A 68,399-nucleotide genomic window follows, 5' to 3' on the forward strand; every position below is an offset into this window, starting at 1 on the left:
GAAGTCTGAATTTGATCTGACCCCATTTATCCATTTTGCTTCAATCCATGGTCATAAAATGTCACTTCTCCTATACCAAGAAAGAAAATGTTGTATCAGAAAATTCAACTCTAATATTTAGCCACAAACATTTAACCACTAATTATACACATCCTGACTGAGGATGAAATCCTGGCTCCATTGAGGTCACTGGGAGTTTTGTCACCAAATTCAGTGGGGACAGGATTTCACTCTGAGAATTCTGAAAGTCACAAAAAATTACAGTATACTTTATTCAAAAAAGGTCAAAGTCTGAAGAACTTACTCAGTTTTGACTCAGATTGAACTCCAGCTGATTTCAATGAGAGTTTTGCCCATGAAACTGTTTGAAATTTCCCATCAGAAAATGTTCATTTCATCAAAATCAAAACTTTTGAAGGGAATGTGTCACCTTCAGTGAAATTTCATTTTGAAAAAACTTGAAAAAATAATTTTGATAAGGTTGAAATGGAACATTGTGATTTTTCACTTCAAAATTAATTTTTATTTTGAAATTTATTATAATATAAAAAGGTTTAAAAGTCAAATTGGAATGAAATGCTTCAGTTTTATCAAAATGTAACATCTGAACTGTCCTGAAACAACAAACTGTCATGGGAAACTTTGAATGTTTTTAGTTTTGTTCCAATTTGAAATTTAAATATCAGAATTTCCCAGCGAACAGAGATTCCAAATTTCGACCAGCTCTTTTTGCAGAATAAGAACTTCTAGGCTTGACATAAAATCGTAATGACATAATGCTAAATTCTCACTGTTTTTAAACTTAAGCTCCAACCCTGCAAACACATGTGAATAATTTTATACACTCTGGGCACCGTGCTGTCCCTCCTTTGGGGCCTTCAGCGGCTGGAGAAGGACCAGGACATTTTAGATATTTGCCATTATGTCCTGATGATGCTGACCAATGACTGCCCTCACTGCAACTAACTCAACAAATTTCTGCTCCCTCATCCCCCCTCACATGCTGACAATATTTCAGGCAAATAATTTTACAAACAACAAAGTTGACAATATAGTTATTTTGTTGTTTGTGAGATGAGTGGAGACCAAGAACAATGGAAAATAAAACTAACCTAGGCTTCCTTCATTAACAATCTGTCATGACACAATAGCAGTGCAGATAGGGATTGAGATTTCTGGAGACAGGATGTCTGCTCTGCCTTTTCTTGGGTCTGAGTAGAGGTAGCCTGAGAAAAAATGCTCAGTCTGTGTTCTGCCCTTTGGGTCCTAATAGAGGAGAGGCTATAAAAAGAGGCTGTACAAGGCTGAAAGGTTGGTTGAATATAAACTTGGTGAGGGCGAGAAGTGGGTTGGGGGAAGGCTTATTTGTCTATTTCTATACAGACAGGCACTGGCAAAAAGAGATTATTCCTATAATCAAGACCACACATCTGTGGTGGTAACTCGAGTCCTGAGGATTTAGGATTACCCACAAATAACCAGTGTAAATAGTTCAGCTTTGATTATCTGAATCTTTACTAACCAAATTGTCTCATGTCCTGAGATGGCTATTAATTATACTCAAAATTCCCTTGATTATCTAAAACCACAATTATGTGAAATTATTCTACATTTCCCAAGAAGTTTCAGTAACTAAGACTGCACAGTATATTATACCAGTGTGAGTTTAAGTGTTGTTCATGTGTCTTTTACCTCTACACTTCTTTCAGATTTTTCACGCAAAAGTCACCATGATCTGAGCTCTGTCTGTTACAGCTTCAGTTCATATCCTCTGCTCCTTGATTCCCTCTTCCTCACCACTACACAGTCTACCTGCAACTAAAGGAATGAAATTCCACACTTCAGATCATAAAATGGAGCTCATGTATTACTGTAAGAAGAGGAATATGTAGATGGCAAGAAATTATGGCCAAGAGGAATTGTGGGAAGGCATTGGAGGGCTAGTAGCATTCGAGACACATAGGTTGGCCTTCAGCCTTCAGAGTACCTGTGGTAGAAGCTGGAGTGTTAGTAGCAGATGGTCATTGCCTCTACCCACTGACAGGCCAGCCACTAAAACCCCATCACCACTATTGCAGCAAGAGGTTTTTGTGTATGGAGGGGACTTGGATTGGTGTGACATTTGAGTGATTAACTCTGCAGTGAAGAGAATCCCACAGAGACTGTGGGGCAGATTCATCCCTGCACTAGCTCAAGTGCTTGCACAGCCACTGGAGTGGAGATAGTTTAGACCTCCCTTATTCAGGTCACAGCTAGGGGCCAGTGCAACCCTTGGTACATGCTGGAGCAGCTCTGAGAGCTGCCCTACACTGTTCTCCTGTTTCAATGACCTCTGTGGGGCTGATTTCTGAGGCAAGTCCTCCCTTGGCCATGCCTCTTCCTAACTACCCTTGATCCACCCTCTCCTTCCTCTTGCCTGCCCATCCCCTTCCTCCACTCTGCCCCCAATCTGGCCTTTAACACCCCCTGAACCTGGAGCTGCTGTAAGGGGTGGTTCCTCATTGCAGTCTCCTGCACAATGGATATTTCCTGAATGAGGTGACCCAAAATGACTCCAGAGCAAAGATGAATTGGGCCCAACATTTGTGGTGCATTGCCAAGTTGTACATTATAAGGACACATCTTCTGAAAAGGGTGGAAAGGCTTGCACCCATGCAAGACTGATTGGAGGCGAGGTAATGTGCAACATTAGATAATACAGTACTTAAAGGGGAAACTCTACTGAACGGAGGAAAAAAATACCTACAGACATCAGCTTATGCCAGCACCAGCCTTGTCATTTGCTTGACAATCCTCATTATGTTACAGCTTTGGTATCTATGGCATGTCATCTTTTGCAAGTTGATTGAAAAAGGAAACAGGGCCCACCTCAAAACTGCAGTTAAGTTAACTGAATTTCAAATGTTGTTTTTCAACAAACCATAGAAATCTTGAACAGGGGAAATATACACAATATTCGCTAATATACAACAGTACATTCAGACACATGTTTTGAATTAAACTTAGTCAATTTCTGGTAACAGTATTAAATTTGTGATGACCATGACTAGGAGGCATATGGGGAACAGAAGATGGTGGCTTTTATCAAATTAGAGCTAACGGGGAAGAAAGGATTTTTAGGGTTTTGTTCCTGCTGTTTTTGCAGCAAATAACCTAGAAAGGAGAGTAGAGACTGGGAGGGATTGGGGCAGGGGTGATGGAAAGATCACATCACTTGGGGGCAGGAGGGGGCTGTTTTTTCTTTCCTTTTTGTTAAAGGAACATCTTTTCAAGATGTATCCATTTCTCTACACCTCACCTTACAGCTCACTGTAGTTCTGATCTGAAAAGTGAGCCTGAAAAATGGCACCTGCTCTCTCAGCAGATCTGCTTCCTGAGCTAGATGTTCTGGTCTGGCTGTGCTTCAGCACCCATGGATATAGGCTGAAGGTTTTTGATACTGCGGTTACACCTTCCCTATTCTGTGACTGCTTACGGCTCAGGGCTGCTGTAACTTGAACCCAGATACCATGGCATCAACGAGAACTCCAGAAAACCTGGATCACCGAAGTGAAGCAGAACTCTGGCCATAATGCCCAACCCCTTGTGCTCCCTTATACTGGGAGATTCCTTAGCCAGGATAACTAGCCCGATGTGAATCAAAGAGTGAGAGTCAAAGCCTCTTCCTCTGGTGACAAAAATAGATTTGGCACGTCAGATCCTAGGTAGTGTCTTCAGGGCTGGTAGATAGAAAAATCATTTTTTACGTGTAAAGTGAGCACATGTGAACTTAAAATAATGGAGAGACAATAAGCATGGAAGCCCCCATGATGCCCTATTTACAGAGTAGCTTTCAGCATAGAACCTCACTTGGCTCACTGGTTTCGGGATAGAATCTACATGGGCCAGCAGATGCTGCATTAGCAAATATGGAAATAATGGGTCTGATTCTCCACTGCCTTGCACCTCATACAGTTAATTATATCTGTGAAAAGTGGGTGTAAAATGCTACCAGATCGGAATGTCCTCACTTTACATCCATTTTGCATGGGTGTAAATGATGGCATAAGGTTCAAGGCAGAGGAAAATCAAGCTCTGTTTGTCTCTTCTCCGTTACTTTCTGCCTACCCACAAGTGTGGGGCCCTATAACCATGATGGGCAAGTTCTCCCTCTCTTCTCATTCTCCCCTCAAAGGAAAGAATTACCCTTACACTGGAGAAAGGGGTGTAGCATGAACATCGTGCCAGTGATGGACTAGTCGCACAAAGAGCAGACCCTTCTCCATCCTCACCTTGCATCCCTCTCTTCTCTAGTAGCACAGCTAGGGCTGCCATGCCATTGCCTATTATTCATAGATTCATAGATTCATAGATATTTAGGTCAGAAGGGACCATTATGATCATCTAGTCTGACCTCCTGCACAATGCAGGCCACAGAATTTCACCCACCACTCCTAAAAAAGACCTCACACCTATATCTGTGCTATTGAAGTCCTCAAATTGTAGTTTGAAGACCTCAAGGAGCAGAGAATCCTCCAGCAAGTGACCCGTGCCCCATGCTACAGAGGAAGGCGAAAAACCTCCAGGGCCTTCCAATCTGCCCTGGAGGAAAATTCCTTCCCGACCCCAAATATGGCGATCAGCTAAACCCTGAGCATATGGGCAAGATTCATCAGCCAGATACTACAGAAAATTCTTTCCCGGGTAACTTGGATCTTACCCCATCTAAAAACCCATCACAGGCCATTGGGCCTATTTACCATGAATATTTAATTACCAAAACCATGTTATCCCATCATACCATCTCCTCCATAAACTTATCGAGTTTAATCTTAAAGCAAGATAGATCTTTTGCCCCCACTACTTCCCTCGGAAGGCTATTCCAAAACTTCACTCCTCTGATGGTTAGAAACCTTCGTCTAATTTCTAATCTAAATTTCCTAGTGGCCAGTTTATATCCATTTGTTCTTGTGTCCACATTGGTATTGAGTTTAAATAATTCCTCTCCCTCTCTGGTATTTATCCCTCTGATATATTTATAGAGAGCAATCATATCTCCCCTCAACCTTCTTTTAGTTAGGCTAAACAAGCCAAGCTCCCTGAGTCTCCTTTCATAAGACAAGTTTTCCATTCCTCGGATCATCCTAGTAGCCCTTCTCTGTACCTGTTCCAGTTTGAATTCATCCTTCTTAAACATGGGAGACCAGAACTGCACACAGTATTCCAGGTGAGGTCTCACCAGTGCCTTATATAACGGTACTAAAACCTCCTTATCCCTACTGGAAATACCTCTCCTGATGCATCCCAAGACGACATTAGCTTTTTTCACAGCCATATCACATTGGCAGCTCATAGTCAACCTATGATCAACCAATACTCCAAGGTCCTTTTCCTCCTCCGTTACTTCTAGTTGATGCGTCCCTAGCTTATAACTAAAATTCTTGTTATTAATCCCTAAATGCATGACCTTACACTTCTCACTATTAAATTTCATCCTATTCCTATTACTCCAGTTTACAAGGTCATCCAGATCCTCCTGTAGGGTATCCCTGTCCTTCTCTAAATTAGCAATACCTCCCAGCTTTGTATCATCTGCAAACTTTATTAGCACACTCCCACTTTTTGTGCCCAGGTCAGTAATAAAAAGATTAAATAAGATTGGTCCCAAAACTGATCCTTGAGGAACTCCACTGGTAACCTCCCTCCAACTTGACAGTTCACCTTTCAGTAGGACCCGTTGTAGTCTCCCCTTTAACCAATTCCCTATCCACCTTTCAATTTTCCTATTGATGCCCATCTTATCCAATTTAACTAATAATTCCCCATGTGGCACAGTATCAAACGCCTTACTAAAATCTAAATAAATTAGATCCACTGCGTTTCCTTTATCTAAAAAATCTGTTACTCTCTCAAAGAAGGAAATCAGGTTGGTTTGGCACGATCTACCTTTTGTAAAACCATGTTGTATTTTGTCCCATTTACCATTGACTTCAATGTCCTTAACTACCTTCTCCTTCAAAATTTTTTCCAAGACCTTGCATACTACAGATGTCAAACTAACAGGCCTATAATTACTTGGATCACTTTTTTTCCCTTTCTTAAAAATAGGAACTATGTTAGCAATTCTCCAATCATATGGTACAACCCCTGAATTTACAGATTCATTAAAAATTCTTGCTAATGGGCTTGCAATTTCTTGTGCCAATTCTTTTAATATTCTTGGATGAAGATTATCTGGGCCCCCCGATTTAGCCCCATTAAGCTGTTTGAGTTTCGCTTCTACCTCAGATATGGTGATGTCTACCTCCATATCCTCATTCCCATTTATCATGCTACCATTATCCCTAAGATCCTCTTTAGTCTTATTAAAGACTGAGGCAAAGTATTTGTTTAGATATTGGGCCATGCCTAGATTATCCTTGACCTCCACTCCATCCTCAGTTTTTAGCGGTCCCACTTCTTCTTTCTTTGTTTTTTTCCTATTTATATGACTATAGAACCTTTTACTATTGGTTTTAATTCCCTTTGCAAGGTCCAACTCTACTTGACTTTTAGCCTGTCTCACTTTATCCCTACATATTCTGACCTCAATAAGGTAGCTTTCCTTACTGATCCCTCCCTTCTTCCACTCCCTATATGCTTTCTGCTTTTTCTTAATTACCTCTCTAAGATGCTTGCTCATCCAGCTTGGTCTACAACTCCTGCCTATGAATTTTTTCCCCTTTCTTGGGATGCAGGCTTCCGATAGCTTCTGCAGCTTTAATTTAAAATAATCCCAGGCCTCCTCTACCTTTAAACCCATAAATTCTTCAGTCCAATCCACTTCCCTAACTAATTTCCTTAATTTTTGAAAGTCAGCCCTTTTGAAATCAAAAACCCTAGTTGCAGATTTATTTTTGTTAATCCTTCCATTCAATTTGAACTGAATTAGCTCATGATCACTTGAGCCAAGATTATCCCCTACAACCATTTCCTCTATGAGATCCTCATTACTCGCCAAGACCAGATCTAAAATGGCATCCCCTCTAGTCGGTTCAGCAACTACTTGTTGAAGGAATCCATCAGCTATCGCATCTAGGAAAATCTGAGCCCTATTATTATTACTAGCACTCATCCTCCAGTCTATATCTGGGAAGTTAAAGTCTCCCATGATCACACAGTTTCCATTAGTATTTACTTTATTAAAAACATTAAAAAGGGCTCTATCCATATCCAAATTAGATCCCGGTGGTCTATAGCACACCCCAAGCACTATCCTAGGGGAGGCTCTAATAGTTTTCTTCCCCAATTTAATTATTGCCCAGACAGACTCAGTCATATCCATTTCATCGCTTCTTATTTCTTTACATTCTATCTCATCATTGATATACAGTGCTACTCCACCACCTTTACCTTTATTTCGGTCTTTCCTAAACAGCACATACCCTTCAATACCTGTAGCCCAATCATGACTACTATTCCACCAGGTCTCTGTTATACCTATAATATCTGGTTTCACTTCCTGCACCAGTAACTCTAGTTCCTCCATTTTGTTACCTAGGCTCCTTGCATTAGTGTACAAACATCTTAATTTTTGCTGTTTGGCCTCACTCACATTCTGTACCCTATTAGGCACGGTTATTTTACTACCAGTATAACCTATTAGACTTGTATCTACACTGCCCTTCCTCCTACCTACAGCTGTATCCACTCTTACTTCATTTTCTTTCCACTCTATGCTAAATTCTGGCGTGGAGATTACCTGGACATCTCCCAACCATCTCCCCCAAATTCCTAGTTTAAAGCTCTCTTAATCAGTTGTGCCAGCCTCCATCCTAGAAGTCTATTTCCTTCCCTACTCAGATGAAGTCCATCCCGAGAGAACTGTCCTCTATCCATGAATGCCTCCCAATGGCCATACATCCCAAAGCCCTCCTTATAGCACCACTGCCTAAGCCATCTATTGATAGTCATAATCTTGTCACACCTTTGTTGCCCTTCTCTAGGAACAGGCAAAATCCCACTAAAGATCACCTGAGCCTCAATTTCCTTAAGCGTCCTCCCCAGCCTAACATAGTCTCCCTTAATACTTTCCAGTGAGAATCTAGCCGTATCATTTGTTCCCACATGAAGGATAATTAGGGGATTCTTTCCCGCTCCCTTTAGAATCCTTTTTAACCTCAGGTCTACATCCCGTATCTTAGCACCTGGAAGACAGCACACCCTCTTGCACCCTACCACTGCTCCTAGATGGGGTATAAGAAGCAGTAGGGAAGTTAATTCTGCATGCACTCAGTTTGGTGGTGTCAGTCCATCCAGAAGCCAAGTGCCCAGCAGCAACTGACAAATGGTGCTAGTTGCTTCTGATGGAGTTAATTTAGTAGGGTGCCACAGAATACACAGTTCAGTGTCACCTGACACAGTGCATTTATAGAAAGAAAAATGACAGAACGAGATGTATTTTTCTCTATTCCCCTATTTCTTGGCCCTTAATCTCTTCCATCAAGTGGGTACGGTGCAGATAAGAACATGAACTTATACTCAGATGTATTATCTAGGCTTACTGCTTAAATAGATTATTTCAACCTCACCGCACTATTCTGAAAGGACCTTTTAGGCAAATATTTTTACCTACTTTGCCCTGAATCATGAAAGTCTGTGGAATAAGACACCATTACTGTGCCCATATATGTCATCGGCGATCCCTTGTGGTCAAGGATGATCTCTTTAACCGGTTTTATTTTTCATGGGTCCTTTGGTAACTGAGGAGTCCGATCCTTGAGCCACAGGCTTGTTGGCAGACATTGCAGGTGGTGTTAGAAGACAGGGTTGGGCCACGATTGCTGCGTGGCAGTTGAATTTCCTTTCTTTTCTGACATTTTTCTGTGACCAGGGCAAGGAGATTTTCCCCAAATGTGGACGTTTCCTCTCTGACAAGTCTTCACCAGTTATCCCTATCCTGGGCTGCTGTCTCCCAGTGTGTGGTGTCGATGCCACATCTCTTGATGTTTATCTTGAGGGTGTCTTTAAAGCGTTTCTTTTGGTCTCCCCCTTTCCTTTCTCCTTTGGTGAGTTGGGCGTACAGCAGTTGTTTTGGTAAGCGCACATCAGGCATGCGCGCACAGTGCCTGCTCCACTTCAGCTGGTGCTGGACAATCAGGACCACAACACTGAAGATGTTGGCCTGTGTGAGGACACCGGCATTAGTGCGATGATCCTCCCACTTTATGTTGAGGATCTTCCGAAGAAAGTGCTGGGGCTGGTGTTCCAGGTTTTTCAGGTGTTTTCTTTAGGTCACCCAAGTCTCACAGCCGTAGAGGAGAGCTGGTATTACCACCGCTTTATAAACTAAAAGTCTCGTAAAAAGAAAAGGAGGACTTGTGGCACCTTAGAGACCAACAAATTTATTTGAGTATCAGCTTTCGTGAGCTACAGCTCACTTCATCGGATGCAGTGAGCTGTAGCTCACGAAAGCTTATGCTCAAATAAATTTATTGGTCTCTAAGGTGCCACAAGTCCTCCTTTTCTTTTTGCAAATACAGTTGCTACTCTGATAAAAGTCTAGTGTGTGTTCTGATGTTGTGATTATTGAACACCTGGTGAGACAGTTTGCCAAAGGCAAGACTGGCGTAGCGGATTCTATGCTGAATCTTGACATCTATGTCTGCCCTCTGAGAGAGATGGCTGCCAGGATAGACAAAGTATTCTACCTTTTCCAGTTCTTCTTTGTCGATGTAGATCTTCCTTGCGGGGTCTGATGATTGCAGGGACTGGCTAGTGAAGAATTTTTGTTTTGCCAATGTTCAGAGTTAGCCCTAGGCTTTTGTAAGCTTCAGAGAAGCAATTAAGGGCTGCTCATAGACTCTTCTTTGAGTGTGCAACTACAGCACAATCATCTGCACACTGGAGTTCAGTTATTGTTGCCGATATTACTTTAGTTCTGGCACGGAGACAAGAAAGGTTGAAGAGGTTGCCGTCAGTCTGATATTGAATGCCAATGCCCTGTGTTAGACGGTCTTGGGTTAATGCTTTCATAGCTGCTAAGAAAATGGGAAAAAAGGCTGAGTGCCAGTACACATCCAGTTCAGATGACAAAGGGCTCAGACGTGGAGCCACTGCACAGGATGGAGGCAGTCATCTGGTCATGGAGGAGTCTTACAATGGTGATAAATTTGCCAGAAAATGTATATCTGGTTTGGTTCACAGTCTAAGGGACTCTACATAGATTTGTTGTAAACAGACACTAGATCTCCTTCATGGACAGTGGAATGAATAGTCATGAGCTAGTTGTATTCATTTCACAGCCTTCACTTTCACTGCTTTTATCAAACATGCAAGAGCAGGCGCTGATATTCTAAGAGTTAGCTCATACTTCTCCACAAATGGGGTAAAGAAGGAAGAAAATGCCAGTGTTCAACTTGCAGAATTGTTTTATATTCCTCCAATTAGATTCCTAACACCCATCTCCTCACATGCAGAGAAAGCAGGGAGTCTAACCCCAAGCCCCACAGATACCAGCCTTCCTCTAAATTATTTAGTCAACAGTATTCTAAGTGACTGAGAAGCTAGATGGACCATTCGCCTGTTCTGTCATGATGATTCCTAATAGAATCCAGCTAATTATTTGAGCTATTTACACCAGGCACCATCTATCTCTGGTGAAAAATAAATCTTTATTTTTTAAATATTGTTTCTGAGTGATGTTTACAAGACAAAATCAACATTTAAAAAAAAGCTTCAGCTATAGTATAGTGTTAAAGCCAGATCCTCCTCACATGGAAGTTAATAGGTGCTCATAAGAGCTTGTAGCCTGCCTGTGCTTTACAGTCATACAGTCTGGATCCTGAGGTGGCCCGGTAAAGGTAATGTGGTTGCCAAACTACTCCTCCCACCCATGGCTGAAACCTGTCTCTGCCCAGCTATGTATAGTAACCAGACTTTGGGTAATGTTGCCAGGAGATAATTAATTTCCCATGTCCCAGTGAGGGGAAAGATTCAGGGTAGTGAGTCAGAGCTTTGCTATTGACTTCAATGGGAGCAAGACTGCATGGGCCCTTACATTGCAATGTTAACACTGTATTTTGTATTGAATGTATTAGGACAAGTTCAATATCATTTTTCAATGACGGGGAGAACTGCACACATCCTTTAGCATCTGGGTAACCACAAGAATGATCTGCATGCTAACAGAATGCTTTTGAAATCATGTGCAATAATCACATATTGGTTACAAACTGTTTGTGTTTTTCTCACTTGGGTTTCTTCTTAGATAAGTCATTTCACATCTTTACTTTCCCTGTAAAATAGTCTCTCATTTATATAGCCCTTAATACCACATGAAGAAAAGTATAATTTCCTTTTTCATGGGGGTTTAAGAGCTGGTTTGTAAGTCACTGAGGTCTTTTAGTCATCATGTTAGTGACTCAGATATCAGCATGACTTTCCACATGGCTTCTAAGTAGGAACCCTACTAATCAGTTCAGTCACTGAAATGTTCTCCTTCTAAAGTTTGTGTGAATATCTTAAGGAAAGAAAGATTTCCACTGATTATGTTAAACTGGCCTATCCCAGCAGTGCACATATTTATATAGTCAGAGCAAGACTGAGAAATCGCAGCTCGAATTCAACCCACATACTGCATCTTCTGGAGATTTGTTTTTCTTTGGTGGTGAGATGCCAATTCAGCTTTAAATCCTCAGTTTCATACAACAGGTCCTCCAAGCTCATTTTGAAGGATAAATCTTTTGCCTTTACTTGTATCTGCCAGATGATTCCGAGAATTGAATCATAGAAATGTAGGGTTGGAAGGGCCTTCAAGGTTATTTAGTCCATCTCCCTGCGCTAAGGCCATCCCTGAGAGGTATTTGTCTAACCTGTTTTGAAAAACCTCCAAACAGGGATTCTACAACCTCCCTTGGAAACCTGTTCTAGTACTTAACTGTCCTTAGAGTTAGAAAGTTTTTCTTAATATCTAACCTCAAACTCTCATGCTGCAGATTAAGCCCATCTACTCTTGGCTTCTGCCTCCTTAGTCATCTTCTCTTGGGCAGAGACCTGTATCTCTCTCCCTCTTGACCACAGTATTTCCAGGCTGCAGTTTCCTTCAAGACCCACCAAGGGGTTTTCCTGTGGTTACATGTTCATAACCGTCTTAGCTCAAAACAAACACCCCATGAATCACTGAGTTACTTGTCAGGATGTCTGCAGTGGCTCACAACTGTGAATGACTACCTCAGGGCAGGCTGTCAGAAACAGGGCAGACATCTCAAACTGCTCGTATGTTGTCATAAATATAAAGGGAAGGGTAAACCCCTTTGAAATCCCTCCTGGCCAGGGGAAAGCTCCTCTCACCTGTAAAGGGTTAAGAAGCTAAAGGTAACCTCGCTGGCACCTGACCAAAATGACCAATGAGGAGTCAAGATACTTTCAAAAGCTGGGAGGAGGGAGAGAAACAAAGGGTCTCGGTCTGTCTATATGCTGGTTTCTGCCAGGGATAGACCAGGAATGGAGTCTTAGAACTTTTAGTAAGTAATCTAGCTAGGTATGTGTTAGATTATGATTTCTTTAAATGGCTGAGAAAAGAATTGTGCTGAATAGAATAACTATTTCTGTCTGTGTATCTTTTTTGTAACTTAAGGTTTTGCCTAGAGGGGTTCTCTATGTTTTTGAATCTAATTACCCTGTAAGGTATCTACCATCCTGATTTTACAGGGGGGATTTCTTTATTTCTATTTACTTCTATTTCTATTAAAAGTCTTCTTGTAAGAAAACTGAATGCTTTTTCATTGTTCTCAGATCCAAGGGTTTGGGTCTGTGGTCACCTATGCAAATTGGTGAGGCTTTTTATCCAACATTTCCCTGGAAACGGGGGGTGCAAGTGTTGGGAGGATTGTTCATTGTTCTTAAGATCCAAGGGTCTGGGTCTGTAGTCACCTAGGCAAATTGGTGAGGCTTTTTACCAAACCTTGTCCAGAAAGTGGGGTGCAAGGTTTTGGGAAGTATTTTGGGGGGAAAGACGTGTCCAAACAGCTCTTCCCCAGTAACCAGTATTTGTTTGGTGGTGGTAGCGGCCAATCCAAGGACAAAGGGTGGAATATTTTGTACCTTGGGGAAGTTTTGACCTAAGCTGGTAAAGGGAAGCTTAGGAGGTTTTTCATGCAGGTCCCCACATCTGTACCCTAGTGTTCAGAGTGGGGAAGGAACCTTGACATATGTCCTATAATTAGATTTCACCAACTCAGTAACAAATGGATCACTATACCAGTCTTAGCATGGAGTCACAGACAGTCCCCTTAGATTCTCCAGTCTACTTTGCCATACTGACAACTGGACTTCGTGATAAAAGGTCACTCAAACCAAAAATCACTTACCCCAGATCAATTGGTACTCTGCATCTTACATCAAAGACAGCATTGGTAGCTAATTCTATAGTAAACTAATTAAAGGTTTATTAGCTAAGAAAAGGCAGTGAGAGTTATTGAGAGATTAAAGCAGGTAAAATATATGTACAGGTGAGCCACAGTCTATAATTCCAAATGATAGCAGAGATGTAGTAATCTGCCAGTTTCCAAAAAGTATCTCTCAGGGCTATCCAGAATAACTCTGGGGATCGCCGTCTTCTCGTTCAGTTGTTCTGCTCTGTTAGAATCCAAACAGTCCAGAGATGAAGGATCTTTCCTGAATCCATTTTTATAGCTTTGTCTCACAGAAAACAAGCTGACAGTATCACTACCTAAGAGGGCTTTTCCTTTGATGACAGGGAGTGAGGAATGCATTTAGAGTCTTTGAGCTCCGATCATCATGCACAATGACTACTTGCTTTGAAATTAGCACTTTTCTGGTAAAGATCTTCATTTGCATGCCACACAGCTTCTTTCTTCTTGATGGGTTATTTAGTTACAGGGGTATTCACAAGTAAATGTTTGCTATTACATTATAACCGGATACATGTTAGGATATAGATATTCTGGCCTGTCTGCAAAGGCCTGTACTTTAAGAATTTAGGTGTATTCTTATCACTTGGCTAGTTATAGAGGTACAAAAGAAAGAATCAAAATCACTGTTTGCTGGTGTAAGGGCCTTTTCTTACTGTGACAGTCTGAGGCCCTGTTCTTAGGCTAAGGTCTTTGGTTAAGCAGCAGAGGCAGCCATAAGCTAGGAAGCGAACAGTCACATTCTCACATTTCAAACTAATCACATTGAAATAAGGTGCTATTGGGCTGTTAGGCACTATCAGGACAGGATTGTATTCCTATCACCTCCAGAGAAAGGGAAGTGCCTAGAAAATGTAAACGGAAACTTAGTTTGATAACATCCTGTCTGGCAAGAACTCACTTATCAATAACTGGGATGTGAAATTCTCACTTCTGTATTGTTTTGTCATTATAGTTGCCACTTTGCTATTGTTTGTCTGTATAATATCTGTCTGGTTCTGTGATTGTTCCTGTCTGCTGTATAATTAATTTTGCTGAGTGTAAACTAATTAAGGTGGTGGGATATAATTGGTTACATAATCATGTTACAATATGTTAGGATTGGTTAGTTAAATTTCAGGAAAATGATTGGTTAAGGTATAGCTAAGCAGAACTCAAGTTTTACTATATAGTCTGCAGTCAATGAGGAAGTGAGTGGGCGTGGGTGGGAGGGGATGGGTGTGTGGGTGGGGGAATAGGAACAGGGAATGGGGGTGCGGAAATTGGAATCATGTTTTGCTAAAGAGGGGAAATGGGAACAGGGAATAGGGGTAAGGAAATTGCAATCATGTTTTGCTAAAGGGGAAAATGGGAACAGGGAATGGGGCTGGGGAAATTGGAATCATGTTTGGCTAAGGGCAGGAATGGGAACAGGAACACAGGTGTAAGGCTCTGTGGTGTCAGAGCTGGAAAGGAGGATACTAAGGAAGGAAACTGGAATCATGCTTGCTGGAAGTTCACCCCAATAAACATCGAATTGTTTGCACCTTTGAACTTCGGGTATTGTTGTTCTTTGTTCATGCAAGAAGGACCAGGGAAGTGAGTGGGTAAAGGAATAAGCCCCCTAACAATACAGATAAGTGAAAATGAAGTTTAAACACCAAATACACTCTTATACATTTAACAATCACTTTGACCTATACTAATATGCAAGTGAATTTATCTGGGGCTTTGGCATGAGCTGGCACTTGGTCTGCCAGCATCACTTTACTCCTTTATGCCACTTGGGCCTGTTGATACTAGGAACAGATCATTCGTAGACGAAGGTCCCTGCTCCATGGCAAAGCTTTAAAAGATCAGGTCAAGAGGAGTGCCTTTGCATTCCCCTCCTCCTAAATATTTCCTAGGAAACTTACTCAACAAACAGTCCATTCTTGTTTTAGTCCATTGTTTAAAAGAGTACTTTGAAGCTCATAATATTACTCAAGCTTCACATTAGTCATGTCTCATAGAAAAGTTACATACAATCACACAATAGCACATAAACATTTGCATTTTCAAAACAGCGAGCTCCTAAGATACTTAATTCAATAAGGGTTACCTTAATTCAGTAAGGCTTGTCAAGGAGATTGCCACACCTGTCACACTGTACAGAGAATGTTGTTTCAGGATAGGTTTAAATTGAAGATGCTTTCATTTGTAAAAAGCAGATTTTCAGCTATTGTGAATTCTTTTGATGCAAAATGCCTTCTTTTCTGTATTCAGCTTAGCTGAAGTCATAAATGGCAATTGTTTTATGCCAGTAATGGACAGTTTTCAATAGCAGCCAGCAGCATCTTGCTAATGTTTGTTCAAGGCCGCTTTCAAGCAAATGAGTGTGAGATATACATGTAAAATAGAAAGATACTACAGAAGGCTGAGAGGCAGTAGAGTCCAGTCAGAGTGGCCTGGACTGTGACTCAAGAGACATGAGTTCTATTTATTGCTCTGTGACATTGAGCAAGTAACTTCACCTCTCTGTGTGTCTGTTTTACTTCATGCCCTTTGTTTGTCTTTTCTGTTAGATTGTAAGATCTTTGGAGTAGGAGGTGTCTCTCACCATGTGTTTGTACAGTCCCTAGCACAAAGGAGCCTTGATTTTGTGTTAGGGCCTGTAGATACTGCCACAATACAAACAATCATAAGGCAGAGTTTTGATTAATCTAAAGGGGTTTCAGTGCAAACACAGTGGGACATAACCAGAGGAGTAAGAATTTTGAATAATAGGGTGGAGGAAAGGAAGGATAGCTTTAGAGAGACGTGTGCAGGGACAGGAAACTGATTCAATACTATTTCCTCCCAACAGAAGGGTAAAAGTATTAAAATTCAGCAATGAGAGGAAGCAAAATAATACAAAAATAATGCTCATGCAGCAATACATTTGAGAGTGTAATTTCACAAATGTCAGGGGGCCAAACCATAGCCCAACTAGAAGACTCATTCCCATAGCTCTATACTTTGTGTACTCATTTACACCTAGACAAAGTGCATGGAGGTTAGTGGGTGAAAAGTGCACTCATTCTGATTTTTTAGCATTTAACACCCACTTTGCATTAGTATAAGAGACTCCACAAGTTTCAGGGCACTGGAAAATCCAATCCTAGATTGCTTTGTGCAACTCTGATGCCACAGAACAGACTTAGGGTATGTCTACACTGCAATTAGACCCCCATGGCTGACCTGTACCAGCTGATTTGGGCTGGCAAGGCCATTTAATTGCAGTGTAAACTTCTGGGATAGACTGGGATGTAACCCAAAATCTAGGACCCTGCGAGGTGGAAGGGTCTCAGAACTCAGACTACAGGCCAAGCCCAGAAGTCTACACTGCAATAAAACAGTCCCACAGCACCAGCCCTGCCAGCCCAAGTCAACTAACACAAGCCAGCCACGGATGCCTAATGCAGTGTAGACACACCTCTAGGGCCAGATTATACAAACAGCTGAGGATTTCCCTATTGCAGGAAAATCCTCAAGTAATATAGGGCTGATATAGCCAGGCCTATGCTACCTCCACTGTCAGCCGCTCGTGCAAAAGCCATTTGGGCAGTGTCAGCTGGAAAGGTGTGGCTGCAGCACTCTGTATTTTGGAAATCCCCAATTACTGCAATGACATCTCAGGCTGCTCTAATTTACACCAGGAGCCAGACCATCTCATGGTACCCCTGGGAATCAGGGAATCACCAGGTGATCAGCACAGCTTGTCCAGACCTAAAGACTGGGCCCAGAAAATGTAGTGTGATTGTTCCTACGGGTGGGTATGCATTGTCATAGGGTGTTTCACTGCATAAATCACAGAACATGGATAGTGATACGAAATACACATGTGAGAAAAGAGTGCATAGTTTAATTATAAATTGTGTTCACACATTTGAGTCACCTAAAGTAATATTGGATATAATGGTCACATCACGTTAGAAGCATATGCAGTGAAACTGAAATGTATATGTATGCTTCTAGGAAAACATGGAGTCCAAACATATGCCAGGAGTATATATCTGAGATTCTTGAAGGTTTATTGAGATTTCTGAATCAAAATGTAGCTGAAGAGAATGAGCAAAAATGTACATATAAGGTCCTGGGAAAAGGTTTGGTTTAAACATTATGTGTAGTCATTTACATCTGTGCACAATGGGTGTAAAACTTCACCAAACCAGGATTCTTCACTCACGTACATCTGACTAGCATTACTGAGATTGTCCCACTCTAGTCACCCTCATAGGGAAGTATATGTAGAAGGAGTTCCAATAGCCCTCCTAACATTTCTAGAGAGGGATGGATGTGTTTGGGGTAGGTTCCTATCCTTTTGAGGCTGCTGTACATACATAACATTCACACGTTATGGAGCTAATTGCAGGGGTAAGACGGTATCCCACCATCTCTGTTCCAGGCATGAATTGTCCATAAGGGATGCCTTTAGAATGTACCATCCCTTAAAGTGTCTTGTCTGGGTGACTGAGAGTCATCCAGGGAAGAATTTATTCCCTTTCTGGGGCACTGGGGGGTGTACTGCTCATAGCCAATGCACCCTGATGTCATTACCCTGAGCCTGGCTGCTGTATCTGGCTAATCGAGTCAGACTCGGTCCCTGAAAAGGAGTTGGGAAGCCAAATAGCCTATACAAGGTTCCCATAGGAAAAGAGTCCCCCATGTCCCTTCCTTCAGAACCTAGCATGTCCCCTATGACTGCAGAACTCCGGAAGCCTGCAATCTCCCACGGGGTCTGCACTGCGGAAGCTGCTGGGCCCAGGTTTGGGATAAGTGCATTTACTAATGACATAACTTAGCTCAACTAGTTGGCATGAATTTGTATGTTGTTGACTATGTCTCCGGTGCCTCATAAAACAGGGTTAACTAATACGGAGAAATAGTCTGAGCCGTGAGAATCAGTGGTACTTGTGAGGGGGCTGACTGACACCTAGTGTTTGAAATCCATTCACCTGGATAAAAATGCTTTCTAAAAACAGTCAGAAAGGTCTTCTTGAACTGTGGAGTAGATGAAGAAAGTCCTCATTGCCCCAGTAAAGCCTATCGCGGCCCTAAGGGAAGTGTGGAGATGCCGCAGGGAAACCTCAAAAACGAGTGTGCCTCAGGAGTGCACCAGGCTTCCCTCTGGGGCTGGTTAACCCTGCTGGACAGAGTTGAGGTGGACAGTGGCATACAGAGGATTTGTCCTGCCACCGTCCCATTCCTCCCTGCCCCTTTTAGACCGGTCAGCAACCCCAGAAGCACTAGGACCAAGTACCTCCTAAGTCATGGTGCAGTGGGCGTGCTCCCCGTGCACTGGGGAGCTCCTAAAAGCATTGTATGTGTCCCAATGGTCTGTGCACAAGGAATGTGGTACAGCAGAAACTGCCCAATACACACTCACTGAAGGAGTAACTAGACAGAGGAGCATCTCTACACTCCAAGGAACCACAGGCTAATAAATTGTAATTGAAAAAAACAAATGAATGAAAGAACAACAGCAAGAAACCCTCCTACTTTATTGAAACAATTACAGTTGCTTTGCTATTTGTAGTGTGGTAGCCATGTTGGTCCCAGGATATGAGACAAGGGGAATGTAAGATTTAACACTATTTCGCTTGTGCGCACAATAGTTTTAATCATATGCTATTTCTTGAATAATACAATATAATCGCATATATTTTTCTTCAGCCTCAGACACATGTTTAGCATCTTGTAATATTTTTTTCATTCTTGTATGCTAACACTAATTCCATTGCCAGGATGGTCCAGTCTTACCTGGATTCTCCATCGCTTGCAGTCTTTAAATCAATGCTGAATGATTCGCTGAAAGATACGCATTAGCTCAGATGGGTGTTATGGGCTTGATGCAGAAATTATTGGAAAATGGGTTGGGTGAAATTTTGGGTGAAGTTGTTTGCTTTGGACTAGATGACCAGAATAGTCCCTGCCGGATTTAAAATCTATGAATCTTTATAGATTCTAGTTTTTCATAGCAAACGTTCTCTTTTCTCTAAGGTAGTTATTTTACAAATGATTTTTGTTAAGATTGTGTATTTTGGATGTGCTGTGCCCTAGGTAAAAATGGTAGACAGAGTGGGACATGGAAGCTATTTTAAGTTTATATGGTGGATATAATTGTAGAGCTTTGTAAACATAGATAGCTTTGATTCACTGGTATTTACCATTTTTCTGGTTTTATTTAATTTTGCTCTAAGTGAACCCCCTAGTTAAAAGTAAAACTTAACTGAAATCACAGGCTCTCATACTTGTGACACAAGAGCATAATTCGGTTTGCACAACACTGGGACCTAGTGACCAGCAAACTGTCGGGTGTTGTAAGAACTAAAACTAAGGCTGCAGGCTTTAGGAAAGCTTTGCCTTGAAAGTCCTGGCCTTGGCCTTTCTGCTAAGGTTGCCAAAAAGCGTGTCTAGCATAGTTCAGCTGGTGCTGTACAAGTTTTCCTCGCAAAGCTTTTTTGTGACTTCATATTTTCTTGCAATATTATGCATTTTTATGACAGGCAGCCTGTTCCTTTTTATCTTTCACTAGCAAGCAGATCTAGTTTTACTAAACACAAGATTCAGCTTAGCACTGGGTAATTAAAGGTATGAGTGGAATCACACATGATAGTAATGGAGAGAAAAAGGACTCTGTGCTAAGGGTATAGCATTTAAACCTGGTCTTATGGGGTTTTACCTTTGACTTCAATAGTGTTTTCCCCACCACCATTCCATGCACACACATCTCTTTTTTATTTAGCTATCACTGAATATGTATTTTCATGCATTTGAAATTATGAAGTCACATTATATCAAACTGTACTTCAGTTTGTTGAAAATCTCTGCTTGTTGGAATGACTAAATTAACACAGGAAATGAAGTCAAGATGGGCCTGAACCAGAATCTTGAATCTAAATACCAGTATACTTAGCTGGTGGAAGAGTCAAACTTTGGACCCAAATATTGCGATTCAAGCCCATCTCCGCTCAAGGAGAGTATCTTGAGCAATGGTGATCACAATATTGTTAGCTGCAACTAAATACGCTATCCTACAATTTTTGAACAGCCAGCCTATCAACCATTACAAATGTAAAAATTAACAGAACTTGATTAAGTACTCTGAAAATTAATTTAGTTTTATAAGTAAATTTAGTCCTGGCTTACACACTGTTTTTATATTGGGATAACTATGTTATTCTGTACTGACACAGTCATACTTGTACTACCTCTAGTGTGGACAGTTATACTGACATTAAGGTTCCTTATACTGGAATTGTTTATTCCTTTTCAGAAAGGAGAATAAGCTATTCCAGTATAAGGCACATTTATACAAGTATATCATGCATCCACATGGGGATGGGGGCTGTACCACTTTAACTATACTGGTATATTGCAATACTATATAACTTTTGTGTGTAGATAGACCCTTGATTAAGCCAACATGAAAGCTTTAAAAATAGCGGAATCAGTTAGAATACATCATGTGTCCAGTAGGTGGCAGCAGTGACTCACTAGTGTAGTCTGCAAGCCATCTAGTTCAGCTCTGTACACGCTCAGGTTTGGGGATTGCTTTACTGAATGTGCCTAAGACGGTCTTACTTTCAGGCAATTATGTAGTCATCAGAGCACAAGGATATAACTGTTGTGCCTCGTAAAGCTTCACCTTGCTGCATGGTACCCCCAAGCACCATGCTTTTCTGGATGGGTGTATATTACTACAGCCCCCATTCAGCACAGCACATAAGCTAGGTATTAACTCTAAGGGTATGTCTACACTATGAAATTAGGTCAAATTTATGGAAGTTGGTTTTTTAGAAATCGGTTTTATATATTCGAGTGTGTGTGTCCCCACAGAAAATGCTCTAAGTGCATTAAGTGCATTGACTCGGCGGAGTGCTTCCACAGTACCGAGGCTAGAGTCGACTTCCGGAGCTCCCACAGTTTCCGCAGTCTCCACTGCCCATTGGAATTCTGGGTTGGATCCCAATGCCTGATGGGGCTAAAACATTGTCGCGGGTGGTTCTGGGTACATATGGTCAGGCCCCCGTTCCCTCCCTCCCTCCGTGAAAGCAGCAGCAATCGTTTCGCGCCTTTTTTCTTGAGTTACCTGTGCAGACACCATACCATGGCAAGCATGGAGCCCGCTCAGGTAATCATCACCATATGTCTCCTAGGTGCTGGCAGACGTGGTACTGCATTGCTACACAGCAGCAGCAACCCCTTGCCTTGTGGCAGCAGATGGTGCAGTAGGACTGGTAGCCATCATCGTCATGTTCGAGGTGCTCCTGGCCAGACATGGGTGCAGGGACTACATTAGAAGTGACTTGACCAGGTCATTCTCTTTAGTCCTGCAGTCAGTCCTATTGAACCATCTTATGGTGAGCAGGCAGGCGATACAGATTGCTAGCAGTCCTATTGTACCATCTTCTGCCGGGCAGGCAAGAGATGAGGATGGCTAGCAGTCCTACTGCACCATCTTCTGCCAAGCAGCCATGAGATGTGTATGGCTTGCAGTCCTTCTGCACCGTCTGCTGTCAGCCAAAGATGTAAAAGATAGATGTAGTGGATCAAAACAAGAAATAGACCAGATTTGTTTTGTACTCATTTTCTTCCCCCTCTCCCCCGCCTAGGGGACTCATTCCTCTAGATCACACTGCAGTCACTCACAGAGAAGGTGCAGCGAGGTAAATCTAGCCATGTATCAATCAGAGGCTAGACCAACGTGCTTGTTCCAATAAGAACAATTACTTAGGTGCACCATTTCGTATTGGAACCCTCCGTGAAGTCCTGCCTGAAATACTCCTTGATGTAAAGCCACCCTCTTTGTTGATTTTAATTCTCTGTAAGCCAACCCTGTAAGCTGTGTCGTCAGTCGCCCCTCCCTCCGTCAGAGCAATGGCAGACAATCGTTCCGCGCCTTTTTTCTGTGCGGACGCCATACCAAGGCAAGCATGGAGGCCACTCAGCTCACTTTGGCAATTAGGAGCACATTAAACACCACACGCATTATCCAGCAGTATATGCAGCACCAGAACCTGGCAGAGCGATACCGGGCAAGGAGGCGACGTCAGCGCAGTCACGTGAGTGATCAGGACATGGACACAGATTTCTCTGAAAGCACGGGCCCTGCCAATGCATGCATCATGGTGCTAATGGGGCAGGTTCATGCTGTGGAACGCCGATTCTGGGCTTGGGAAACAAGCACAGACTGGTGGGACCGCATAGTGTTGCAGGTCTGGGACAATTCCCAGTAGCTGCGAAACTTTCGCATGCGTAAGGGCTCTTTCATGGAACTTTGTGACTTGCTTTCCCCTGCCCTGAAGCGCATGAATACCAAAATGAGAGCGACCCTCACAGTTGAGAAGCGAGTGGCGATAGCCCTGTGGAAGCTTGCAATGCCAGACAGCTACCGGTCAGTTAGGAATCAATTTGGAGTGGGCAAATCTACTGTTGGAGCTGCTGTGATGCAAGTAGCCCACGCAATCAAAGATCTGCTGATATCAAGGGTAGTGACCCTGGGAAATGTGCAGGTCATAGTGGATGGCTTTGCTGCAATGGGATTCCCTAACTGTGGTGGGGCCATAGACGGAACCCATATCCCTATCTTGGCACCGGAGCACCAAGCCGCCAAGTACATAAACCGCAAGGGGTACTTTTCAATAGTGCTGCAAGCTCTGGTGGATCACAAGGGACGTTTCACCAACATCAACGTGGGATGGCCGGGAAAGGTACATGACGCTCGCATCTTCAGGAACTCTGGTCTGTTTCAAAAGCTGCAGGAAGGGACTTTATTCCCAGACCAGAAAATAACTGTTGGGGACGTTGAAATGCCTACAGTTATCCTTGGGGACCCAGTCTACCCCTTAATGCCATGGCTCATGAAGCCGTACACAGGCAGCCTCGACAGTAGTCAGGAGCTGTTCAACTATTGGCTGAGCAAGTGCAGAATGGTGGTAGAATGTGCATTTGGACGTTTAAAGGCGCGCTGGCGCAGTTTACTGGCTCACTTAGACCTCAGCGAAACCAATATTCCCACTGTTATTACTGCTTGCTGTGCGCTCCACAATATCTGTGAGAGTAAGGGGGAGATGTTTATGGCGGGGTGGGAGGTTGAGGCAAATCGCCTGGCTGTTGGTTACGCGCAGCCAGACACCAGGGCGGTTAGAAGAGCACAGGAGGGCGCGGTACACATCAGAGAAGCTTTGAAAACCAGTTTCATGACTGGCCAGGCTACGGTGTGAAAGTTCTGTTTGTTTCTCCTTGATGAAACCCCCCGCCCCTTGGTTCACTCTACTTCCCTGTAAGCTAACCACCCTCCCCTCCTCCCTTCGATCACCGCTTGCAGAGACAATAAAGTCATTGTTGCTTCACATTCATGCATTCTTTATTCATTCATCACACAAATAGGGGGATGACTACCAAGGTAGCCCAGTAGGGGTGGTGGAGGAGGGAAGGAAAATGCCACACAGCACTTTAAAAGTTTACAACTTTAAAATTTATTGAATGCCAGCCTTCTGTTTTTTGGGCAATCCTCTGTGGTGGAGTGGTTGGTTGGCGGGAGGCCCCCCACCGCGTTCTTGGGCGTCTGGTTGTGGAGGCTATGGAACTTGGGGAGAAGGGCAGTTGGTTACACAGGGGCTGTAGTGGCAGTCTGTGCTCCAGCTGCCTTTGCTGCAGCTCAACCATACACTGGAGCATACTGGTTTGGTCCTCCAGCAGCCTCAGCATTGAATCCTGCCTCCTCTCATCATACTGCCGCCACATTTGAGCTTCAGCCCTGTCTTCAGCCCGCCACTTACTCTCTTCAGCCTGCCACCTCTCCTCCCGGTCATTTTGTGCTTTCCTGCACTCTGACATTTGTCTCCATGCATTTGTCTGTGCTCTGTCAGTGTGGGAGGACAGCATGAGCTCAGAGAACATTTCATCACGAGTGTATTTTTTCTTTCTTTCTAATCTTCACTAGCCTCTGGGAAGGAGAAGATCCTGTGATCATTGAAACACATGCAGCTGGTGGAGAAAAAAAAAAGGGACAGCGGTATTTAAAAAGACACATTTTATAAAACAGTCACTACACTCTTTCAGGGTAAACCTTGCTGTTAACATTACATACATAGCACATGTGCTTTCGTTACAAGGTCGCATTTTGCCTCCCCCCACCGCGTGGCTACCCCCTCAACCCTCCCCCTCCCCGTGGCTAACAGTGGGGAACATTTCTGTTCAGCCACATACAAACAGCCCAGCAGGAACGGGCACCTCTGGGTGTCCCCTGAAGAAAAGCACCCTATTTCAACCAGGTGACCATGAATGATATCTCACTCTCCTGAGGATAACACAGAGATAAAGAACAGATGTTGTTTGAACGCCAGCAAACATACACTGCAATGCTTTGTTGTTCAATGATTCCCGAGTACGTGTTACTGGCCTGGAGTGGTAAAGTGTCCTACCATGGAGGACACAATAAGGCTGCCCTCCCCAGAAACCTTTTGCAAAGGCTTTGGGAGTACATCCAGGAGAGCCGCGAGTGCCAGGGCAAATTAATCCTTTCACATGCTTGCTTTTAAACCATGTATAGTATTTTAAAAGGTACACTCACCGGAGTTCCCTTCTCTGCCTGCTGGGTCCAGGAGGCAGCCTTGGGTGGGTTCAGGGGGTACTGGCTCCAGGTCCAGGGTGAGAAACAGTTCCTGGCTGTCGGGAAAACCGGTTTCTCCGCTTGCTTGCTGTGAGCTATCTACAACCTCCTCATCATCATCTTCTTCGTCTCCAAAACCTGCTTCCGTGTTGCCTCCATCTCCATTGAAGGAGTCAAACAACACGGCTGGGGTAGTGGTGGCTGAACCCCCTAAAATGGCATGCAGCTCATCATAGAAGCGGCATGTTTGGGGCTCTGACCTGGAGCGGCCGTTCGCCTCTCTGGTTTTCTGGTAGGCTTGCCTCAGCTCCTTAAGTTTCACGGGGCATTGCTTCGGATCCCTGTTATGGCCTCTGTCCTTCATGCCCTGGGAGATTTTGAGAAAGGTTTTGGCATTTCGAAAACTGGAACGGAGTTCTGATAGCACGGATTCCTATCCCCATACAGCGATCAGATCCCGTACCTCCTGTTCAGTCCATGCTGGAGCTCTTTTGCGATTCTGGGACTCCATCATGGTCACCTCTGCTGATGAGCTCTGCATGGTCACCTCTGCTGATGAGCTCTGCATGGTCACCTGCAGCTTGCCACGCTGGCCAAACAGGAAATGAGATTCAAAAGTTCGCAGTTCTTTTCCTGTCTACCTGGCCAGTGCATCTGAGTTGAGAGTGCTGTCCAGAGTGGTCACAATGGAGCACTCTGGGATAGCTCTGGGATAGCTCGTAGCACAGTACCCCAAATTCGACCCGGCAAGGCCGATTTAAGCGCTAATCCGCTTGTCGGGGTGGAGTAAGGAAATCGATTTTAAGAGCCCTTTAAGTCGAAATAAAGGGCTTCATGGTGTGGACAGGTGCAGGTTTACATTGATTTAACGCTGCGAAATTCGACCTAAAGTCCTAGTGTAGACCAGGGCCAAGTTAGACACATATTTAAGTCTTTTCCTGAATCAGGGCCCCAGAGATGAAAAAGTGAACATGACAATTCCTAATATTTCATAGGGCTTTATAATGTTAAAGATAATTTTTGCATCCACTGCCCAGTATCAGTAATGGGATTGATGTCTCTGCATAAATGGAGGGAAACATAAATCCTCATATGCTGTGTGCACTACAAAAGCTCTTAAGAAGTCCCTGTCACTTGAGCTCTAGATTTTGGAATCCTTACTCATGAATCACTTCAGTCACAGGAACATCCTCACTGACTTGACCGAGACTAAACAAGTACCTAAGTGCTCGCTAATGTGAGTAAAGGTTGCACATGCTGTAAGTAAATTATATGTTATAATAATATGGAAAGCTAAATACATCCCTGAAACATAACAATAGCTCAGAAGAAATTTTTCTAGGTGCAGAGAGTATTAATACTAGAACTGGATGCGATTATTTGGTCGATACATACTTTGGCCAAAAAATGGAGTTTTGGTGACACCAAAACAGTTTGCAAACTCAGGTAAATTTTGCAGAATTGTTCATTTTGAAAAAAAATAATTAAATTAAAATAAAATAATAGATTAATTAATTATTATTTACTATAAATAAATACATAAATAAATTAAAATTATGTGTTTTGATGTTTTTGATCTAACCCAAAATGTTTGTTTACTTTTTGAAATGGTCAACAAACTGAAAAAAATCTATTATTCACTTATCTCTAATTAATACCTATTTAATGGATAGCAGAATCACTACTTTCAGATACTAAAGATTTATTGAGTATATAATGGACATTTTTAAACTATACATGCATAAATTGGCCTTCTAGTTTGCAAAATAAATTATACTGTTTTATAACCGTCTAAGAAAAAGTTATTTAAAGGTGTGTTAAATGTGCTAGCTAGAAACTGAAATTCTCTCTCTGAATTACAGGTACAATGAATAGAGAAACAGCAGCAGGAAAATAGCCCTCACACGGTCCTGTCAATGTCCCTCAGCCCTGGACTAGCCTATTGGGTTGAGAATGCCACAGAGAGTGCTGATGTGACTATGTTTTTGTTAAGTAAATGTCTCACAGAGTGCAAGCTGATGCTCTACATGTTTCCCTCACACAACTTTTTGCACCTTAATCTTCATCTGCAGTATACCTGATAGTACAGTCCCAGGCTTCTTTCGAACGGAAACTGCCACTGGGGCTGAACTGTGTGTGACTGTGTGAAGTGAACAAAAGAGGCCTAAAATGAGATGATTAAAGTCAGAGTAACTTTTATTTTACAAACTGGTCGCTCAGTTTATTGTCCGTTAATGACGACACATTCTTTTCACTTGTGTAGGCACCATGTGTCGCTTTAAATCCCGGCACCAGTTGTGGGCTAAGAGTCCTTCAGGCCAAAAAATATTATTCCATGCTCACTGTTGCCTGATTCACCATTTGAAGTCTGGACTCCAGAAGTCCTTCGTTATTGTGCACTATTTGTTTACGTCAGCTGCACTCCTGCTACTTTAATACTTCCACCTTATGAACTGTATCTTCAACTGCTGTAAATTAAGGCCTCTTCAAAGGCTGTGAATTAAGGCCTCTTCTTTCAAAAATGCCTCCTCTGGTGGTTTGAGTTGGAGAAGTGATACCTTCACCTCATGCCATGTAGCACTGCGAGGGTAGAATGGCTGCCATGTCGATCCACAGAGTTAGCCACATTCCCGAGCTATCGCTAGAACTGCAGCCAATAGAGTACTTTGGGTGTCTGATCTCCTGAGTGAAAGATAAGTGTGTTGGTAATCGTACCTTTTGTTTACAAGTGTAACTCCTTGGGGTTGAGAGAGCATGGCCCCTTTAAATCTTTTTCCTAGTGGGGCGGGGGAGCAGTGAGAGAAAGGAGGGAAAACTTGGGGGTGTGGCTCTGGAGCTCCCCAGGAGAGAAGGGCTGCAGCCTGGAGGCCCTGGACAAAGGAAGCAGAAAGAACCTGCCTGAAGCCTGGGAGGGACAGAGCAGCCAGTCGGGGACACCCCCGGACAGGAGCCAGGAGGAGCACTGTGCCAGGGAGGAATTGCCCGAGAAGGACAGGCCAGAGCTGGACCCAGTATCATGCAGCTGGACCCAGTATCATGCCCATCACCTGCATGGGGCTGTGAGTACTGGGGCTTGTAACTCTGCACTGGGAATAAGGAGGGAGGCTGCTGGCTAGTTAAGTGGGGAGGTGGTTGCTCTGTGTGGCTTTGCAGAGAGCGGCAAAAAACGGCACTGAGGGGGTTTGTTAGGGAAAGTTCACTGGTGCCGAAGATGAGCAGGAGCACCCAAAACTCACCATTGAACTGAAACTTGCTCAGAACTCCTGAACTGTGTGTGCAGACACATTCCTCAGTGGCTGCCTTTTCAGACGGTGCTACCACTGGGCCTGTGGGGCCTTGGTTTGGATGCAACCCTGTTCTACTGCTCCCCCTATACTTACCCTTCTTGTTTTTCTCCTCTCATCCCTCTGTAAATAAATATCTCCCTTTATTATATCCACTGTACTTTTCCTGTGGGTGGGGGTGTTCACTCTGGGGGGTTTGGAACAGGTGCCCCTGAGGTGAAAAGAATTTTTCCTGCTGCATTCCTGCGCGCGCCGTCTCTTGGCCAGAGCTGCCTGCAGAGCAGACTCCATCTTGGCCACGAGGGCGCTAAAGTTACACAATTAAGAAACAAAAGGAGTTGCAATGACAGTTTGAAACAGGATTTGATGTGTAGTAACTAATGAGCATTTTCCCCCTTGATAGTGTGATACGGTGCAGGATCATAGCTGCAGGTGGGGGTGCACTGGCATGCTTACCTGACATAAAAACTCCAGGCCACAAAGACAAGTAACAATAGCCAGGGTGCTGTAGATCAGTGGTTCTCAAACTAGGGCCGCTGCTTGTTCAGGAAAAGCCCCTGGCGGGCCGGGCCGGTTTGTTTACCTGCTGCATCCACAGGTTCGGCCGATCGCGGCTTCCACTGGACACAGTTCGCCACCCCCGGCCAATCGGGGCTGCAGGAAGCAGGCCGAGAGATGTGCTGACCGCCCTTGCTGCAGCCCCCATTGGCCTGCAGCGGTGAACCGCGGCCAGTGGGAACCACGATCGGCCAAACCTGCGGACGCCGCAGGTAAACAAACCATCCCGGCCTGCCAGGGGCTTTCCCTGAACAAGCGGCAGCCCTAGTTTGAGAACCACTGCTGTAGATCATTTGGCTCTCCCTTTGGTCACTACTGGCCTGTTCCAGTGCTTACTGAGGTCAATGGATGCCTTTTATTGACTTCATTGGGCACTGGATTGGGCTTTATGGTTGTCAGCACCCATTTTTAGTATTCTCTGTGGGGAAAGACTGCAGCCTTCTTGATGACTGTTCACACAAGCTATTACCTGACTTTGCAAGTCCAGGGTACTTTGTTCCCTCTCCAGGATCAGCCAGTGACTGCCTCAGTTAGCAGTTCAGAGAGCCAATTCACTATGTCTTCCTCAGAATAAACTCTTACTGCTGGCAATTGTATGGAAATGGAGAGAAAAATCTCTTAAAAAGATAGGAAAAAATAAACAGCCCTAGCTGGACAGCACAGAACTGCCACTCAGTTATAAAAATATTGAAAAATAACCTACATGATAGCAGAAAATATCCTCCTTTCTCCTCTTACTCCCTAAAGCTGTCTCCCTTTGCTAGCACTTTGTCTGGCAATGCCCTCAGAAAATTCTATAACTAGGAACTCTTTGCTCCAAAATCTGCGCAGCTTTGATGTGTAACCTTCTGCCAGGTGGATCCAGCAGCAACTAGGGGCGGGTTCAATATCTAGGGGTTCCTTTTCAACAATACAACATAGAACCGGCTCGAGCCTCCACCCAGTGACCTGGGACAATTACACACCACCCCTGGGTGCCTTTGAGAGGCAATACTTCCCCACACGCAAGCACAGAGTCTGAGTGTAGAAAACAAACTTTTAATGAAAGGAGAGAAGTCACCCAATATTAATTAGGGAAAATGCCACAAGCAGGATTCATAAACATAAATCTGTGAGCAAAACATCCACCCCAGAGTGCGTGGGGCAGTATCTTCTGTCTCAGGTTCTTAAGTTCTACAACCAAAAGTTCCCTTTCCATGCCCCTCTCTGCTCCCTCACCACACCTCACTCACAGTGGTTGTCCTTGGTCAGTGTGGACCCAGAGTTCAGAGATGCATCTGTGTGAGGTCACCTCCCACCGGGAGTGGGGGCTGAAGGGCATCTTGCTTGCTCCACCGTCTGAACAGTTGCTCTGGTTTCCCCGCCCTGCTGGCCAACCACTGCTCTGCTGACTGCCCCGCCAGCCGCTCTCTGTTATGCTGGCTACTCCACCAGACGCCACTTCGTGGGCCGGCTGTCACTCCACCAGCCACCCCACCAGCTGCCATTCGGCTCCACCATCGCTGCTCTGCCGGCCACCTTCTTGCAAGCTGCAGTTCTTAGATGTTTTGCACACAGTTCTACTCCACTGGCCGCCTTGCCAGCTGCTGCGCTAGACACAGTCACCTTCTGCTGCCACCTACCTCTCTGTTGTGTTCTCTGCAGGTCAGTCTCTTGAGGTTCGCCTCAGTGATTGTCATCTCTTAATGGGGCTGCTGAAGCAAGCTGGGCAGAAATGCTGTCCCACAGGGAGTGATTTAAACTCTAGTGATCACTTAACAAAACAAAAGACTCCTAATGGAGCCTTACTTAGCTCTATCCTTGAACATAGGCGAAGGGCAGATTACACTTGCCTGGGGCTTTGAAATACAGTCCACAACTTCTGGCAAGGACACCTATCCCCACCCCCTCCTACTTTCACACTGGTCCAGCATTTGAGCCTCTGACTTAGTAAGTTCATTTCAGTTGAGGGTGACCCCTCAGTCAGGACAGGCTTAGCACAGGTCTGCTGCCCTTTACTTATACAGTAAAGAGAATAACATTGATAACAACATTTCACTACCCCTGAATTAAGTACTAAAGTGATTTGTAACCCAAAACCAGCCAAAGTTGATCACTTGAAGCTACATAACTCCTGTCCACTGGATACCTAGGCGGAGTGGATGTGTTCATTTAAATACAGTCTGGTCCTGAAATCTTTTCCCGTCCCCAGCTAGCTGTCAGTGGAGAGGTCATTCAGACCCTGCTTACATAAGTCTCTGCTGCAGCCTGTCTCAGTTTTCTCTTTTGATGAGGTAACACTGAGGTCACTTTAACAGCCCCATCAAAAAGAAGCCGAACTCTCTAATTAATGTCAGCATATCTCCATTTAATAAAGCAATCTGAAAGGAACAGTTGAAACAAGTTAAAGGCTCTACCCTCTGAGCCCTGACAAAACGTAAGAGCCCCCACACAAAAGTTTCCGGATTCCAGCAACAAATTCTTCTGTAAGGCCTCGGGCTTCTCCCCTGCCTGGAGAACCCTGCACTCCTTCTCCTGCTTGCTCAGGGTCTCTCCCTGCCTGGAGAGCTTTGAAGTCCAATCTTTCTGTTTGTTCAGAGTCTCTCTGACCTCATGGCTTCCTGCTGCTCTTTTATAGATAGGCTTGGTAGAACTCCATTTTCTCTCTCTCTCATGTGTGGCCAATAAACTAACTAGTTGGGACTAGCCAGCTCCAGGTCTTTGGCTCCTAAAAGGGCAGGCCGCCCAGTTACAATGTCCAAAAGCATCTCTACATTAGCATTAAAGGATCTTACATCTTTATACAAGGCTATTATTTCTCTGCTGATGTCTGCTTATCAACAATATGATACAATGTTTTCAGATTATAAATGTCTCAAAGTTCTATACAGCCTTTAGGAGCTGTTACCTCCAGGAATGTTATAAAAAACAGTCATCAACCACAATTTAGCTTGCCCATAAATCAATCAGGTATTTAACAACTATCCATTGGTCTTGTAAGAACAGCTGATCTTGCTCTTCTGGCCACAATCTCATATGATAACAGTGCTATGAAATGAAAACCCAAACACTAACACTGATTTGACCTTCCACTCTAATCCCAAATCCTAGCATAATTTGCATCCAAAAACCACCTCATGTTATTTCACCTGAACTGGCTTTAACCCTCTATTATGTAGCTATAATAGTGTTGTGGTTAAGAGTAGTTGTAAAAGACAAACTACAAACTGTCTCTGGTGTCTGTTCTTGTGACCCAAATACACATTTTAGGAATCTCATGATGTCACTAGTAGAACCTTTTTGAGATCTGTCAAATTGCTGGGCTCAGACTGGTTCTTGGCTCAGACCTATTTGGATTCAGCTAGAGTATCTCCACAAGATAATTCAGCACAGAAAAGATAACCCACTGATACAGCAATGAGGATTATCATCCTTCAGGATACATATGCTAATACATGTAGGCTGTTTTCCAGATGCTTAAGAAACTTCAATAGTTAATCCCCTTGTGTTGGTTCTTTTCCAGAGGGACCAATATGATCTCAGAGTGCATGTTCACTTCACTCGTGTTGAAACATAGCTCTGTTGAGTAAAATTGTATTACACACAAATGCATTCACTCAGTGGTGTAGCAAACGTGATCAGATTCTGCATTCTGTTACATTTGTGCAAACCACACGTCATGTGCAGGTTGGGACAGATTACTGGAACAAAGTGGGAAACAGAGACTACATTGTTAGACTCTCAGTCCACTCCTTGCCCCAGCCAACTCACTCTCTGAATCCCAATATGGTCTGTGGTCTGCTCCTGGGGCAGTGTAACTATGCAACATGGGCTTGTGGCACAGTCACACTCTAGCCCCAAGATAATAAATATTATCTTATTTCAGGGGTTAGGCTCATTTGTGGATGAGACAGGCTGGGTCTGGGCAAGTCTCTCTAGGCATCTTGACACTAATAGTCATTTTTCTGTGTCCCACTCTCATCTCTATACAGAACCATGATTTCATATAAAGGATCTGCCAAGTACTCTTTATTCCATATACCAATCTCCCTCTTCTGTCAGCACTATCAACATTCACCCCTGCCATTTGTTGTCACCAGCAGGTCAGTAGACACATGTGTTTCCTTGGACCTACCTGTGACAGGTGTGCTCAGATCACTGATAAACAGCATGTCGGGAATTTGGGGAACCAGGCCATACTCCTGCTGTGTTAATAATATACAACATTAGTAACTGCTTGTTTGGATCTTCCATTCACATAATGAATAAACAAGGTTGCTGAAGTAAAAAGAGGCTCTGTGCCTCTGAAAAAAACCTCTTACAGATGCCAGGGGAACGCTTAACATAGACACGACCACCATGGCTTGGTCCTTACAGTTTGGCAAGCCACAGTGAACTGCTGTACAGAAATATCAGTTTAATTTGCACTGTTTTATTGAGGAAAGCAATAAGGCAATGCCCTTTTTGGCTGAGAAAAGGTGGCAAACGAGTTTGGCCAATCACAGAAGGAAGTGGAGACCGATATTGTTTCTTAAGGAGAGAAGGCTCATCTTCCCCTGAGTTCTGGCTGGGTTTTTCATCTCCTGAAAGAGATGGTGGTGTGACCTTTTTCGCAGTTACTCTTCAGGAGCACGAAATGGACAAAGCTTTCTGAGAGGCTGCCCAAGACTATGTATCAAAATCCCACAGAAACTAAGGACTGTTGTTGGATCATATTAAAGAAGTTCTGTATTAAAATCACAAATGAGTTTGATTCCCCATAGTTTAAATTCCAGGGTATTACTAATTAAGAGGTCTTTTGGGTTTTGGGACTGTTTCTCTCCCTCTCTGTGTGAAACTTGCAAGCTGCTAAGTGTGTTAGCACATTCTAAGACAGAGTCTGTTCTCAAAGCAATTCTTTGTAACAACAACTACTCACACAGAGAGAGACTCAAAGCAATACTCTGTAACAACAGAAATAGCACCCAGAGACTCCCCGCCCTTTTGTTGTCGTCATCTCGCTTTGTTAAAAATTGTGATTAAAATAGAGATAGAGGATGTATGTGGCTGGGTGCTTGGTGTGGATAATAACTGAATGATCAGGTTTCAGAGTAGCAGCCATGTTAGTTTGTAGTCGTAAAAAGAAAAGGACTTGTGGCACCTTAGAGACTAACAAATTTATTTGAGCATAAGCTTTCGTGAGCTACAGCTCACTTCATCGGATGCATTCAGTGGAAAATACAGTGGGGAGATTTATATACATAGAGAACATGAAACAATGGGTGTTACCATACACACTGTAACCAGAGTGATCACTTAAGGTAAGCTATTACCAGCAGGAGAGCCGGGGAGAAAAGAACCTTTTGTAGTGATAATCAAGGTGGCCCATTTCCAGCAGTTGACAAGAACGTCTGAGGAACGGTGGGGGTGGAGGATAAACATGGGGAAATAGTTTTATTTGTGTAATGACCCATCCACTCCCAGTCTCTATTCAAGCCTAAGTTAATTGTATCCAGTTTGCAATCAGTGGATACAATTAACTTAGTTAGAGACTGGGAGTGGATGGGTCATTACACAAAATAAAACTATTTCCCCATGTTTATCCCCACCCACCCACCCACCACCACTACTGTTCCTCAGACCTTCTTGTCAAGTGCTGGAAATGGCCCACCTTGATTATCACTACAAAGAGTTCCCCCCTCCCCAGCTCTCCTGCTGGTAATAGCTCACCTTAAGTGATCACTCTGGTTACAGTGTGTATGGTAACACTCATTGTTTCATGTTCTCTATGTATATAAATCTCCCCACTATATTTTCCACTGAATGCATCCGATGAAGTGAGCTGTAGCTCACGAAAGCTTATGCTCAAATAAATGTGAATGATCAGGGAGGTGCCAGCCTAAGAATCCAATGTCCATCGGCTGAAGAAGGTGTCAAGTGGAAATAACCTGAGGACCCCCGGAGGGCAGACTGGAATCCACCCTACAGCCTCAAGGATGGGAGAACCAAAGAACAAGATAACATCTGGCAGCACGGAGCCGTCAGGAATGTGCCATCTGCTGATTGATTCAGCAACAGCATGATGAAGCAATTCCCATAGACTGGCAAAGGAATAAATTCCTATAAAAATGGACTCTAGAAAGTGAGAACTTTGGGGTCTGATTCTGCAAACCAACTTCCAGGAGCATCAGATGAGCATCTGACAAGGCCCTGCTCCCTCCTTATGTCCAGGCCACCTGGCCAGTGGCTTGGCATGAGCAACTCTAAGGCTGGTAGCTATGATAACAACCTTGCAGAACCTGTGTGTGTGTGTGTGTGTATGAATGAATGTGTGAATAAATATGAAATTGAATGGAATGTTATAGCTATAACTAACTGCTTACTATGATTCTTTCTCTATTGACAATAAATGTGGCATTTTGCCTTTTCCCCTTTAATAAGATCCTGCTGGTTTTTATTTTATCAGTATAAAACTGTCACAAATCTCACCACCTTATGCTGTAAGCACAAGGTGCATTTCTTTGACCTTATAAAAAAATCCCAAATGAAGCGCTCCACTCCACACACTGCTCCTTCTGGGGAGAGGAATGGAAAACAAACATGTGACAGATGTTAGTCATCTTGCTCAATGCACTACTGGAAGGTGTTCAGATACTACAGTGCTGGGCGTAGTATAAGAACCTATCTGGAATGGAATGGAATCCAATAGAAGAACGAGGATCCCGTGGAGTTGTCAAGGACAGGTGTTATTAGTGGATAGGGAGGAGGAGATCCACATATTAACATCTTCTTTCAACAGCATCTCAAAAGGAGAACGGTAGGGGTACACACTCCTATATACCACATACACCCGGCCACCCAGCTAGGAGATGGTCATGATTGTCCTGGAGGCACAATCACTCTCCGAGTTCCTCTGGAGCACAGGGGTTCTGCACTGGCACCAATGCAAAGGACTGCCCCAATTTTTTCTCCAGCTCAAACATACACAAACACTGAATTAAAGGTGTGGAAAATTCCATCCCAGCGACTCCATGGGCTAGAGACACAAGAATGCTCCGGAATATTTCTTTGCTATTATTTGCCCAGCTGACTAAATTTCTTCAGCCATACCATCCTGACCCTGTATGTGCAACATACATAGCACTGTACTGGAGGAAAAGGTCAGCATGTACTGTACCTGACACAGAGCAGCATCAGAAGCTAACCAGATTCTGATTCTGTTTGAAGGGTGTGGGATAGGTGTGCGTATAGGATCAATGCATTTATACCTATAAGAGAGAGAGAGATGAAAACACAGGGTTGTTATTGCTATTAAATGTCTGCAGGAGCAGATTGTTCATGCCAGGGTATTTTTGTCTTGTTTGTGAGCATGTGTAAAATAACATGTTAAGTAAACCAGCAGTATATACAGAGAGGAAGCATCAGTCTAAAGGCAACAAGGTCTATTGCTCTGAGGATAGGACAAGGTATCAGGAATGTATAAGTTCTAACCCTGGCTCTGTCTGTGGCTTGCCCTGCTGTGTGGCCTTGGGCAAGTCACTGGAGGCTTGATCCTACCAGCTGTGCCTGCTGAAAGATGCTGAATGCTGTCTGTTATCCAACAAGGATATAAAGGTCACAGAAAAAGGTCAACTTCTTCTAGCACTGATCAAGTGACTGTTAGCAAAGGAAAAACAACATTGTCCCAAAAGCTTGTCTACCTGCATCTCTCTACTTCACTAGAGAACTTCTACCTAGCACTTTCCCAGGTTCCCCTCCTGCCAGGCTTCTTGCTACAGCTTTTAAGGAACAGTACACATATGTTCCCAGTATCCCCAGAGAAGTCAGCAGCTGTTATGGGCTCTCAGCCTCTCATCAGATTAGTCTTCAGAATTATAGCCCCCTAATTCACAATGACCTGATTATTCTAAGTATAATGACCCCCCCTATGAAAAGGAAGATCTGTTTTTGGTAGAACACTGATTCATCAAAGTGTTTGTGTATCCTCAGAAAGACAACTCCCCCTTTCCTTCCCCATCTGCCCCTCCCAAAAAATGTAAATTACCTTCTACAAAGAAATATCAGCAATCCTCCAGTGAAGATCATGGAGGGAAACAAAATTAGTATGAGCAGCTTCCAGGTGTTCATTTTATTATCTTTATATTCTTAAAAAGAAGAGGGAAAGTTAGTTTTAGTAAAGTGAAGAGAATATAGAATCCTGAAAAGGTACAACCATAAATGGTTGCATTATACACTTTAGGGCAGGGGTGGGCAAACCTTTTGGCCCAAGGGACACATCCGGGTATGGAAATTGTATGACAGGCCATGTATGCTCACTAAATTGGGGTTGAGGTGTGGGAGGGGGTGAGGGCTCTGGCTGGGGGTGCGGGCTCTGGGGTGGGGCCAGAAATGAGGAGTTCAGCATGGGGGAGGGGTCTCCGGGCTGGGGCAGCGGGGCGTGGGGTGCGGGGGAGATGAGGGCTCTAGCTGGGGGTGCGGACTCTGGGGTGAAGCTGGGGATGAGTGGTTTGGGGTATAGGAGGGTGCTCTGGGCTGAGACCAAGGGGTCGGAGGGCAGAAGGGGCCTCAGGGCTGGGGCAGGGGTTTGGGACATGCAGGGATGAGGGTTCTGGCTGGGGGTGCAGGCTCTGGGGTGGGGCTAGGGATGAGGGGTTTGGGGTGGAGGAGGGTGCTCTGGGCTGGGACTGAGGGGTTCGTAGGGCGGGAGGGGGATCAGAGCTGGGGCAGAGGGTTGGGGCACAGGGGGGTGGCTCAGGAGTGCAGGCTCCAGGTGGCGCTTACCTCAAGCGGCTCCCAGAAGCAGCGGCATGTCCCCCCTCTGGCTCCTATGCAGAGGTGCGGCCAGGTGGCTGTGCTGCACATTGCCCTATCCACAGGCACTGCCCCTGCAACTTCCATTCTCCACAGTTCCCGACCAATGGGAGCTGTGGGGGTGGCGCTTGGGGTGGGGCAGCGTGCAGAGTGGAGTCTTCTGGCTGCCCCTATGTGTTAGAGCCGGAGTGGGGACATGCCGCTGCTTCTAAGAGCCATGCAGAGCAGCCCCCAACCCTGCTCCTCGATGGAGCGACAGAGCGGGGCAAGCCCCAGACCTTTCTCCCTAGCGGGAGCTCAAGGGCCAGATTAAAATGGCTGGCACACAGTTTGCCCATCCCTGCTCTATGGCCTCGTTTCTATGAATTATTGAATCAAATGATATTATGGTCCTTTCTGCAATGCTGTAAGTCCAAAGATAACACTTCTTTGAGATTTTATGAGAGGTAGAGGATAGAGCATTGGAGTGGAATGAGGGAAACCTTGGGTGTATTCCTAGTTCTGCCACTGACTGGCTGGGTGACCTTGGGCAAGTCACTTTGCCACACTGTGCCTCAGTTTTTCCATCTGCAAAATGGGGATAATGATACTGAACTGTTTTGTAAAGCACTTTGAGATCTTTGAGATGAAATGTGCTATACATGAGGTAGCTGTTAATTTATTATTATTATTAATTATTATAGTTTCCAGAAGTATTACTGTTATGCTGCTATTCTATGCACAATAGAATTATGGTAGGGGCATCTGCTTTTGAGGTAAATATTCTACAGGTTCAGGTTTTATAGCACAGTACTTGTTCATACATTATGTAGTTCATTCAGTGTGGTTTATATTGGGTACATTTTAACCTTGTGACTATAAAGTTGTTCCAATTCTTTGCACTCAAAGCTGAAACCATGCAAAACGTGCCTGAATCAAGGTTCCTTGTGCATTCAAAACTGAGTCCCAGACTCAGCAAAAAGTGTCATTACATTTCTGATTAGATTGTAAAATCTTTAGGGCAGAAATTGTTTTCATGTGTGTTTATACAAGACCTATTGCACTAAGCACTGCCACAATACAAATAATAATAACCATCTTTGAGTGGAGCCTAGCTGATTTCATGGATGTGGGCTGAGGAGGCCATATTTGAATGTGGATTTGTTTTAAATTAGGGTTGAGGCTCAAAACTGAACCAAAGCTTAGGTTCGGATTCCTTTGAACAACACACTTCACAGAATGTAACTCAAAATGGCAGAAACCAGATAAGGTTAGCAATCAAGTTTTTCATCATTTTGTGCTACCATCAGGCGAGATGTGTAACTGGTTTTAGATCCAACCCAGATCAATTTCAGAGCATGAAGGGCTTGAATATGGGCTTCCAGTTTGAACTTATCTATATCTATTTCATATGGTTTTACTGTGAAATCAGGAGAAACTAAGGGTATGTCTACACTACGAAATTAGGTCGAATTTATAGAAGTCATTTTTTTAGAAATCAGTTTTATATATTCGAGTGCGTGTGTCCCCACAGAAAATGCTCTAAGTGCATTAAGTGCATTGACTCGGCGGAGTGCTTCCACAGTACTGAGGCTAGAGTCGACTTCCGGAGTGTTGCACTGCGGGTAACTATCCCACAGTTCCCGCAGTCTCCGCTGCCCACTGGAATTCTGGGTTGAGATCCCAATGCCTGATGGGGCTAAAACATTGTCGTTGGTCGTTCTGGGTACATATCGTCAGGCCCCCGTTCCCTCCCTCTCTCCGTGAAAGCAAGGGCAGACAATCGTTTCGCGCCTTTTTTCCTGAGTTACTTGTGCAGACGCCGTACCACGGCAAGCATGGAGCCTGCTCAGCTCACTGTCACCGTATGTCTCCGGGGTGCTGGCAGATGTGGTACTGCATTGCTACACAGTAGCAGCAACCCATTGCCTTGTGGCAGCAGACGATGCAGTAGGACTGGCAGCCGTCATCGTCATGTCTGAGGTGCTCCTGGTCACCTGTGTGAGGTCGATCAGGAGCACCTGGGCAGACATGGGCGCAGGGACTAAATTTGGAGTGACTTGATCAAGTCATTCTCTTTAGTCCTGCAGTCAGTCCTATTGAACCATCTTATGGTGAGCAGGCAGGTGATACGGATTGCTAGCGGTTCTATTGCATCATCTTCTGCTGGGCAGGCAAGAGATGAGGATGGCTAGCAGTCCTATTGTACCATCTTCTGCCGAGCAGCCATGAGATGTAGATGGCATGCAGTCCTTCTTCACCGTCTGCTGCCAGCCAAAGATGTAAAAGATAGATGGAGTGTATCAAAACAAGAAATAGACCAGATTTGTACTCATTTGCAAACCCGCCCCACGTCTAGGGGACTCATTCCTCTAGGTCACACTGCAGTCACTCACAGAGAAGGTGCAGCGAGATAAATCTAACCATGTATCAATCAGAGGCCAGACTAACCTCCTTGTTTCAATAAGAACAATAACTTAGGTGCACCATTTCTTATTGGAACCCTCCGTGAAGTCCTGCCTGAAATACTCCTTGATGTAAAGCCACCCCCTTTGTTGATTTTAGCTCCCTGTAAGCCAACCCTGTAAGCTGTGTCGTCAGTTGCCCCTCCCTGCGTCAGAGCAATGGCAAACAATTGTGCATCTGAGTTGAGAGTGCTGTCCAGAGCAGTCACAATGGAGCACTCTGGGATAGCTCCCGGAGGCCAATACCGTTGAATTGTGTCCACAGTACCCCAAATTCGACTCGGCAAGGACGATTTAAGCGCTAATCCACTTGTCAGGGGTGGAGTAAGGAAATCGATTTTAAGAGCAGACATTTCCCTGCCCTCCGGGGCCCTGGTTCAGGAAGGTCTCAGACAGGCTGAAGTCAGGGACTGCTTCAGGTGAGGCACGTGTTTAAGTACTGTGCTCAATAGAGATCTAGGGATGGGTAAAGGAAGGCTGTGCTCCTGGCAATCTCCCCACCCTAGCACACAAACCTTGCAAACTCCTGAGGGAAGGAAGGGAAAAAGAGGACCAGAAGTACTTGCACCGCTACAGACTAGGGACTGAATGGCTAGGCAGCAGTTCTGCGGAAAAGGACCTAGGGGTGACAGTGGACGAGAAGCTGGATATGAGTCAGCAGTGTGCCCTGGTTGCCAAGAAGGCCAATGGCATTTTGGGATGTATAAGTAGGGGCATAGCGAGCAGATCGAGGGACGTGATCGTTCCCCTCTATTTGACATTGGTGAGGCCTCATCTGGAGTACTGTGTCCAGTTTTGGGCCCCACACTACAAGAAGGATGTGGATAAATTGGAAAGAGTCCAGCGAAGGGCAACAAAAATGATTAGGGGTCTAGAACACATGATTTATGAGGAGAGGCTGAGGGAACTGGGATTGTTTAGCCTGCAGAAGAGAAGAATGAGGGGGGATTTGATAGCTGCTTTCAACTACCTGAAAGGGGGTTCCAAAGAGGATGGCTCTAGACTGTTCTCAATGGTAGCAGATGACAGAACAAGGAGTAATGGTCTCAAGTTGCAGTGGGGGAGGTTTAGGTTGGATATTAGGAAAAACTTTTTCACTAAGAGGGTGGTGAAACACTGGAATGCGTTACCTAGGGAGGTGGTAGAATCTCCTTCCTTAGAGGTTTTTAAGGTCAGGCTTGACAAAGCCCTGGCTGGGATGATTTAACTGGGAATTGGTCCTGCTTCGAGCAGGGGGTTGGACTAGATGACCTTCTGGGGTCCCTTCCAACCCTGATATTCTATGATTCTATGATTCTATGCAGGGTGGAGTGCAGGAAGGGGGATCTGGTGAACTGGCTTTTGAGGGGGAGGAAGCAGTGGAACATATTCCCCAAATATCCAAGGATACTGTCACTGGATATGGTTAATTCTAAGATCCTGTGCTCATCCCAGGGGTGTAGCATGAGTTTACGGTAAACCATGTCTGCTTTTAACATAGTCACCTTTGCAATTTCTTTTAGATTTGTTCATATCTGAAGAGCAGGAAACCAACGACTACTCATATTAGGGAACTCTGCTATTCAATTTTTGTTTCTTTTTTCTTAGTGGCTATGGGTGGAGGGTGAATAAACCCATTTTCTCTTCTCAAAGGATCAAGTCTTGTTTACATATTTTACATCCCCTGAGCCATCCCTGATTCATGTCCAAGCTGAAGACGATGCCTGGGTTACAGGGCTGAGTGACTGGCAGGATGGTGATGTTGTCCATAGTGATCAAGGAAGGAGGCAGCAGGAAGGGTTTGGGAGGAAAGATTAGCCATGGTAAGCTTTAGCTGATGGCTAGATGTTCACGAGAAGATGTCAGAAAGACAGGCAAAGATTTTCATTTGGACAGGAGTCAGGTCTGGGGCACACAGGTAGATCTGTGAGTCACCAGCACAGGGATGGTAGTTGAATTTGTGTTTGTGGATGAGATTGGGCAGAGCTAAGGTGGAAAGATGGAGAAGAAAAGGGGACCAAGGACAGAGCCCTGTAGAAGCCCCACAGAAAGCTGGAGGGCAGATGAGGAGGATCCTCTGAAGGACACACTGAAGAAATAATTAGATATGTGTAAGATTTTGTGCGCAGGCACACACATACACACAAATATATATATATTTCCATATATATGCATATAGGGCTAAGTGCTCTGTTGCTCTGTGGCCCCTTTACACCAGTCTAACACCATCAAGATACCAGAAAGGCAGCAGATTCTCTCATCAGGAATACCCCAGCATAGGGGTTTCCCTGGGTGGCAAGGAGGTGGCATAACCCTGGCATAGTGGGTGTAGGCAAGTGTCCGTGTGCTCCAGTTCTGCTTGGCTGTTGCAATGTCCCCTGGGGGCCATGGGCAAGGAAGTATAAATTGGACAGCTCCGGAATGTGGAGAGATGAAAAGGTGGCACAAACCTAATTTCCTACTTCTTCCAATTTCTAGCTCTGCCAGAATGAAAAATTGTCCCCATGATCTATTAACAGGGCTGAATATATTAGGCCAACTCTTTTGAGGGCAACATAGCTGCTTTGCATTTGTGCCATTGATGGATTTTGTTCATCGGGCTAGTGCTTCTGTTCTCAGAAAGATCACTCCAGTTCAGAAGGAAGTTCTCCAGTAATGCGCAGCCAATAAAGAGGCCACTAAGATAGCTCCATGCTTTAGGGTAAGGGATTTGACTGGAGGAAAGGAGTCAGGTCTGGGATGGTCCTATACTGTGCTAACCCCCAGTCGAAGTTTTCCCTCTTGGAACAAGTAGCAGCCAGCCAAGAGAACAGCCCTGCACACAGTGGCCCCAGGATCAGGGGAGTGTGATCTTTGGGGGCAAGGACTGTCTTTCTGTCCTGTGTTTGTACAGTGCCTAGCACAAAGTGGTCCTGGTCCATGACTAGGGCTCCTAGGCATTTCACTCCATCTTTGCACCCCTTCTCTCAACCTGCACTGCATGTAGTCTGGCTGACCCCCAAGACGTGGTCCCGTATTCCTATTTGTTCTGGCATTGCCTTTTGGCAGCTAAAGTTCTTCCCTTTTATATATTATGAGTCATAGAAGTCTGGTAACTTACCATCATTAATAAAAACTGGTTCACTCCATTCACTCCAAATCTTGTTACTTATACATGTTATTTTCTTTGCTCTGACTTGAACAACATATTGTTTTGCTGGATCATGAACTGGATGCACATATTCCTCTTCAGACACATCTACAGGCTAGCACAGGTTTTGTTTTAGTGATTTAGCAATACAACTTAGAAACATATAATACTAGAGATCTCAAATGTCATTGTCTCTCTTTCAAACCTAATATAGATATATTTTTAGTGACAGTGATTATGGTAAATCACAGTCTGATTGCTAGCTGGGGTATATGAAAAGTCAGATTCCAAAACAAAAGGGCAAAGCCTGGGAGCTGATAAGATGAGAAGCTACAGAACAGGAGAATTTTAATACACAAAAAGCAATGACTCCTTGTTGATTTTCAATTAGAGTGAGCCTGGAAACCATATTAAGGCCAAGCTCTTTTGTTTTTTTTAGTGTTTGTTTTGGCTTGATTTTGTCACAGAATTGTATTTGTTTCCCTAAAGAAATAGCCTACATTTTCAAAAATAACTAGCAATTCTGGGTGCCACAATTTTGGGGTAACTAACCTTAAAATGGACTTCAGAGTGGGTGTTCAGCATTTGTGAAAGTCAGGGCTCATTAAGGTCTCTCAAGTTGGACACTGAAAAATTGAGGCACCTAAAATAATTAGTCATTTATGAAAATTCAGGCCGACTATCATACATGTGCAATAATACATGGTTTACAAGAGGCAGAAAAAAAGGAGGGGAGGGGACTGTTACTGACAAGGAGAATCAGTAGTGGAAGAAAGATACAAAGGAATAAACTAAGAGGCAGAGAGCTGTGCAGGGAAGTTGTGATAACCTAAGCAATGAGGTCTGGGATCATTATAATTTTGCAAGGCAAAATGACTCCAGTGGTGTTAACTCCAAACATTAATATGCTACTTTTTATAAAAGCAACTAAAACATCTCCGGGGAGGAGGGGGAGAGGAGAAGGGGAGGGTTCAAAGGCACGGCAGTTAGGTGACCAAGAATATCTTATTGCCCTTATATAAATCCATGGTACACCCACATCTTGAATACTGTGTACAGATGTGGCCTCCTCATCTCAAAAAAGATATACTGGCGTTAGAAAAGTTTCAGAAAAGGGCAACTAAAATGATTAGGGGTTTGGAACAGGTCCCATATGAGGAGAGATTAAAGAGGCTAGGACTCTTCAGCTTGGAAAAAAGGAGACTAAGGGGGGCTATGATAGAGGTCTATAAAATCATGAGTGGTGTGGAGAAAGTGAATAAGGAAAAGTTATTTACTTGTTCCCATAATATAAGAACTAGGGGCCACCAAATGAAATCAATGGGCAGCAGGTTTAAAACAGATAAAAGGAAGTTCTTCTTCACACAGCGCACAGTCAACCTGTGGAACTTCTTGCCTGAGGAGGTTGTGAAGGCTAGGACTATAACAGGGTTTAAAAGAGAACTGGATAAATTCATGGAGGTTAAGTCCATTAATGGCTATTAGCCAGGATGGGTAAGGAATGGTGTCCCTAGCCTGTTTGTCAGAGGGTGGAAATGGATGGCAGGAGAGAGATCACTTGATCATTACCTGTTAGGTTCACTCCCTCTGGGGCACCTGGCATTGGCCACTGTCGGTAGACAGGATACTGGGCTGGATGGACCTTTGGTCTGACCCAGTATGGCCATTCTTATGCTCTTATGTTGGGGAAGCAAGTGAGGTGCCGGCTACACTACACCTTTAAAAAGATTTAGCGTGCTGTCTTCTCAGCATGGGCTGGTGCACAGCATAGGTGTGACCTGTGTACCATGTGACTTTACTCTCCTCCTGTAAATCCTTTCTGACCTCCATCTCAACCTTCGGTCCAGGAATGCCAAAAATGTTAATATGCTACTTTTTATAAAAGCAACTAAAACATCTCAGGTGGGATGGGGGACGGGGCATGTTCAAAGGCACACACGGCACTTAGGTGACCAACTCCCACCGACTTTGAATGGAAGTTAAGCACCTAACTGTCCTTTGGGCTTTGACAAATGTTCCTCTAAAATACCAAACTTAGCCTGTGTAACAACCTTTCACTGATATGACCTTCATCCTTCTCTGCCCCCATCTCCAGGCTTTATTCATTGTTGTCCTTTGTTGTATGATACTTAGATTAGATCCTGACAGTGTGCTTTGTGTGAGCCCTCCTTATGCACAGAGCTAGTCACATGCTGACTTCAGCAAAGGCTACAGGTGCTCAACACCTCACACAGCGTCCTTGTGTTTAAGTGTCTAAATACAGACTTTGCTAAAACCTAACTTTTTGCATTGAATTTGAAAATGCTGAGCAATGCACGTGTCTATTTTGAAGAGGAAAAGTACAGTTCTAATAGTGCATGTGGGTTACAAAGGCAACAATATGCAACTAGCACACTTCCACTTTACATTGTGATTTTCAAAGAATGGGTAGATATCAATTTAGTAGGGCTGTCAAGCGATTAAAAAATTAATCATGATTAATCGTGCTGTTAACAATAGAGTACTATTTATTTAAATATTTTTGGAAGTTTTTGACATTTTCAAATATAGTGATTTCAATTACAACACAGAATACAAAATGTACACTGCTCACTTTATATTTATTTTTATTACCAATATTTGCACTGTAAAAAACAAACAAAAATATTTTTCAGTTCACCTCATACAAGTACTGTAGTGCAATCTCTTTATCATGAAATTTGAACTTACAAATGTAGAATTAGGTACAAAAAAAACTGCATTCAAAAATAAAACAATGTAAAACTTTAGAGCCTACAAGTCCACTCAGCCCTACTTCTTCGTCAGCCAATCGCTCAGACAAACAAGATTGGTTACAATTTGCAGCAGATAATTCTGCCTGCTTTTTGTCACCTGAAAGTGAGACAGGTGTTTGCATGGCACTGTTGTAGCTGGCATTGCAAGATATTTACATGCCAGATGTGCTAAAAATTCATATGTCCCTTCAAGCTTCAACCACCATTCCAGAGGACATGCTTCCATGCTGATGACGGATTCTGCCTGATAACGATCCAAAGTGGTGCAGACTGTCACATGTTCATTTTCATCATCTGAGTCAGATGCCGCCAGCAGAAGGTTGATTTTCTTTTTTGGTGGTTTGGGTTCTGTAGTTTCCGCATCAGAGTGTTGCTCTTTTAAGACTTCTAAAAGCATGCTCCCCACCTCGACCCTCTCAGATTTTGGAAGGCACTTGAGATTCTTAAACCTTGGGTCGGGTGTTGTAGCTATTTTTAGAAATCTCACATCGGTACCTTCTTTGCGTTTTGTCAAATCTACTGTGAACGTGTCCTTAAAACAAACATGTGCTGGGTCCTCATCCGAGACTGCTGTAACATGAAATATATGGCAGAATGCGGGTAAAACAGAGCAGGAGACATACAATTCTACCCCCAAGGAGTACAGTCACAAATTTAATTGATGCATTATTTTTTTAACAAGCATCATCAGCATGGAAGCATGTCCTCTGTAATGGTGGCTGAAGCATGAAGGGGCACATGAATCTTTAGCTTATCTGGCAGGTAAATATCTTGCAACACCGCCTACAAAAGTGCCATGTGAACACCTGTTCTCACTTTCAGGTGACATTGTAAATAAGAAGCAGGCAGCAGTATCTCCTGTCAATGTAAATAAACTTGTTTGTCTTAGCAACTGGCAGAATAAGAAGTAGGACTGAGTGGACTTGTAGGCTTTAAAGTTTTACCCTGTTTTGTTTTTGAGTGCAGTTATGTAACCAAAAAAATCTTCATTTGTAAGTTACACTTTCACAATAAAGAGATTGCACTTCAGTACTTGTATGAGGTGAACTGAAAAATACTATTTCTTTTGTTTATCATTTTTACAGTGCAAATATTTGTAATAAAAAAACAATATAAAGTGAGCACCGTGCACTTTGTATTCTGTGTTGTAATTGAAATCAATATTGAAATGTAGAAAAACATCCAAAAATATGTAATGAATTTCAATTCATATTCTATTGTTATAACTGCGATTAATAATCGCAATTAATTTTTGTGAGTTAATTGAAAGTAATTGACAGCCCTACAATTTAGCTGTCCAGATAAATTGACCATAACTTTTCAGCTCAGCTGCTTACATTTTATAGTGTCAGGTGCTTTAAAAAAAAACTAAGGCAGATGAGGTCCATCTCTAAAATAAATATTACAAAATATTAATATTACACTGTATTCATTAGTACAACTAATTTAGATGCTTGAGCTATATAGGGAAGCTTTTTCAAATCTTCATAGCACTCATGAAAAACCAACACTGGATGTTTTATTGTAGGAATTTTGCCATCACGTACAAATTATGGCATTTGAAATACACAGGTTACAATCTCAGTCCTGCGAAGACCTACATATGTATTTTATGCAGGTGAATACTGCCATTGAGTTCAATGTGTGTAACATTAAGTGCATGAGTAAATCCTTGCAGGACTGGGGACTAAATACATATTTTGAGAGTGAACTACATATCTGGTTTTATTTTTCCAATACATTTTTATTTTGAAGGGAGAAAAATGTCTGATGGAAAGTTGGCAAGTCTTAATTAAATTCATGCTGAAATTTTTATATTCAACTAATTTCCTATTAAAATGCAACATTGTGCTTTAAGGCCCCAATTCAAGAAAGCACCTAAACACATCTTTAAGTGCTTTTCTGAGTAAGGATGTTTCCTTCTTGGTGTCCATAAATACTCCAGTCCATTGTCCAGAGTTTTCCAATGTTATTGTAATCCTAGGTTATAGCTTATATTGGACCCAGCTCACCAGTAGCTCAGTGCAGGGTGCTCTCTCTATTCTGAGCACAGACAAAATTCAGAATTCCCACAACTTGCTTCTTGTGCACATGGAGTTCTGTCTACACTCAGCTTTGGAAGCATGAATTGTGGAGGCCATTCTCTGTTTTTAACTTCCAGTGTCTTTTGTTTCAAAACATATCTATATCTATATGAATTTAAAACTATAGCAAGAACTACAAAAAACACATTTAGCAGACATTCTTAAGGGAAGATAAGCATAAGGCCTAGAGTTTAGGATATGTACTCTTTCACAATTTCGACAAAATGCTGCAATTATGACAACACTTGCATGCATATAACACCCCTCATACACACAAGTACTCAAAATGCCTATGCCAATGCCTATGGAGATCTGTTACTTCTATTCACCAGTTTCAGAGATACTGAAACTCTAAATGAAATTTAGGAAAGGAGTACAATAAAATAGCAAATCTTTAATTTGACCAGGACATACCCATCCTTTTGCAAAACATATCACAAGCTCTTAAATAACAAGTGAGCCTTCATCTCAGAAACAACCTCTCTAACACCCTAGTATTTGCTAAGGAAGTTTTGATCAGCAATGACTCAGAAGTAGAACTGCTCAAAATTTTTCAACACAAAGATTCAGAGTCAAACTGGTCTTTTCAATCGACATTTCTCATGGAAATTTGTCAGTATTGTTGATTATTTTTTTCATTTTTCACAAAATAATGAATGCCAATATTTTTAAAATTGAAAATGTTGAGATGGTTATCGACATTTTTCTTTTACCAAAAAATCTGCTGTTTAGTAAATGAAAAACGTCAGTAATCGTTTTATAGTGTTTTCAGTAAAAAACAAAACAAAACAAATGAAAACCTGATTCCTTTCAAAATGAAGAAAACTTTCTACATCTTCATGAAAATAGGTTTTCACTTTTTGACCAGCTGTACTGAGAAGAAAGGATGGTAAATGCTAGGTCATTTGCTGCAGGGCTTGGAATTTCTCAGTTCAACCAAGACTTGATTCTGTTTAACCTGAGTGGGGAATTAGTTGGTATAGAGCTGAGGTTATATTGGTTAAGAAGTATTACCATATATTACCTCTAGATCTGTAATTTTCACTTGGTATGTAAAGCAATTTTTTTTTGCTGAACCAATAGTAGGTGGTGGTTTCCAGTTAATTTTAACGCTTCTGTTTTCAAGTGATACAGACACATTGATTGGAGGGTTCAGTTTCTCTGACAATAAACAAAAACAGACTATTTCACATTCTTTCAGCAAGCAGGCATGTGAATGGAATACAGTATACTGGCAGACTGCAGCTTCTGTTTGGCAGTTTCAGTCAAAGTATGCTGTCCACATTTTGGTTAGGTAATCGCAATAGTCTAGTGTAGCTTAAAGCTAAACCAAAATGTAGTGCTGCACAAGTTTTCCTAGGGTCTGAACAAAGAGTTCACACCAGAAATACGTTTGAAGGTCCACATAATGATCTCAGTTACCGTGTAAATCTGAGGTGATGCCAGTAAATCCCAGTGATGTAAATCAGTGTAAATGAATTCAGAATCTGAGTCAGAGTGTAGATGAGAGTAAACATGGTGGGCCATCTTCTGAAATAAGTTATAGTGGTGTAAATCTGGACTGCCTGCGACAATATTTCTGTTGCTCGGATATCAATGGAGTTCATAAATTCATAGAGTTTAAGGCCTCTAGAGGGACCATCAGATCATCTAGAGTTATTCCAGATTTATGGCAGTGTAACTGAGGTTTGACTACAACCCTTTAGGTTCATAATGTAAAAGGGTGGCTACGTATTTATTGTAACTGAGATGTGAACTAGAACCAACCAGGAAAATACCCAGACTTTTTATGAGAAGCTTTCCCCCCTCCTCCCCAGGTTTAATCCATAGAAGTAAATGAATAAGAAATTTATCGGATCAGCCATAATTATCATCAGAGTTACAAATAGCACTCACTGAAACTCTTCAACTAAAACATTTTGCATAAAAGGTTTCAATGAAAATTCATTTTAAAAAATGAATATTGCCAATAAGTATAGTTTAAAATCTTCCTTTTTTAACTAAACACCAACATGAAAATTTTGAGGATTTGGTTTTTAGTTTTTGTTTTTATTTCCCCTTTTGTGGTGGCAAAAAAGCGGGGAAAGAAATAAAAAGGATTAAAATGGGGGGAAAGCGGGGATAGGGGAAGAAATTAGGAGAAATGAAAACTTCAAAAACACAAATGTTCTATAAAAATCTTCATGAAATGTTCTAAATAAACTAAAAATCATTACTTTTCAAATTGTGCAGGACACAAACGATTTTGAAACATTTGATTTTTTTTTTTCACAAAACAATCATTACCATTTTTCGAACAGCCCGAATTACAAAGTGATTTGTATAAGAGATTCTTTGGTTTGTGAGCTTTATGTCAAACTCCTACAAATGTCAATGCATTATAGAAACAGAATATACCCCTTTGAATGCAGTGAGTCGTGCTTTTTTCCCCCTCTCCCCTGCAGGAAATCACAAGCAATTGAACATTTCACAATGCTAGGCAATAATGAAAACACCTACCTAGACTTTGAGGTGTAAATTTTTTGTAATAGGAACGGTTTTCTGAACTGTTGCCGAGTTCCTTTACCGTGATATTAAATCTGATTTTATTAGCTTGATTAAAATACACTTCTTTCATGTGACATCCAATGTTTTTGTTCTTTGCGTTTGTTAAATAGAGTTGGCATTGAAACTCTTCTCTGCTGTGCCTGTAGGAAGCAAACAGAAGTAATGTAAAGCTCGGGTGATTTTTTAATATTATTTTGTGCTTGTTTTAACAGGATCCTTACCTGTAGGAAAGAAAATACTGAGCATCCTCAGGAGCTTCTGTTTTAATGTCCCAGGTACAATTTAAATGGGAAATGTTATATATGATGCATGAGAAATTTTGGATATATACTGCAACCAAAAAAGAAAGCAAGAAAGAAAAGAGAAGGATATTAGCATGTTGCTTACTTTACATTGATCCTTGAAATGACTGGTGCCAGTACAAATCCAGGAGAGAGACAGAGAGGGATCCACGTTTTTAAAACTGAGTTAAAGGATGTGTCTGCCTTTGCCTTATAGGGCATTGGGAACATTTCTATTCCTATTGCCAGAGGTCCCTTTGGAGGCATTTGCAGAAACACTCAAAAATTCCTATTGCAGTCGCTTAAGGAGCCCACCTGGGATTCCCCAGCAACCATGTGCTATGGGACTTCCATAATCCATTCAGTTGCTAGGGAAGTCCAAGAGGATCGAGGGCTGCTTCTATGTCTGAGTCAATAGAGTAGAGGTGGTCATTTTGTAACTGTAGTTTGCTTCCACCCATCTCTCCCATAATGCCTATAGCATGGGGTTGTATCCCTGACTATCTTGGCTATGAGCTATTGATGGAGGGGAGGGATATCTCAGCAGTTTGAGCATTGGCCAGCGAAACCCAGGGTTATGAGTTCAATCCTTAAGGGGGCCATTTAGGGATCTGAGGCAAAAATTAGGGATTGGTCCTGCTTTGAGCAGGGGGTTGGACTAGATGATCTCCTGAGGTTCCTTCCAACCCTGATATTCTATGAACTTTTCTAACTTTTTTATTAACCCAGTTATATTTTCGGCCTTCACGAATTCCACAGGTTGACTGTGCATCGTGTGAAGAAGTGCTTCCTTTTGTTTGTTTTAAACCTGCTGCCTATTCATTTTATTGGGTGACTGCTGATTCTTATGTTATGTGAAGGGGTGAATAACACTTCCCTATTTACACCAATCATGATTTTATAGACCTCTGTCATTATCCTTCCTTAGAAATGCATACCAAAAAATAGCCAGCACAAGAAAGAGCTATTAGCCAGGACTTCAGAACTGGTGGATCTCTAACTTTTTTATCAGACATTTTTAATATCCTAACACTATGCAGAAAACTGGCTGACCTGGAGGTGCGTTGTAAGTAAATTCAGTCCAGTTACTCTCCTTTATAATGTCTTCTGTTTCTTTTGAAAGAAGCTGTGTTTTAACTTTAGCATGGAAACCAGAGTGTAACCCAAGTCTTATCATCTTTTCCTTTTCTTGAAGTCTTTCCTGGAAGAAGAAAACATGGAACTGCATTATAATGAAGAGTTCTATGCAATAGCCAATTAGTAGTAGTATTAGAGGAAAGGTCTGCAAATGACAGCCAATAAATAAGGGGCATTATCTTATTTTACCAAAACTATGTGTAAAGTGTGTTGTGACTTACTGTTATTTCCTTAGCTGTATTGAACTTATAAATCAAAATATATTTCACATAATATGTCTCCATTTCTTCTGTAATGTTACTGTTCCAGGAGAGAATAACTCCAAACTCATGTTTAACAATGTGCAGATCACTGGGTGCCATAATAGAAGCTGTAAATACAGTAAGATGAATGATAATTATTACTGTATAATAGGTGGGGCTGATGGTACAGCCCATTCTTGCGGTTGCCCAACACTTCTTATTCTAAGACCCTGTTTTCAGTTGCTTCTAACTTTACCAGAATTGAACTGTGTACGTTGAAATTTTTCATGTCCAGTGTTTGCCTAAAGCTGAAGTGTTCTGCCATTTCTGAGAAAAAGCCTAGCAAAGAATTCATTGTATGATCTGCATTAAACAGTCTTGAGAACTTTTATTTGAAATACTATTGAGTGCTAATGCTTTGGAACAGGGACCTGACATTTGGCAGGCGGGGTGGCCTTTGTGACAGATTTGCCTTTTGCTGTCCTCATGAAAATCCATCCAAATCTAGACAATTTATAAGCCTTTTGAAAAACTGCAGTTTGCAAAGGTTCAGTTGAGCGTTCTTAGATTTTAGCTGCTAAAGTACCCAAAGATTCTTTCCACACTGAGCAAGCTCCAGCCCTGTGCAATTTCGGCGCTAAACTGCTGCAGGCTGTGCAAGGTCTGGACACTAGAACTGAGAGAAGAGAGCTTGTCTCTCCTGTGCTCTCAGTGCCCCATCTGCTGGGCCCAAGCAGCCTGGAGGAGAAAGCTGTCTGAATCAAATTCAGATGGGATGAGAGCAGTGGTATAGCTAAGATAGGAAAACTGGGTGGGCCCCAGCTTTCGGGTGGGCAAGCAACGATGGGGGGTGAGGGGAGAGGGACAGGAGGGATGGGGGCCCTGGTAGGGGGGGTCAGGAAGGATCAGGGGCACAGGTGCCCTGGGGAATGGGGCAAGGAAGGAAGGAGGGATGGGAGGCCCGCTTCCCCCCACCCCCGCTTACTGCTCAGCAGGCACCCAGGGCAGACAGGCTGCAGAGCATGCCCATAGGGTAGAGGAGGGTCCCACTGGGGCTTGAGTCTGCCAACCCCTCCCAACCCCGGCTCAGTATCTGTCAGCCCAGCCTTGTGCCCCTCCTGCCTGTGCGTGCACAGCTGCCCTGGTCTCCGGCCCCAGTGCTCAATGCTAGCCCCGCCCAGACCCGCCCCCATGAAGCACAACGCCCGTGGGGCTAGCGCTGGGGCCAGAAACCAGGGCAGCAGTGTGCAGTGCCGGCAGGATGGAGAAGCGGCCAGGCTCACAGACACTGAGCCAGGGTCGGGAGTCCCAGCCTGTAGATTTGGGGGGCTCTGGTCCCAATTTGGGAAGGCCTGGATGCTAAGTGTGTGATCTGCAGCCACTCAGGCCCACCCAGGGCTATGCTCCTGGATGAGAGCCAAACCTCTGGGTGGGAGGTAGCACGGCAGAATAGATTTGGACAAGGATCTTGTAAGGGGGCAGCAGACTTGGACTAAAGGCTCGTGGTGGGGAAGAGGAAAACTGGGACTGGAAGTTAGAGTTGAGGGGTGACTGGGATTCCTGAGCTAGAAGACTAACTCTTGGAGCTGTTGGGAGAGGAAATTGGAAGTGGATGTGCAGGCGGCAAACTTAATCATAGGCAATGCTATAAACCCCACCAATATTAATAACAGACAAAAACCTACATTAAAAGAACATTATTAAGGATGCAAGGAAAAGCACTCCAAAATTCATCATCAACATCATCATCATCACTCCCATAACCACATTGGTTGTTGGGCCACCATCACTGATGAGCAATCAACCGATTGTCTCCACCCCTAACGATAGTGTGTCAGTGCTTGAGTCTCCGCAAAGTCCATTCCTGTCCACTCTTCTATGCTGTCAATCCATCTCTTCTTCTGTCTACCTCTTCTTCTCTTCCCCTGTACTGTCCCTTGGAGGATGATCTTGGATAAGCCAGATGATCTTGTTACATGGCCATACCACTTCAGCTTGTGCTTTTTCACAGTCGTCAGGAGGTCTTCATATGACCCAGCGCATTGGGTGATGATGTTGCAGACCTCTTCATTAGTGACATGGTCGAAGTAGGAGATGCCCAGGATTTTACGGACGTGTCTTACCTCTACTTCCTGTATTTTCTGTTCAAGTTCTGACATAAGGGTCCATGTCTCCCACGCATACAGAAAAATGGAGATGACCAATGTGTGCAGCAGTTTCAGTTTGGATTCCAGGGAGATGTTCTTATTCCTCCAAATTGGCTTTAGCTTTGCCACTGCTGCTGTTGTTTGCACAGTTCTTGACAGAATTTCTGTCTTGGATCCTTCATCAATGATGATTGCTCCCAAATACCTGAACTGTTTCACTGTCTCCCTCTCTTGTCCACTGACAGTGATATGTGAGCTGATCCTGTCACGTTTGTTTGTCAGCAGCTTGATTTCATCTGCACTGATTTCCATGCCATATTTTGCAGAGGTTTCATCCAATCGTTTCACAAGGTTGGTAAGTTCATCCTTACTGCCTGCCAGGCCGTCAGTGTCATCAGCAAACTGAAGATTTGAGATTGACCACCACCCAATTCTGAATGTGCATATGTGATCTTCTACGGCATCAGTCATTATGCACTCCAAGAAGATGTTGAATAGTGTGGGTAAAAAAAGGCAGCCTTCCTAGACTCCAACAGTGGTGCAAAATCACTCTCCTGTTGACGAGAACTGCACTGCTGGCCTTGGCCTACAGTTGTTTAATGGTAAGAATCTGGGCTGTCTAAGACAATAGGATTTCCATTTGTCTGGCAGTTGCATAGATCAGAGTGGTACTTTGTCCACCTATTGATGATGTCCCTTTCTTCTGTAAGACTGTTTCATTCTTTGTCTTGAATTGCGTTAGCTTTGGTCCCTCTTTCCTTCATCAGATCTTTTACAATCTGGAAGGCTCGTTTGCTATTTTTATTATTGATACGCTCTTCAATTTTAGAGCATTCTTTTTCAATCCATATCTCCTTGGCCACCTTCATTCCTTTCTTGATCTTTCTGCCAATTGCTCTGTATTTATCAGCTCCCTTAGTGCTGTTCTTGTTTCTCTTAAGTTCTCTTCTAATGTTGCACATTTATAATATTTCATTTGTGACCCATGGTTTTGTCGTCTTACAATGTTTCCCAAGGATGTCCATTGCTGCTTCATTCATTAGAGCAGTGGTTCCCAAACTTGGGATGCCGCTTACTCAGGGAAAGCCCCTGGCGGACCGGGCCGGTGTGTTTACCTGCTGCGCCCGCAGGTTCGGCTGATGGCGGCTCCCACTGGCCGCGGTTCGCCACTGCAGGCCAATGGGGGCTGCGGGCTGAGGGACGTACCAGCCGCCGCTTCCCGCAGCCCCCATTGGCCTGGAGCAACGAACCGTGGCCAGTGGGAGCCACAAACGGCCGAACCTGCAAACATGGCAGGTAAACAAACTGGCCCGGCCTGCCAGGGGCTTTCCCTGCACAAGCGGCGGAACAAGTTTGGGAATCACTGCATTACAGCATTGAAATTGTTGGTGATTGTTTCTATGTCTTCCTCTAAAGCAAGCAGTGGGGCAAATTTTCCACTGACCATTGCTTGGAATGACTCTGCAATGTTCTGGTCTCTGAGTCTTGCTAAGTCAAACTTGGTTCTGGTGAACTTTGGCCTGACGATTTTCCTTAGCCGCAGCCAAAAATTTAGCATCACAAGGTCATGATCACTTCCAATATCAGTACCGGGGAAACTCCTTGTTTTAGCACTGTTAATCCCAGAACTAAATCGGTTTTGCACCATGATGTAGTCAAACTGGCTGTGATGTAGACCATTAGGTGTGTACCACGTTGATCGTCTGGCTGCTTTATGTGCTCCTAATGTGTTTGCAAGAACCAGATTGTTATAGCTGGTAAACTGCAAAAGTCTCAATCCTCTCTCATTGGTTACTGCATTACAGAAAGGGCCACAATAATCTCGCTAATTTGCCTGTGCGTCAGAACCCACCATAGGCGCCAACTTCCCCTCTGCCATGGGGGTGCTTGACACTCCCCCACCCCTGGCCCCGCCCCTTCCCCCCCTCACCCTGCCCCAATTCCACCCCCTTTCCCCAAGTTCCTGCCCCTGCCCCTCCCCTTTACCGCCTCCTCCCTGGAGAGCACCACGTCCCCACTCCTCCCCCTCCCTCCTGGAAAGTCCTAAGCACCGCCAAATAGCTGTTAGGCAGCGGGCTGGAAGTGCTGGGAGGGGGAGGAGCAGGCACACAGCGGGCTTGGGGGAGGAGGAGGTGGGGGCAGGGGGAACTTGGCTCCCAGTGGGTGCGGAGCGGCTACTAATTTTTCTCCCTTGGGTGCTCCAGCCCGGCAGCAGCCAGGGAGTCGGCGCCTATGATACCCACTTTACCATTCCAATCTCCCTATACAATCAGGATATCTTTCTTGTCTACCTTATCAGTGATGCTTGGAGCTGATCGTAAAAATCTTCAATTTGCTCATCATCATAGTCTGTTGTCGGGCTGTAGACTCGTACCACTGTGATATTAAATGGTACTGCCTTTAGAAGGATGGAAATAAACCTGCTGGACACTGGACAGAATCCTAATACTGAATTCTTGATATCTTTATGCACAAGAAATCCTATGCCGCTTACATGTTTGTCCTCTCCACTCTAATAGAGTACATGGCCTTCTTCCATTAGTACCTCTCCAAAGTTCTTCCATCTGACCTCAGAGATTCCTAGGAGGTGCCAGGTGTATTATTCCATTTCATACATAAGTTCTTCCAACTTCACTATTTGTCTCAATGTCCTTACATTTCATGTGGCTATGGTGATGTTATCTCTTCCAGGGATTCTCTTTGTTGGGGTTACACCAGTAGTATACTTGTTGCGTCCACTCTGGTGGATGGCGCGGTCATTATTAACCCGGTCTGTGATCAATCTGGTATAGACATGGTTGACTTGCTCATCATATGGTGTGTCTTGGGCAAATTTCTAACCTGGCAGAGTCCATCCCTCTCCAGGCAGCCCCCTTTTAGTTTCAGGACATGCAGGAGGACATGCAGAAGACCTATTCTGTCCCCGGACCCACAGGGGAAATTAGGAAATGGCACAATTGAGGCTGCCTATTGTCAAGGCTGATTCCCCACTCTGGCATTTCAAGTGCAGAAGGTGGGGGCCTGCAAGTACTCTAAAAACTAATATTTGCCACTCCAGGCTTGTATTAAACTCCCAAGGTTACAGTTTTTCTCTGACCTTGGCTGTGTAGATGCTGCCACCACCTAAATGCAAAACCCATTGGAATCCAGGAAGGCGCACTTGAGAATTCCTTTGTTTGGGGTACCCTCAAGTCCTTTCACACACACCCCCAACCCAGGGAAGAGCTGAGAAAGAAACCAGCTGTTGCCACCAGCTAATTAAAAAAACATGGGCACAAACCTTTTAGGACACCAAAAATCCAATCCTGTTTTTTAAAAATTTAAAAATTTAAATTGTATTAAAAACAAAAAGAAAGAAAATACATCTGGGTCTTAGGCTTTTACTATATTTAAAAATCCCACTTACAAAAATTAAACATCAAAAATAACCTTCTTGAGGTCCAGCTTAAAGATTACAAGCAAAACAGAAGCATTTGGGGCTAGCACAGAGGAACCCACAAGCTTTACAAAATAAAAGAAATTAACCTAATTGCATCTTTCTAGACATTTCTGATCTACTTACATATCTGGGTTTCCAAATATGCAATTTCTAGGTATGATTCTGATGATTTTCATACCTGGCCTTCAGCTTCTCACAGCATAACCGCTGCCCTGTTCCCCTCTTCCCCAGAGAACAACAGACACAAAGGGAAAGTTTTTCCCCAATTTTAAAAAGTTCTAGCCTTCCCATTGGCTCTTTTGGTCAGGTGCCCACTTCCTTCCTTTACCTGTGGACTTTTTTTTAATCCTTTACAGGTAAAGCAAGTAGAGAACAAATACTAACAGGGATTTTATAGCTAACTGGCTGGCTGGGTGTCCATAAAAAGGAGATCCCTCCGCCCCCTTCATTTATCACACCTAGATTAAGACCCATTGTGTGTATGCATTGTGATACAACCTTTAATTATATGATCACATATTATTTTTCCCATAGGACCCCTGCCACTTTCAGTGCACCTTTCCTATCCAACCACATCCTATCCGACAACAGCATTTTAAAATGTTTTCTCTGAAAAAGTGAGCATTTCACTACAGAAATAACCTGGACATGTAAAGTGCCAAATTTGGGAACTAAATTCAATCCTTAAAAGGTGAAACATTAATGTAAGAGACTCCCCTCTTCTCAAAACAAAACTGCAGATGTCAGTGATTGCAACCTGTCACTACTTGCATGGGATCAAATTCAAAACCAATCCCTAAAGACTTGGGAGTGTGGATACATACCAGAACTTTATCAGACTGCTTTCAATTTCATCTTCTTTGTATCATTTTAAATGTCACAAAACTTACCAGTTATTGCTGGTTCTCCATTTGCCAGGCTAACAGAAATCATCTCATACCAGGTAAGGCTAAGCAGAAGCATGATTGAAGGAGTAATTGTAGCATGTGCCCTTAGAAATGCTTCAGTTCTGTTTGAGGCTGAAAAGACAGTTAGGACATGACCGTTCTTTTCAAGCTGTGGAAAAAAGACTTTTAACACTTTAAGTGGTTTCTTAAATAGACATAAACCACTAATACAAAATGTCATTCTGAACTTTGTTGTAAAAGAAATAACACTCCCAATTCTCAGGTCTGTTTGAGCTCTATTTAGTGCAAGTGGTGGTGGTAGTGGGGAGAGGCAAGCCATTGTATGCCACCCGTGTTCAACACCTGCTGATCCTCAGGGCTACCAAGGGCTGAACCAGTGCCCAGCGCAAGTTAGAGCAGCTCTGAGGTTTTCTGGGTTCGTGCAGAGCACATCTGGTGAAACAAGGAAGCAGGCACTCTGTGTCGGAATATGAAAGTAACGGATCTCAGGAGTTCTGACAGCTATATGGTTTAAAGCAGTTATTCAAGAGACAATATTAAGATAGTCTCTTAAACTATGTGTGTGTGAGAGAGACAGTTTACTCTGTGTGGGAACTCTGATTATTTTGCTGGAGGACACACAGAAATTAGGAAAAGAGGATAACATTTTAAACAGCAGCATTTTTAAATGTTTTCTCTGAAAAAGTGAGTATTTCACTACAGAAATAACCTGGACATGTCAAGTGCCAAATCTGGGAACTAAATTCAATCCTTAAAAGGTGAAACATGGAGATTTTATTACTTCTTTAAAGGCAAAGCTCAAAGCCATTTAAATTGCGGCGTCACTACCAACATCTGCAGAATTAGAACATGACTAGAACTTGCACTGTATTTAAGGTTGAGGACAAAGGTTTTTCTAACACTACTTGCAGTGATATCATATTATGCTATGTAATGTTCTGAAATATTTAGGAACAATTAAATAACCAACATAGATAACGTTACAGTTTTAAGATGTGGGCTCATACGATTTAAAATAGCAACTCTTAGTCACGTGTATTTTCAAAGTTATACTTGACATTGTGGCAGGACATTTTCCAGCCTGGGAGCCTGCTCATCACTTGGGATTTGGCCCAAGCACCTCCATAAGATACCGCAGTCCTAGAGAGGTCATGTTTTGAGGCTATGTATTGACAGCCTGAGGAATTAATGTAAGAGACTCCCCTCTTCTCAAGACAAAACTGCAGATGTCAATGATTACAACCTGTCACTACTTGCATAGGATCAAATTCAAAACCAATCCCTAAAGACTTGGGAGTGTGGATACATACCAGAACTTTATCAGACTGCTTTGAGATTCATCTTCTTTGAGACCCCAATAGTCACAGTCGTTACCATCTCTTCCCTTGACTTCATTGGAAGAGAAAGTTTTCAAACCACTCTGTATCTTGCTATCAGCTCTTGTCTTTAAAGAAACGTCCAGGCCTTAAATGAAATTAAATTAATCAACACCAACTGTAGTTTCAAAAATAAAAACTCTAATCCTAGGAAAGATTGTACAGCACTTACTACAGCCTCATGCGTCTTGCTGTATGCAACAAATAACAAGGAAACAGATCAGCAAAAGAGCTCCAGCCCTACCGGATGGGGAAAGAATGACCCGCCTCATCTTGACAAAAGGAACTTGACTTTTCCTACCAATTTCACTTTTGATATCAGATCTACCTAACTTAGTTCCTGGAATTATCCAGCTTTCATCTTGTTTATTCTGTTAATTATATTTTTAAAAATATTTTTAAAATTGTAATTAAATTGTGTGAGAATACTGACCTCTGATTAGTGATTGTTCAGGACTTCCTCTCCAGAGGCCTGGTTACTGGCTGCGTGGGTAGTGGTTTATAATATTGTCAAACTTTAACTGTTCAAGCTGATACTTTCCATCCTGAGTGTCTGGTATATTGGGGAAAAGGTTCAGCTAAAATGGTTTGCATGTGTCTGAATATCAGATTAAGGGAAAATAGATTGTTTTTCCCATATTTAAAAAGTGCTTACATCTGTTTCATGACAGGTTTCAGAGTAACAGTCGTGTTAGTCTGTATTCGCAAAAAGAAAAGGAGTACTTGTGGCACCTTAGAGACTAACCAATTTATTTGAGCATAAGCTTTCGTGAGCTACAGCTCACTTCATCGGATGTATACTGTGGAAAGTGTAGAAGATCTTTTTATACACACAAAGCATGAAAAAATACCTCCCCCCACCCCACTCTCCTGCTGGTAATAGCTTATCTAAAGTGATCACTCTCCTTACAATGTGTATGATAATCAAGTTGGGCCTTTTCCAGCACAAATCCAGGGTTTAACAAGAAGGTCAGGGGGCGGGGTAGGGGGGGTAGGAAAAAACAAGGGGAAATAGGTTACCTTGCATAATGACTTAGCCACTCCCAGTCTCTATTCAAGCCTAAGTTAATTGTATCCAATTTGCAAATGGATTCCAGTTCAACAATCTCTTGCTGGAGTCTGGATTTGAAGTTTTTTTGTTGTAATATCGCAACTTTCATGTCTGTAATCGCATGACCAGAGAGATTGACATGTTCTCTGACTGGTTTATGAATGTTATAACTCTTGACATCTGATTTGTGTCCATTTATTCTTTTATGTAGAGACTGTCTAGTTTGACCAATGTACATGGCAGAGGGGCATTGCTGGCACATGATGGCATATATCACATTGGTGGATGAGCAGGTGAACGAGCCTCTGATAGTGCTATTAGGCCCTGTGATGGTGTCCCCTGAATAGATATGTGGGCACAGTTGGCAATGGGCTTTGTTGCAAGGATAGGTTCCTGAGTTAGTAGTTCTGTTGTGTGGTATGTGGTTGCTGATGAGTATTTGCTTCAGGTTGGGGGGCTGTCTGTAGGCAAGGACTGGCCTGTCTCCCAAGATTTGTGAGAATGTTGGGTCATCCTTCAGGATAGGTTGTAGATCCTTAATAATGCATTGGAGGGGTTTTAGTTGGGGGCTGAAGGTGACGGCTAGTGGCATTCTGTTATTTTCTTTGTTAGGCCTGTCCTGTAGGTGACTTCTGGGAACTCTTCTGGCTCTATCAATCTGTTTCTTCACTTCCGCAGGTGGGTATTGTAGTTGTAAGAATGCTTGATAGAGATCTTGTAGGTGTTTGTCTCTGTCTGAGGGGTTGGAGCAAATGCGGTTGTATCGCAGAGCTTGGCTGTAGACAATGGATCGTGTGGTGTGGTCAGGGTGAAAGCTGGAGGTATGTAGGTAGGAATAGCGGTCAGTAGGTTTCCGGTATAGGGTGGTGTTTATGTGACCATTGTTTATTAGCACTGTAGTGTCCAGGAAGTGGATTTCTTGTGTGGACTGGACCAGGCTGAGGTTGATGGTGGGATGGAAATTGTTGAAATCATGGTGGAATTCCTCAAGGGCTTCTTTTCCATGGGTCCAGATGATGAAGATGTCATCAATATAGCGCAAGTACAGTAGGGGCGTTAGGGGACGAGAGCTGAGGAAGCGTTGTTCTAAGTCAGCCATAAAAATGTTGGCATACTGTGGGGCCATGCAGGTACCCATAGCAGTGCCGCTGATCTGAAGGTATACATTGTCCCCAAATGTAAAATAGTTATGGGTAAGGACAAAGTCACAAAGTTCAGCCACCAGGTTAGCCGTGACATTATCGGGGATAGTGTTCTTGACGGCTTGTAGTCCATCTTTGTGTGGAATGTTGGTGTAGAGGGCTTCTACATCCATAGTGGCCAGGATGGTGTTATCAGGAAGATCACCCATGGATTGTAGTTTCCTCAGGAACTCAGTGGTGTCTCGAAGGTAGCTGGGAGTGCTGGTAGCGTAGGGCCTGAGGAGGGAGTCTACATAGCCAGACAGTCCTGCTGTCAGGGTGCCAATGCCTGAGATGATGGGGTGCCCAGGATTTCCAGGTTTATGGATCTTGGGTAGTAGATAGAATATCCCAGGTCAGGGTTCCAGGGGTGTGTCTGTGCAGATTTGATCTTGTGCTTTTTCAGGGAGTTTCTTGAGGAAATTCTGTAGTTTCTTTTGGTAACTCTCAGTGGGATCAGAGGGATCAGATGCATCCGATGAAGTGAGCTGTAGCTCACGAAAGCTTATGCTCAAATAAATTGGTTAGTCTCTAAGGTGCCACAAGTACTCCTTTTCTTTTTGCGAATACAGACTAACACGGCTGTTACTCTGAAACCTCTCCTTACAATGTGTATGATAATCAAGGTGGGCCATTTCCAGCACAAATCCAGGGTTTAACAAGAACGTCTGAAGAGGGGGGTAGGGGTAGGAAAAAACAAGGGGAAATAGGTTACCTTGCATAATGACTTAGCCACTCCCAGTCTCTATTCAAGCCTAAGTTAATTGTATCCAATTTGCAAATGAATTCCAATTCAACAGTCTCTCGCTGGAGTCTGGATTTGAAGTTTTTTTGTTGTAATATCGCAACTTTCATGTCTGTAATCACATGACCAGAGAGATTGAAGTGTTCTCTGACTGGTTTATGAATGTTATAATTCTTGACATCTGATTTGTGTCCATTTACCAGCAGGAGAGTGGGTTTGTGTGTGTGTGTGGGGGGGGGAACCTGGATTTGTGCTGGAAATGGCCCAACTTGATTATCATACACATTGTAAGGAGAGTGATCACTTTAGATAAGCTATTACCAGCAGGAGAGTGGGGTGGGGGGAGGTATTTTTTCATGCTTTGTGTGTCTAAAAAGATCTTCTACACTTTCCACAGTATGCCTCCAATGAAGTGAGCTGTAGCTCACGAAAGCTTATGCTCAAATAAATTGGTTACTCTCTAAGGTGCTGCAAGTACTCCTTATCTGTTTCATGAGAATCTCTAACACCTCCATGTTTTGGAGTAGGGATTTAAAATTTGATTGGGGGAGACGGGGGTTGACCTGATATCAGGAATGTGCCTTTTGCCACTTCTGTGAAAAATTTCCCAATTTTGGTAAATTATAAGCGTCTGCAAAATCTCAGTTTACACATGCTCAGTGGAGACTTGTCCGAGTTTGGCAGCTAAATTCGCCAAAGATTCACAGTGCTACAAGGGCCAAGCCAGCTTTCTCTGCAATTGCAGCTCCTGGCTGCTAGGGAGCAACTGTGGTGCCAAGTGCCACAAATGAGAGCAGGGAGCCTGCCTGCCTGTGTTTGCAATGCTCCCCCTGCCGGAGCCCAGGGTGCAGGGAAAGGAGGAAGGTGTCCAACTCAAAGGTAGAGGGGTAAGTAATGGGGGTGGGGGGATTGCATGAAGAGACGCAGGGTGGGGAAGAGGAAATAGAAGCATGTGGGGGAGCGAGGTTAGGAGCAGGAGCTGGGAGTGGGCATAGGAGCAGGGGTAGGTGGGTGCCAAAAATACAGGCGTGGGGATAGGAACAAAGGGCAGTTTAAGATGACAGGAGCCAGGGACTGGGGGAAGATAGGAGCAAGGAGGGGAAGGGCATTTTCACCTGGTCTCAACATTCCTGTGTTGTCTAGTAAATAGCTGTGAAAACTACTGGCAAAGTATGTGTCTCCATTCCCCTCTAGTGGCAGGGCCACATACACAAATACAGCCTTCTCTTGCAGCTAGTTACTTCATTAGCGGAAATGGTAGAGGACTGTGCTATGGAGCTAAAGATCTCAACCCTGCTGAGGAACCATGTCAGAGGTCTGTACAGTTCCACATGAGGAAATTTTTGAGTTTTTTTTCTTTTTAGCTTTTTGAAAATGTAGGAAACTATATTTAAAATCTACATTACAGAATGTTAGGTTGCGAAGTCAAGTACTGAAAAGTTAGGAAATGCCAGAATTAAGGTTGCCTGTGTATTCTTGATTCACCACCTTGTGCACATTCCTTATGACACAGTCTTTAATTACATGATCACATTGTATTTTCCCACAGGACCCCTGCCTCATTCAGTACATATGCTGCAGCTCCCCTGAGGATGAATCTGGATTGTGCAGAGAAGGATGCTGTTGTCTGTAGTACCCCCTGCTTCATTTGCTGAAGACATTTGTGTAGTGAATGCAGCAGAGACATGGAGGAAGAGAAAAGATGCCTGGTTGAAGCAGTTGAATGCTGCCCTGGAGAGTTGGATTCTTTCCCTGTCTTTGCCACAGTCCCTGTGTGATGCTGAGCAAGTCACTTAAACCAACTTTTCAATGGTGGACACGAACTGTGTCTTCCTCATTTTTCTGGGTGCCCAGCTTAATAATGTGGGGGGTCTAATATGCAGAAGTGCTGAGCACTCGCAGCTGTAACTGAAGTCAGTGGGAGCCATGCTTGAACATATAAAGTGCTCCGGAATGCAAAGTACTCTGAAAAATCACGTGATCTGTGTCGCAAATTGGGCACCCAAAATGAGTGTATACTTTTTTATCTTAATCTCTCTGTGCCTCAGTTCCCCACCTGTAAAATGGGGATAATGTCTCCTCCCCTGACAGGGGTGTTGTGTAATAAATTCATTTATGTATGTAAAAAAATAAGTGATGACGATAAGAGACCCATGGAAAATCTTGTGAGGAATTTAGTAATTTTGTATTCAGTGCATGGTGTGGATGATGTCAAATAAATAGTACATGAGGCTACAGATTGAATGATGAGGATAGAACATATCCTACCTGCTCAGTGAACGCTGTCCACATGGTGCACTGAATGAAGCAGAGAGGCTTGTTAAAAACACATTATGTGATCACATAATAAATTATAGTGACACAATGTATATGCACAAAAGGTCAAAATTAAGCTTAATACTGGCATTTCCTATCTTTCAAGTGCTTGACTTTGCAACCTTAACAAGAATGTAGGATCAGAAGCAGTTTTGTTCTATGCACCTAGTGCTACTTTGTCTGTATTTCAGACTTACTTTTAAAAGAACAATACCATATTTCGATTTTTCTGCTGATGGGTGCTACAATGGCTGAGTAACACCCACTATTGTAATGTATATGATTCAATACTTTACCATAGTCTCCAAAAAAGAAAGTACCCTGAGCTAAATGTATTTATGGTCACATGCACAGAGTACAATTAAATGTGTGGGGCTGAGGTTAACATTGAGGTCTTTTTCTCATGGCACCGTGATTCTAATTGCTTCACTAAAGAATTTTGTTTCCAGTGCAGGCCATGGACTTAGGCAGGATGCATGGATCCAGACACTCAAAAATAATTTCTTTCTAGTGTGCATCATTTAACAGTTATATTCAGTGGAACAGACTCATAAGGGTAAATTCGATTACAGCTGTGCAGCCCCATTTAGGTCAATAGAGCTGCATGTGTTTAACTGAGAATATGGCCCATAATCGTAGATCAAGTACTAATAATGTAAATTTAAGCATAGGTTCAGTGTTTTCTCTGTTAGACACACGGCAAAATTTTCTTATAAGTCTCTTTCATTTATTAGAAAAATGAACCGTTTTGTAGGATTTAAACATGTTATGTTCACAGCACAAAGATGGAAAGTTGATAAAAACATGAAATACTCTTGCAGGAAGGTTGCAACTTAACACTATTTCTTAGAATGATAACACACAAGAATACAAAATTAGAGAGAGAGAAAACAGTCTTCTCCTTAAAAACAGCAAGACACAACTAACTTTACTCTAGGCTATCTGGGTGCAGACTGACTGCTTCTAGGTCCACATCGCATGCATCACCACAGACCGTGCCTAGCCTGGAAGCTGGACCAAGAAAAATGTGTGAAATTTAAAATGACATCCTATGATTGTTATATATTTTTCAATACATCACAAAACATTAATTGTACATTGAATTAAAAGCTGTGTATGAATGTTTGTATTACTTTCCTTTCTGTCTTCTCTGCAACCGCTCAGTGTTATCATTGCTGATCACCCAGACAGCCATTTCAAACAATTTTTCTCTCAGGGAGTTTCTTTTTCTTCAAATATTTTCAAAATAAGGAAATGAAACTTATGTTTACTGGAGATACTTATGTATTTGACCAGGAGTTCACAAAGTGACAACTTTTCCAGCAACACAAGAGCCATAGTAATTTGAAATTGTTCTGTCTTCCATCCTTAATATACCATCATTTTGAACAGAAATACGTATCCAGTTCAGCAAGGTACTTCAGTGGAACTACTCGTGCGCTTCAGGTTGACACATAAGTACCTTGCTGATTCAGGACTTGTATAACTAATGATACCCAGTGAGCTAATGAGGCACTTACTGGTACTGTGCAGTTCATAAGTTGTAATTCAATGAACAGCGGTAGGAAACTAAGGCCTGCTCTAAACCTAAAATTTAGGTTGACTGAGCTATGTTGCTCAGGGGTGTGAAAAATTCACACCTTAAGAGACGTAGTTAAGGCAACCGAAGGTCAAGTATAGACACCTCCTCTCAAAGGGGTGGATTTATTACAGCGATGGAAAACCCCTTTCTGTCACTGTAGCAAGTCGTCTACACTACAGTAACGTAGCTGCAGTGCAGACAAACCCTAAGCACTGCAAAGTTCCAGTTCACATCACTTCCAGTAGGAGAAAGAGAAACCGGGTATGATGTTTCTGACATTCCATTTTCTCCTGGATCTGTTTCTTGTCCTAATGTAAATTTGTGGGAGAAGGGGTGTCTTTCTTTGTTTCGCTTCTGTTTACATCAGCAGAGTAAGATGGGAAAATCACATCCTTAAAGTTTTATTGGAGTGAAAATGAAATTACAACGGTCCAAACGGTTGAAAATGAAATGTTTCACTGCTGCGGCACAGCTAGTCGAGTTCTAAAGACAGCAGTGCAGGAAAGGCAGGAGAGGAAGTGGATACTGATTGCTCGCTGTACTGCTGTATGCATGGAATCTAAATTACGGCCTAACTTAACCTTTCCACTACACCCCAGATTTGAAGTGTTTTACAGAAACCGACACAGCATCTGCTTTTAGGAGAAATGCTCTCTGTGTCTATCTCAACAACGTGTTGAATTTGGATCCTCAACTTAATTTTCAAAACTTATTTGGGAAATATTAATTCTGACTTTTTAAAAAATAAACACATTTACTACTAAGCTGCATTGACAGCTTTCCATAGACAGGGAGTTCCTGGCAGCCATTAGATTGATAGCATTTAGTAAATCCCTAGTGTGAATTCAGCTAGGTAGATACTATACTAGCTCTTCTAGGTTGGACTGCTGCAACATGTTCAGGTTGGGGCTACCCTTAAAGACAACTCAGAAGCTGCTGCTAGTGAGGAAAGCAGCAATCCACCTTCCCAGTGAATTGGGTGGGTGAGCGCCTATTACAGTGTGGCCTAGTCCAGGGGTGGGCAAACTTTTTGGCCCGAGGGCACATCTGGGTGGGGAAATTGCATGCAGGGCTGGGGCAGGGGGTTGGAGTACAGGGTGTGGGAGGGGGTGCGGTGTGCAGGAAGGGGCTCAGGGCAGGGGGTTGGGGCAGAGGAGGGGTGCGGGGTGGAGGAGGGGGCTCAGGGCAGGGGGTTGGGGTGCAGGGTGTGGCAGGGGGCTCAGGGTAGGGGGTTAGTGGCTCAGGGAAGGGTGTTGGGGTGTGGCAGGGGGCTCAAGGCAGGGGTTTGGGGTGTGGGCTCCGACTCGGCACCACTTACCTCGAGCGGCGCTGGGATGGCAGCGGTGCGCAGCAGGGCTAAGGCAGGCTCCCTGCCTTCCCTGGCCCCGTGCCACTCCCAGAAGTGGCAAGCATGTGC

General features: G+C 43.4%; 1 protein-coding gene across 1 annotated transcript; it reads right to left on the reverse strand.

Annotated features, from left to right (window-relative positions):
- Positions 1-31,090: 31,090 nt before the first annotated feature.
- LOC140905105 (interleukin-5 receptor subunit alpha) lies at positions 31,091-60,303 on the reverse strand. Its single transcript, XM_078851158.1, has 12 exons — positions 60,042-60,303; positions 58,714-58,842; positions 52,217-52,365; positions 51,912-52,059; positions 50,799-50,907; positions 50,530-50,717; positions 49,055-49,191; positions 43,143-43,287; positions 36,853-36,952; positions 35,986-36,076; positions 32,965-33,034; positions 31,091-32,408 (listed from the first exon to the last, which is right to left on the reverse strand). The coding sequence occupies exons 2-12, from the start codon at positions 58,784-58,786 to the stop codon at positions 32,317-32,319; spliced, it is 1,302 nt and encodes a 433-aa protein (XP_078707284.1). The 5' UTR covers positions 58,787-58,842; positions 60,042-60,303; the 3' UTR covers positions 31,091-32,316.
- Positions 60,304-68,399: the final 8,096 nt, after the last annotated feature.

The sequence above is a fragment of the Lepidochelys kempii genome, chromosome 1 (genome assembly GCF_965140285.1).
Source record: "Lepidochelys kempii isolate rLepKem1 chromosome 1, rLepKem1.hap1, whole genome shotgun sequence".
Lineage (NCBI taxonomy): Eukaryota > Metazoa > Chordata > Testudines > Cheloniidae > Lepidochelys > Lepidochelys kempii.

Bases quoted from the DNA above. Each gene is read 5' to 3' on its own strand.
- LOC140905105 (XM_078851158.1), bottom strand. From the start codon at position 58,786: ATGCTTCTGCTTAGCCTTACCTGGTATGAGATGATTTCTGTTAGCCTG. The intron at 52,060-52,216 runs GTAAGTCACAAC...TTCTTCTTCCAG, and splicing joins ATACAGCTAAGGAAATAACA to GAAAGACTTCAAGAAAAGGA. The intron at 33,035-35,985 runs GTACAGTACATG...TTATTAACACAG, and splicing joins CTGATGCTGCTCTGTGTCAG to CAGGAGTATGGCCTGGTTCC.